The sequence below is a fragment of the Narcine bancroftii genome, unplaced genomic scaffold, assembly GCF_036971445.1.
Source record: "Narcine bancroftii isolate sNarBan1 unplaced genomic scaffold, sNarBan1.hap1 Scaffold_266, whole genome shotgun sequence".
NCBI lineage: Eukaryota > Metazoa > Chordata > Chondrichthyes > Torpediniformes > Narcinidae > Narcine > Narcine bancroftii.
In genome coordinates this window covers 291,856-363,944 of record NW_027212001.1, presented here as the reverse complement: position 1 = coordinate 363,944, position 72,089 = coordinate 291,856, and the positions used below count along the sequence as shown (strand labels likewise).

General features: G+C 42.5%; 1 long non-coding RNA gene across 1 annotated transcript; it reads right to left on the bottom strand.

Moving 5' to 3' along the window:
* Positions 1-27,485: 27,485 nt before the first annotated feature.
* Positions 27,486-56,300, bottom strand: LOC138750787 (uncharacterized). Its single transcript, XR_011349504.1, has 3 exons — positions 55,903-56,300; positions 29,858-29,992; positions 27,486-27,599 (listed from the first exon to the last, which is right to left on the bottom strand). It is a non-coding gene; the product is annotated as an uncharacterized lncRNA (long non-coding RNA).
* Positions 56,301-72,089: the final 15,789 nt, after the last annotated feature.

The window sequence follows — 72,089 nt, the reverse complement described above, 5'->3', positions numbered from 1 at the left end:
ACTACCCAACAAGGTTGAGGCCATTCAGAACTTCCCCAAGCCTACACAGGAAAGGGACGGCAAGGGTTCACTGGCATGGTGAATTTTTAATGCAGATTACTGCCAGGGGAGACTCGTACCATGAAACCTTTATTCTTCCTTATGACCAGTACGAAGAAAACAATTTCATGGAACCAAGAGGCATCTGATGTGATCCAGGAAACAAAAGATGCCCTGGCTAATGCTGCCCTCCTGATACACCCTAAAGCTGATGCCCCCACCGCTCTCTCAGTGGACGCTTCTGACACAGCAGTAGGGGGACACTTGGAACAGTGGGTGAGTGGACACTGGCAACCCCTTGCATTTTTCAGTAGACATTTGCGGATGCCTGAACTGAAATATAATACTTTTGATAGAGAACTCCTGGTATTGTACCTGGCAATCAGACATTTTAGATACTTGAGGGCAGGAAGCTCCAAATTTTACAGACCACAAGCCCCTCACCTTCGCCTTCATTAACATTTCCGACCTGTGGTCAGCCAGGCAACAGAGGCAACAAATATAATTTCATATATTTCAGAATTTTCTACTGACATTCAGCATATTTCAGGAAAATGCAACGTGGTGGCTGATGCCTCATCATATCCCACATTATAGGTGGTACACACCTCAACATTGACTATAAGGCTTTGGCTGAAGAACAAGCAGTGGACAAGGACATCGATGTGTATTACCCTGCAATTACCAGGCTCCAGTTGGAGGATGTACAGCTTGGCCCTGGGGGACGGCGGGGGGGAGGGCAGACCCTCCTGTGCAACACATCTGCGGGTAAGCCTCATCCCATCATTCCCATTACCTGGAGGAGGTACATTTTTGAGGCCATACACAACCTGGCACACCCCACCATCATAACGACCGTCAAAATGGTTGCTTGATTCGTCTGTCATGGCCTCTGCAAAGAGGTCAGCCAGTGGGCCAGTACACGGTGCCAGACCTCAAAAATCCATACCCACACTAAAGCCCCCCCCCAAGTCATTTCAACCACCACGACACTGTTTCAGCCCCACATGGATCTGGTGGGGCCCCTATCAGTTATCCAGAGGTGCACAGACAGGTCGACCAGATGGCCAGAAGCCATCCCTTGTCAGAGACCTCTATGGAAATGTGCACCAGGGCCCTCCTGCACAACTGGGTGGCTAGGTTTGGGGCTTCAGAGCATATAACCTTGGACCGGAGCTCCCAATTTATCTCCGGCCTTTGATCTAATCTCGCTAACACCTTGAGTACTCAGCTCCCACCTGGAGCCAGTGGTTTGGTGGAGCAATTCCATAGACATCTTAAAGCAGCTCTCATGGCCAGACCCAATGGCCTGAACTGGGTGGATGAGCTCCCGTGGGTCCTCCTGGGGATCCGGACTGCTCCTAAAGAGGACCTGGCGATCTCTGCAGTCAAAATGGTGTACGGCGCACCATTCAAGATTCTGAGGGAATTCCTGACCGCCAAAGACACTGGGGACGATTTCCCTGCCGTTGCCTTTGTACCGCCTGAGGGACCATCTGGGCACACTCACCCTGACAAAGCAGCATGGCTCATGGACGACATTCATATCTAAAGAACTTTAGATTTGTAAATATGTATTTGTTGGACGTGGGGATATAGATCCCCTCTACAGAGAACTTACGAAGACCCATACAGAGATATACGACACAATGGGTCAACGTCTTTTGGATATTGGGGGGAGAAACGAGACTTTCACCCTTGACCAGCTCAAGCTGGCATTCCTTTACTCTGACCACCCAATCCATGACCAACCCCCATGCCGAAGGGGCAGGCCTCCCAAGAACAAGGCCTCGCCGAGCACCAATTCTGGAGGGGTGGGGGGGCGGTTGTCATGTAACGGGCCGCTGAATGCAACATGCCTGAAGCAGTGACCCAATACCAGGAGCCTGTGGTCTACACCACCAGCTGAGACAAGCTACGAGCTTCGAAGTCGCCGTTCGACTCACCAACTCACAGCTGCAACGCCCCACTCTGATGGGGTGGTCAGCAGCAGCCAATCGTGTGCAGCTATGGAAACAGCCACACCCAGTAATGAGAATGATTCATTGAATGGCCGGTCCCTGGGTAGCACTAAATAACCAATCCCAGGAAGCGGATCGTAATGCCACCTATTGGATGGGATGATGACATCAGAGATGGGCTTCTGAGCCCTTTATAAGTAGAGCTGCCAGCACAATAAACCAGTGTTGAATTCACTCCCGTAGTGTGTGTCTCTTCTTTGAGTGTAACCTCTCCAGCAGCAGCAGCTGCTGCAAAGCCAACATTTTTGTGATTCATGAACAAGCAATCCCAAGTCCTTCTGCACGTCAGCACGCTGCCATCACTTGCCATTTAAATAATAATCTGATCTTCCATTTTCCTTCCAAAGTGGATAACCTCACAGTTACCAACATTGTACTCCATCTGCCAGACCCTTGGCCACTTAAACTATTTATATCTCTCTAAAGACTCTCTGTGTCCTCTGCACGTTTTGCTTTTCTACTCAATTTAGTGCAATCAGCAAACTTTGATGCCCGACACCCTGTCCCCTATTCCAGATCGTTCATGTTTATGAGTGAATGCAAAGTATTAGGCGAGACAAGAACTGGAGGACATGGTTTGAGAGTCAAAGGATAATGTTTTGAAGGAGACATCATGGGAACTTCTTCGTGTAGAGTGGTGAAAATGTGGGAGTGCAGAGTGGGAGATCAAATTTTACATTTGACACAAATTTGGAGAGGCAAATATATTGGAGAGCTATTTCCCGGGCCCAGGTCAATGAGGCGAGACTGAATACACAGGTTGCACAGACTAAATAATCCGAAGAGACTGGGTCTGTGGTGTTCTGGATCTTGGTGTTTTCAACTTAAAAGGTGAACCAATGTCTGTTGCGCCATCTGCTTAATTGACTGTTCATCATGTATTTCAGATTCCAGTTCATCAGTTTTGTCTGGTTTAGTTTGCCAATAGTAGAGGGAAGATAGCAAGATCGTTACAGCATCAGTACGATCATCCCTCATTTTAACAAGAAACAGAACGTTAAAGAGAGACATTTGTGTCTCTGCCCCTTACACTGAATTGCTTTAGTATTTTGGGGATATAATGCTTTGGACCCTGGTGTCTCGTAAATTTTAAATGTCATCAATAGACCTACCATGATCTCTTTATTGATCTCAAAAGGATATTTTATATTACCACATCATGCTTTCTGTCATGATATTCCAAGTTGTTATCCTTGGAGAATACCAATACAAACCACTCATTCAGTATATTGTTCTCCTTCTTCACCAAGATTTGGCCCCCAGCCAGTCATTACAAGTGGGGAAACACTTCACGTGTGAATGAGTGGTGCTCATCTACTGCATCCGATGGCTGGGTTGTGACCTTCTCTACATCGCAACAATGGGACAAAAATTGGGAGGTCACTTTGGTGAGCACTTCTCTCTGCATCAGTGATAGGGATCTCCCAGTGGCCAACCATTTCAATTCTTCACCCTACTCCCATAATAACGTCTGGCAAATAGCTTCAAGCACTTGTAAACCAGGGCCATCTGTAAATTGGAGCGGCAACATCTAATATTCTCTCTGAGTACTTTCCAGGTAGATGGTATTAATATCAACTTCTCTCGTGTCTGTGAGACCAGTCCCCATTCTACCTGTCTTGCATATTCCTCGATCTGCCTTCCCTCTCTATTCACAGAGCAATCTCCTCTCTCCTGTTTGCTGTCTTATCCACCTATTACCTCTTTCCTGTGGGCCTGGTCGCCTCTGCCTGCTCCCCTAAAGCCCCAGCATTTTATTCAGGCATATGCCTACATTTTCCTCATTTTAATTGTGGGATAAGACTGGAACCTTGGTTATATATCTTTGCATTTTGCTGTATAATGTATGCTTTTTGATCTATGAAGTTTCTGTAGCATTGTGTTTGTCATTTAACCCGATGAAAGAGCATTTCCCGGACTACCATGCATATACATAAGCACAATACACACTGCATGATAACCACACACACACACACACACACACACACACACACACACACACACACACACACACACACACACACACACACACACACACACACACACACACACACACACACACACACACACACACACACACACACTCCCTCTCAAGATACAGACACAAACTCATACACACACACATATTTTCTTTGGCTTGGCTTCGCGGAGGAAGATTTATGGAGGGGGTAAAGAGTCCACGTCAGCTGCAGGCTCGTTTGTGGCTGACAAGTCCGATGCGGGACAGGCAGACACGGTTGCAGCGGTTGCAGGGGAAAATTGGTTGGTTGGGGTTGGGTGTTGGGTTTTTCCTCCTTTGCCTTTTGTCAGTGAGGTGGGCTCTGCAGTCTTCTTCAAAGGAGGTTGCTGCACGCCAAACTGTGAGGCACCAAGATGCACGGTTTGAGGCGTTATCAGCCCACTGTCGGTGGTCAATGTGGCAGGCACCAAGAGATTTCTTTAGGCAGTCCTTGTACCTTTTCTTTGGTGCACCTCTGTCATGGTGGCCAGTGGAGAGCTCGCCATATAACACGATCTTGGGAAGGCGATGGTCCTCCATTCTGGAGACGTGACCCATCCAGCGCAGCTGGATCTTCAGCAGCGTGGACTCGATGCTGTCGACCTCTGCCATCTCGAGTACTTCGACGTTAGGGATGAAAGCGCTCCAATGGATGTTGAGGATGGAGCGGAGACAACGCTGGTGGAAGCGTTCTAGGAGCCGTAGGTGGTGCCGGTAGAGGACCCATGATTCGGAGCCGAACAGGAGTGTGGGTATGACAACGGCTCTGTATACGCTTATCTTTGTGAGGTTTTTCAGTTGGTTGTTTTTCCAGACTCTTTTGTGTAGTCTTCCAAAGGCGCTATTTGCCTTGGCGAGTCTGTTGTCTATCTCATTGTCGATCCTTGCATCTGATGAAATGGTGCAGCCGGGATAGGTAAACTGGTTGACCGTTTTGAGTTTTGTGTGCCCAATGGAGATGTGGGGGGGCTGGTAGTCATGGTGAGGAGCTGGCTGATGGAGGACCTCAGTTTTCTTCAGGCTGACTTCCAGGCCAAACATTTTGGCAGTTTCCGCAAAGCAGGACGTCAAGCGCTGAAGAGCTGGCTCTGAATGGGCAACTAAAGCGGCATCGTCTGCAAAGAGTAGTTCACGGACAAGTTTCTCTTGTGTCTTGGTGTGAGCTTGCAGGCGCCTCAGATTGAAGAGACTGCCATCCGTGCGGTACCGGATGTAAACAGCGTCTTCATTGTTGGGGTCTTTCATGGCTTGGTTCAGCATCATGCTGAAGAAGATTGAAAAGAGGGTTGGTGCGAGAACACAGCCTTGCTTCACGCCATTGTTAATGGAGAAGGGTTCAGAGAGCTCATTGCTGTATCTGACCCGACCTTGTTGGTTTTCGTGCAGTTGGATAATCATGTTGAGGAACTTTGGGGGACACCCGATGCGCTCTAGTATTTGCCAAAGCCCTTTCCTGCTCACGGTGTCGAAGGCTTTGGTGAGGTCAACAAAGGTGATGTAGAGTCCTTTGTTTTGTTCTCTGCACTTTTCTTGGAGCTGTCTGAGGGCAAAGACCATGTCAGTAGTTCCTCTGTTTGCGCGAAAGCCGCACTGTGATTCTGGGAGAATATTCTCGGCGACACTAGGTATTATTCTATTTAGTAGAATCCTAGCGAAGATTTTGCCTGCAATGGAGAGCAACGTGATTCCCCTGTAGTTTGAGCAGTCTGATTTCTCGCCTTTGTTTTTGTACAGGGTGATGATGGTGGCGTCACGAAGACCCTGAGGCAGTTTTCCTTGGTCCCAACAAAGCTTGAAAAACTCATGCAGTTTGGCATGCAGAGTTTTGCCGCCAGCCTTCCAGACCTCTGGGGGGATTCCATCCATACCTGCTGCTTTGCCACTTTTCAGTTGTTCGATTGCCTTATATGTCTCATCCAGGGTGAGAACCTCATCCAGCTCTAGCCTTAGGGGCTGTTGAGGGAGCAGGAGCAGGGCGGAATCTTGGACTGAGCGGTTGGCACTGAAAAGAGATTGGAAGTGTTCTGACCATCGGTTGAGGATGGAGATCTTGTCGCTGAGGAGGACTTTGCCGTCTGAGCTGCGCAGCGGGCTTTGGACTTGGGGTGAGGGGCCGTACACAGCCTTTAGAGCCTCGTAGAAACCCCTGAAGTCGCCAATGTCCGCGCTGAGCTGGGTTCGTTTGGCGAGGCTAGTCCACCACTCATTTTGGATCTCCCGGAGTTTGCGCTGAAGATGGCTGCATGCGCGACGGAAGGCTTGTTTCTTCTCTGGACAGGACGGCTTTGTAAGGTGAGCCTGGTGGGCAGCTCGCTTCTTTGCCAGCAGCTCCTGGATTTCCTGGCTGTTTTCGTCAAACCAGTCCTTGTTTTTCCTGGAGGAGAAGCCCAGTACCTCTTCAGTGGATTGCAGTATGGTAGTCTTCAACTGATCCCAGAGGATTTCAGGGGACGGGTCCGTGAGGCGGGTTGCATCGTCGAGCTTTGCTTTGAGGTTTGCCTGGAAGTTTCCTCTCGCTTCGTCTGACTGCAGGTTTCCAACATTGAACCTCTTTCTGGGGGCTTTATTGTTCCTGGGCTTTGGCTTGAAGTGAAGGTTGAGCTTGCAGCGAACCAGCCGGTGGTCAGTGTGGCATTCCGCGCTAGGCATGACCCTGGTGTGGAGCACATCTCGTTTGTCATTTTCTCGCACCAGGATGTAGTCCAGGAGGTGCCAGTGTTTGGATCGGGGATGCATCCAGGTGGTCTTAAGGCTGTCCCTCTGCTGAAAAAGGGTGTTTGTAATGACAAGCCGCTGTTCTGCGCAGAGCTCCAACAGGAGGCGCCCATTGTCGTTGCACTTGCCGACGCCATGCTTGCCCAGGATTCCTGGCCAGGTTTCTGAGTCTTTGCCGACACGAGCGTTGAAGTCGCCCAGGATGACAACCTTGTCGGCTGTAGGGGTGCGTTGGATGAGGTTGCGCAGGTCGGTGTAGAACTTGTCCTTTTCTGCTGGTTCCGCCTGGAGGGTTGGAGCATAGACACTGATGAGGGTGATGTGACGCTTGTTTTGAAGGGGGAGTCGCATGGACATGATTCGGTCCGAGAGGCCTGTCGGAAGGTTTTCGAATTTGGAGGCAATGAAGCTCTTGACCATGAAGCCTACACCAGATAGGCGTCGTTCATCCGAAGGCTTGCCAGACCAGTAGAGTGTGTAGCCCGCGCCGCGTTCTTGGAGGCTGCCTACATCTGCCAGGCGGACTTCACTGAGAGCGGCTATGTCGATGTCAAGTCTGAGGAGTTCATGTGCAATGAGGGCAGACCGGCGTTCAGGTCGGTGGCTGTCAGCCTTGTCTAGCATGGTTCTGATGTTCCAGCATGCTAGCTTGAGTTTGTGAGCATCTTTTGAGGGGGAGGACGTGGAGGGGGAGGACGTGGAGGGGGAGGACATGGAGGGGGAGGACGTGGACCTGTCCTCGGGCCTGCGCAAAGGAGCTTTTAGGTGGAGTGCAGTGTGCGCAGTACTGGCCCCACCCTTTACACCCATGGTTCGTGTGCCGTGGCCAAGCAAGCTGGGACGTGGCAGCGAGGTCCTTGGGTCGTAGGTTTTATATTGGAGTGGCCTTCTCCTATGCAAGAAACCTGCACACACATATACACACACAGAAATGCACATAAATATTTTGGGATGATTTATTCTGTAACAAGTGTGACGGATTATATTGTGTTTGTATTGTTTATAAATATGTTTTGGGAGATAAATTGAGTAGGTTTTTTTAGTATAGGTCACATACAACACTTTAAAACATCTTATTTAAAATACTGGAGCTCTGCTCATGCTGGACATGTTGGTGCCAGGAGCCTTTGCAAGAGTTTTGGGGAGTGTCCAATTGACTTCACTAATGGATTGTTGTTTAGAAAATGGCAACAGATGAAAGAACTCGTCAGAGCTGCAGACTATCTGGAGTGGAACTTGCTGTTCTCATAGGGTCATGTGGTTTTGCAAGAAGAGAGAGTAAAACAGTCTCTCTGTATCAGAGAGAGAGAGAGAGAATTCAGTTCTGCTGTTTTACAGTCAGCAGCAGCAGCTGGGACTGGAACAGGACAAGTTTGTGGAAAACCCCATTTGGAAGATGGGTTGTGACTACTTAGTTCAGCCTGGTCAAAGCCCTTGTGGTTCATGCAAGAGGAGAGGACTGACTGTCTAATGTTTCACTTGAAATAAGAGAAACAAAAAGGAACGAAACTCTGTGGTGACCTGAAAGAAAGAGGTTGTCACCTGGAGAATCCTAAGGGAGCAAGTTTCTTCAGCAAGACACTGAAGTGTCTGGTTACAAGGAATCAGTTGTGGGTGTCCAGCGAACAACAAAACTCTCTCTGAAAACTGACAAGAACCTTTCTGAGTGGTAACCGTTTATCTTTCAAGCACCAAAGCCTGATGAACTTAATGTAAAATTCTGTGCACAGTATAAGAATTGCCTGCAACCAGTAAACTTGGAGGAATGAGAAATGAGATTGGACTGTGAATCAAATAATTTTTTTAAACTTACACACACATTACATACACGTGAGCTTAGAATTAGAATTAATGATAAGATAATGTTTGATCCTGTTTTCATGTTTAAAGATAATTAAAAGCAACTTTTGTTTAAGTTACCTTGGTGAATATCTATTGCTGCCGGATTTTGGGGGTCCCCTGGGCTTGTAACATAAGATACTGTTCATCAATCCCACAGCTGGCAGAAACAAGCTATTTACCAACTAGGTAGTCTTGGGTTTGCTAGTCCAGGAGCGTGGTTTTGGTGGATCTTAGGAAACGACATTGTGCTCTGGATGGTATGATGCAGCAAGCAGGATATTGTCAATTCTGCTCCTGTACAAAAATGTCAAGATAGATCCCGGTAGCCTTGCCTGAGTCAACCTCCTTCCTGAGTAATGAGGAGGTTTTGTGGGTTTGGGATAACTCCGATATATGCAGGACCTTGTTATCCTCACGACTAAAACATGAATGTGTAATGGAGAATCCTTGACCCTCCTCCTTCTGAAGTTTACAATCACCTCCTGTGTTTTATTTCTCCACATTGAGGCTCAGGGCATCGATCTCTCACCATTTTAAGACCTTTCAAACAAAAGTGCAGTCCCAGCATTATTTCTACTTGGTGTGAATTCAGACGACTGAGGCCAAGTATTTCCAAACGTCAATATATTTGTGGATTATTTGAAAAGTTCAATGCTGTTGCTCTGTGAGTGAAACCAGAGATCTGTGAATGCGCTTCCTTAAAGATTCAGAGATTTATGGACCCGTTTCATTTCAGTGAATGAGAAACAAACGGATTCAGGCCTCGTGTCAGATATTATTTCTCACCCTCTGATATTTCAGGAACCAACCAACTCTGCAAAAAATAATGGCTAGATTTCCCCGTGACTGAAATTGGCGCACACATTTCAGCTCCCCAAATGCAAAATGTGACTAAATTCCAGGATTAAGCACTGTGAGTTTGAAGCCTTTAATGTCTTCTCATGACCAAATGAGGGGAGTTGAAACACTTCACACTCCAGAGCACTGACTAGTCCTCAGGTAGTGGTCGATCATCATGAGAACATCTGCCATGTTTCTGCTATCCCGAATATGGAATTGGGCAATTTATCAGCGTTGCATGAACCAACACCATGCTATCTGTAATCTGATTATTACATTGACTGTTACCATTTTCAAAGGATCATCCTCTTTCACAATGACAGGGCAAAGCAGCACACAATGTTGCTGTCACTACAACACTGGAATTTTAGGGAAAGAAGCCATTCTGTCCACAAAAACTTCCTACTTTCTGGTCTGTCATATTATATATGAATTTATTTTTTCTTTCATCTTTCTCTCTCTCTCTCTCTGTTCAGTTTCCATTAATTTGACAGAGCAAGTGCACCCGAAGGATGGTGCTTAGCCCACTGCTCTACTCGTTATACACCCATGACTGTGTGGCCAGGCACAATTCAAATGCTTTCTACAAGTTTGCTGGTCTCACACACCACAATTGTTGGCAGAGTCACAAATGTCAATGAGGAGGCATACAGGAGGGAGATAGATCAGCTCTTTGAACAGTAGAAGGACAACAACTTTGCACTCAATGTCAGCAAAACCAAGGAGATGATTGTGGACTTAAGGTGGAAGTCAGGGGAACACGACCCAGTCCTCATTGAGGGCTCAGTAATGGAGAAGGTCAAGAACTTCAAATTCCTAGGCGTGGGGAGGTGGGGGGGGGGGGGGGTAGTGCCATGTGATGACATGGGGCTAGACTTAAATTCTCTACTCACTCCAAAAAAGTTTTAAAAAAGAGTAAAGAAGCCTGAACCGACTGCAAGAAAATAGAAGAGGAAGCTATCAGAAGGCCTTCTGAGCAATAAACAATCCCTCATAAGAAAGATAAACTGACTGTTACTTTTAAAGAACTTGAACAAGATAAAGAAGAGAGGCTGACCTTGAAGAAGCATCCTGGAGCTCTCCGGATGGCAAGGTGACAGACCTGGAGTTGGGGAGACCTTGAACATTGCTGTACAATTTCTCACCCGAAAATGGCCGACTGCCACGGGTGAAGAAGTGACACTGTGCATGCACGACTCCTCACACATGCCCAGACACAAAAAAAACATGTAATTTTTTTAAAAAGCTCAAGAAGCCTCCAGCTCCAATGATGAAGAAGAGGAGCAGGAAGAAGAAGAAGAAATGTACGTTGAACACAGAGTTTTGGCCAAACAACTGGAGAGAATAAAGGAGTCTTACATGTCTAAAACTGAAATGAAGAAGTATTTGGATTCATTCCAGCAAACCTTATTACAGTTAACAATGGCAGTTAAAAAATGTAATGAGGGTATAATTGAAAATAATGGTTCTACGAAGAAGGTGGAGAGAATTCTGTTGCAAATGGAACAAAAATTTGAAGTGATGGACACAGAAATTAAAGGCAATGTATTTGAAATTCAACATGTTAAAGAGCAAATGAAGAAGTTTCAAGCTGAGGCCGCTGCAACTAAAGAAGCATTAACTCATAACATTGACAGGTTAGGAATCTTTAGAAGAAATAATATAAAAATTATGGACTTAAAGAAGGTGACGAAGGGGAAGATGTGAAGAGATTTTTACAACGTTGGATTCTGCAAACTTTGGCAGGGTAACTGAATTTCAAGGAGATATTGAGATTGAAAGAGCTCATCGAGCATTTTGACCTAAGCCACAGCCAGATCAGAAGCCACATTTGATTCTGGTCAAGTTGCTTCGTTATGAAGTGAGGGAGAAGATCTTGGAGCTGGCTGTGAATCAAGCAAAGGATTCAATTGCCATTGATTTACAATGATAATAAGATTTTCTTTTACCTTGACATAAGTTTTGGTTTGTTGAAAAAAAGAATTCAATGCTGTTAAAAATGTGCTATGGGAAAATGGTTACACTTTTGATTCGAATACAGTTAATGCTAGATACCAAATGGTTCAGAATAATTTTCTCCATCAATTAAATTATACTCCATATAAATTAAATGGATTTATCCTTAATTATTATAATAAGTGCTTTTGATGAACCAAAGAAATAGGGAGGTTTTTTTTTGCTTTCTGTGTGGTCTTGTGAAAAAGTGGAAAGGTTTTGGAACAAACTGAATGTATTATTAGGGCAAATTATGAAGATAAAGGTACGAAAGGATCCAAGAATATTTTTACTTGGATATACTTATGCAAATGATATAACATTTAAATTGGACAAATACCAAGAAATTTTTTTTCAAGTTTTGCAATAGCAACTGCAAAGAAATGTCTAGCGATATCATGGAAAGATGAGAGAGAAGTTTTATTAAGTAGATGGTATAATGAGATGAGCAATTGTATACCTTTGGAAAAAAATTACTTATAGTTTATGGGATCGAGTTGATTTTTTTAATAGTATTTGGAAATCATATATGAATTTTATGGATAATTTTCCATCCATCTCTTCTATCTTATCCACTCCTCTTAATCAGTATTTTTTAAATTAACAATTAATGACTGTCTCTGCTAATATTATTATATATTAAATGGTAGGTGTTTCTTTCTTTTATTATTTTGAATGGGAGGGGGAATGAGGCGAAAAAATAAAAGTTTTTTTCTATCATTGGTTATGGATATTTTATTTAGGAATATTTCTTGAGAGATAAATTGGGAAAAGTTAGAATAGGTTACACACATTTTAAACAGTTCTTATTTGAAATAGTGGATGATTCACATATAGAGTTACTTCACAAGTGGGTGTTAATTGAACCCCAACCAACCAATTTTCCCTTGCAACCGCTGCAACCGTGCCTGCCTGTCCCGCATCGGACTTGTCAGTCACCAACGAGCCTGCAGTTGACGTGGACATTACCCCTCCATAAATCTTCGACCGCGAAGCCAAGCCAAAGAAGAAAAGATTGTGGAAATAATGAACTATTGTCTTTTAAAGCAAAGGCTCAGACATAGTATCTGCTGATACATTTTTGCAAGGCTTTTGAGAAGAGTGCTCACAAAGAGGTCACTGATGGGTTCTTGTTTACCTAAACACAACAGATGAACCAGAAGGCTGACTTCTATTGTTTGATGGAAAGGAGTCAGAGAGAAAGAGTCAGAGAGAAAGAGAGAGGGAGAGACAGAAAGCTGTAACCAGCAGGGGAAGCTGTGTCAAGCAGAAGCTGTTGGAATTGAAACAGAAGCTCCAGAATGGAGGATGGTTGAAAGTACTGGCTGTCTGGTATTACTCTTGGAATAAGTAAAACAGAAAGGAACTCTGTGATAACCAGAAAGAAAGAGAACTCGGATGGGACAAGTTTCATCAGCAAGACACTGAGGTAACTGAGGGAAGTACCTCAGTTGTGGAAATGCTGGAATAACACATCCCTCTCTACAAAACCTATAAGAACCTTCCTGAGTGGAAACCATTTTCCTTTTGCGCACCTGTCCTGTGTAAACTTGTACCTCTCACTTTGTTCATTTTAGATTGGCCACAGTGTTTGAGCTATTGAAAGAAAATAGACACTCACATCGAGAGCAGTTCAGTTTATACAAATGTTTATTACGAATTTAAAAGCTGATTTCAAACTACAATATGCTAGCCCTTCCCAACTATACTTATCAAAGCCTGGACTGGTCCCAACTGCCAAAGCAAGACGAGACAATGACTACACACTTGTAGTAGGTTGTCAGGGTGCCAGTAGCAGCTTCTCCACCTCCCTCGACCGGGACGTTAGCTGGACTCTAGAAGTTCTTCTTCTCAGCAAGAAGAAGTTCTTCTTCTTGCTGAGAGGTTTCGCCAACTCTCAGAGAGTCTCAAACTTCAGCAGTGGGACCATGGCTTATATTATCCAAAAGTTGTATACTTCATAGCTTAACTCTTTGAACAAATGATTTAATTATCTTCAAGGTCTCCTGACAGTCTGCGACCAACAAAAGAAAATTGCATCCTGGGCCCCATGGTGGAATTTAGGTGTATCTACTAATTCATATCCATCCCTGGGCCTCATAGTGTAAATTAGATTATGTCAGCTGATTCTAAAAAAACAAGCAGGTTCTCAGCCTTGCAGAAGCAAAGGCTGCAAAAGTAAAAAAACACGGTTTAAATCTTCCATTACATTCAACCCCTTGGTCACAGGCTGTCAGACACGAGACTTAACAAGCATAAGAGTACAGAAGGAGCAAAAAAGAGAAACTAAAACTATAATAAGCACAAAAATAAGCAATAATGCGAGCAACCAATGGAGAATAGTGTGGCCCAATCCCCCAAATGTACCAGTTAACCATGAAAAAGGATTCCAATCAAGGCTCAAACTATCCTTGTGGGCCACAATACCCAGACTGAAGCTCACAAACAGATTTTGAAACATGCTGAACAATATCAGATATATTCGTGGATACATCGGGCCGTGTCCCCCACAGGCAACTCCCTCAGAACGTTCTTGGCATTACAAGTCCAATTGCTGGCATCAAAGCAGCTGTTAAGCCAGATCAGCAGGAACGCAAGATGGAGGATCTGGAACAAAGAAGCCTGACATATGTCACTCATGATGCCATAAGCGTTCAGTATTGAAACAAACTAAACCATCCTGTCCTTCAATAGCTACCCACCGAGTGTTACCCTGGGCAGGTGTCACTATTTCCCCTTTTGCAGGAGGGCCACTACTTGGTGGTGGCACCCATACCTTTTGTCCGGCATTCTCTGGCTCGGGAATGCGGGGCAATGACTGTTTTCCCTCTGGAATAGGCTGTAGTTCAGAAGCGAGAAGAAGTTGGTGGAAAGGTGTACCTCCCTTCAAAGGCTGATAATTCAAATTGTCGACTGCCTGCTGCAGCACACGGCATCACCCCTTCAGGGTCTCCAGTGGTGTTAACAAATGAATTTGTTCCTTCAGTAAGCTGTTCATTCGTTCAACTAACCCAGCAGCCTGCGGGTAATAAGGAGTATGGTAAACCCATAAAATACTGTTGTCAGCTGCCCAATCACAGATTGCCTTCCCGAAGAAGTGTGAGCCATTATCAGACTGAATTTCCTCTGGTACATCTTAACGAGAAATTAAATGGTTTAGTCCTTGGATAGTGTTAGCTTGGTCAGCTGTCTTGGTGGGAAAAGCAAAAACCAGGCCTGAAAAGGTGACAACCATTACTAGGACGTAACGTTTACCCATACAGTCTGGCATAGGGCCTATGTAATCAATTTGCCAGATCGCAGCTGAGCGAGCTCCCTGTCTTATTCGGCCATGCGGACTACGTGGAACAGTGCGGGACTTCACAAGCTGGCATGCTGGGCATGTACGCACGGCCATGCGGACATCATCCTGATGGATGGGTAAGGCATGTGTACGGGCCCACATAGCTGATCCCTTCTCCCCCAAATGGCCACTCTGTTCGTGTGCCCATCGAGCCAGGGGGATGGTATCGGTGCGGCTGATAGTGGCAAAGCTGATCTGCTACTGCATTATGTTGTGCCATGGTTCGTAGTCACATTAGTGTGGGCGTCAACATGATATACGGTTATCTCACGATGATGGGAAGCATCCCACAACAACTGCCACAACTGTTTGCCCCATACTGGGTGGTCATGTATCAGCCAGTCGTTCTTTGGCCAATCAGGCATCCATACCATAAGTCCATTAGCCACAGCCCAGGAATCAGTAAACAAGCGAAGAGGGTGATCATGGGGGCTAGTGGTAAAGTGACCGCCTTCAACTCAGCATACTGACTGGAGCTACCATCCCCCTCCTCCAATAAGTGAATTCCTGACCTGGGATGGTAAGCCACCGCCTTCCACTTCTGCTTTCCTTGCACTCACTGGTTGCCACAATCAGTAAACCAGGCATCCTCTTGCTCTGCTGGAGTGAGCGAATCATAAGGTTTACCCCACTGAACTGGTGAAGGGGGAAGGGGAGGGGACAAGGCGGGTTTAACATCCTCATGATGAGATGGAAGATCAGCCACCTGTTCGTGTATGCGGCCCACCCCTTCAGGCCCTCTGGTTGCACGACTCTGAATATACCACTTCTATTTAACAATAGAAGACTGCTGAGCCCGCGAGGCTCTGTTCAATATTGGAAGTGCAGGTCGCAACTGGACATCTACATCACCTGTCATTCTTTCCATTTCCAGCAGGGCCCAGTAACAGGCCAGTAATTGTTGTTCAAAAGCAGAATAACGAGTGGCAGCCTCAGGCATGATTTGTGACCAGAATCCCAATGGGACTCGGTGGCCCTCTTGTTTCTGCCAGAGGCTCCAGGAGGCCACATGATCAGTAACGGAGTCCTGTAGTTCATAGGGGGTATTTGAGATGCGGGGAGAAATGGGCAGGGCCTGAAGAATAGCCTGCTTGGCAGACTGGAATGCCCTTTTCTGATCGTCACCCCATAAAAAGTCTGCTTTCTTTCGGGTAACCTTATATAGAGGACGTAAAAGCAATGCAAAGTGTGAAACATGGCATCGCCAGAATCCCAATAACCCCAGGAAACGCTGGGTCTCTTTTTTGTTAGTAGGAGTGGTCAAGACTGCGATCTTATTGCGAACTTTATCGGGAACCACCTGTTCTCCAGAATGCCACTGAATTCCAAGGAAGATAACTGTTTGGGACGAGCCCTTTACCTTGGCGGGGTTAATGGCCCACCCTCTTTGCATCAGGGTATTTTGGACACTCTCCATACCCTCCTGTACCATCTCTTCCGTGGCCCCTTGGATCATCACATCATCAACATAATGGTGAATTGAGAGGGAAGGCGATACTGGCACCGTCTCCAAATCACGGGCAATTAGGCTGTGGCAAATAATGGGAGAGTGTACATAGCCCTGAGGGAGGTGGGTGAAGGTATACTGGTGTCCCTTCCAGGTAAAGGTGAACTGATCCTGTGAGTGTACAACTATAAGAATACTGAAGAAGGCATTAGCGAGATTAATGACAGCATACCATGTTCCTGAGTTCGCAGTAGCAATGTTTTCAATAAGGGTAACAATGTCTGTAACTGCCGAAGCCAGTGGTGGGGGATGTTTGTTCAAAAAACGATAGTCAACTGTCATTCTCCAGGAGCCATTCGGCTTCTGCACCGGCCAAACAGGGTTATTAAACGGCAACGTTCTGGACCTCACTACCCTTTCTTCTTGCAAAGCATCAATGGTGGCAGTAATCTCTTCCTGCCCCCAAGGGAGGCGATATTGTGGAATGCACACTGGTTTCGGGGGGGTGAGGCACCATCACAGGATCCCACTTAGCCCGACCCACCACTAGTCTTTTAGTAATAGTCCGAATTCCAAATGTAAATCCCCCTTGGCTAGTATTAAGGGCCGTACCGGCCAACATATTAATACCCAGGATATACTCGTCAGTGGCAGCCACCAGGGCATATAACCATATAGGGGAAGGGCCATCACCCACCGTGGCGCGGACTTTTATTTCCTTCGCTAGGGTGATCGCTCCTCCCATCCCCTCTATTCAAAATGTCGGTCCAGTCCAGAGGTCGGGGTTACCAGGAATCACCGAGTGCTCCGCATCGGTGTCGACCAAGGCCAAATATTGGCAGTCATTACCCTCACCCCAATGGATTATTAACGGTATGTAGGGCCGCGTGTCCTCGTGTATCCGCCGTATCTCAATGGAGTGGACATGGGGGCCCTGCCCACACCCTCATGCTTTAGTAGCATTCGGGGGCTTCCAGGCCCACATGCCACTATTATCCATAAGAGGCTTTTTAACCAATTGTTGTATCTCATCACGGGTAACTGGAGCAAGAGAAGCTGACTTGATAGGAGCAGCAGTGGGAGCAGAAGGCACAGCTGGGCCAGGAGGACTCAGCAGCTGGGGATGATGTTCCCCTGCCTTCCTCTTATAAAGGGCATAAAGGACCGCGGTAGGTTTCCCATCAATATCACTTTTAGGTACGCCTAACTTTAACAAGGTCTTGTCGGTCCCTTGTTAGCAGCAGCCCCTCTCTTTTCATCCTGCTTGTCTGATTTAACCTGGGTTGTACGTGAGTGGATTTTACCTCCCAACTCTAATTCTCTAAGCCCAGATAAGGCGTGCACTGCCTCAGACACAGGGTGCCCAATTAGCGGACTAGTTACGGACAGAACCAGTCCCCGTACAATGAGTTGGGTGGAACGAACCAATCGGGTATGCATTCCGGCAGTGAATATCTCTTCATCAGGGCTCCCCCCATGTACCCACAGCCTCAAACGCCCTGCATATAAGGCAGAGGCCAGGGCCTGCTGACAAATTACTGCTATACCCTCCTCTGGGATTCCCCAATTGTTCTGCAAATGTAAATCCCAATCTACTGGTGATGGGTATACATGTAGCAGGGCATCACCTAGAGTAGTAAGTAAGTAATCCACCTCTCTCCCTCTACCCCGCAGCTCAGCAATGACCCGGATATCAGTAGTCAATGTTCCTAATCCCAACAATTCCTCAGGGGTTAAATATACATTACCCCCTCCTTGCTCCCAAACACGCAGGAGCCAGGCCGCCAGAGTTTCTCCTGCCTTTTGCCTAAATCGATCTCCAATGGCAGCGAAGTCACGTATCATTGACTGTTTCCGACCCCTGTTCCCACTTTGACCCACAGGGTCCTTTGCCCAGTGGACGGGATGAGGCCTAGGCCATCTCGTAGAGGGGGTCGGCCATAGAGCATAAGCAGGGGTTCGGGTATTTTCCCCTGGGTCCGCTTGGGAGACCGGGGTATCTATCCTTTCAATCTAGAGAATGGATTACATCATCCACCCTTCCGTCTGTTTGGGAAGTCTGCTGTCTTACGGGGTATGCGTGAACAGCAGGTGTAGAGGGCAGTATGTTAGACACATGCTGAGGAGAATCTGCATTATTACCATGGTCATCATTCCAAATATTCCCGTCCCATTCATCAATTACATCAGGATCGTCGCTATTCCTTATCATGGCACGAATACGATGTACGATGTACTCCATGCCTTTCTTTATCTGCACAGAGCTGCTGCCGGGATTTAATATTACGGCAGATTGTTTGGACATGCTTATCCTCCCATTCTTTGGCTAGACCCTGACTGGTGCGAACAATCTTGCTCATCATGGAAAAGCGTTGTCGCAGGGCTTCTAGTTCCTCCATTAGTTGCTCTCTCTTATGCTGAGATTCTACTTCTTGCTGAACTGGTTCTGCTGAACAGAGTGGCGTAAGGCTGTGGCCAGCAGCCAAAAACCATTTGTTAGCATCCCCTTTTTACCAGGAAATTTACTTTCTCGAAGGAGAGTGGCAACCCGCTCTAACTTCTCATCCCAACTGAGGGGTGGTCCAAACAAGGACAGGGTATTGGCCAACATGCCAAACCCATCGTCTTTGGAAGTCCATCTCGGAATCAAGAACTGCTCAGGGCTCACCTCTTTCTTTTGGCAAAACATCTTGAGACCAACCCTGCTCACAGCGCCAATTGTCCTGGGCAAACTTGGACCTCTCACTTTGTTCGTTTTAGATTGGTCACAGTGTTTAAGCTACCGAAAGAAAATAGACACACACACCGAGAGCAGTTCAGTTTATACAAATGTTTATTACAAATTCAAAATCTGATTTCAAACTACAATACGCTAGCCCTTCCCAATTATACTTATCAATGCCTGGACTGGTCCCTACTGCCGAAGCGATGCAACAACTGCACACGTAGTAGGTTGTCGGGTCGCCAGTAGCAGCTTCTCCACCTCCCTCGACTGGGACATTAACTGGACTCTAGAAGTTCTTCTTCTTGCTGAGAGATTTTGCCACCTCTTGGAGAGTCTCAAACTTCAGCAGTGGGACCATGGCTTATATTACCCAAAAGTTGTTTACTTCATAGCTTAACTCTTTGAACAAATGATTTAATTATCTTCAAGATCTCCTGACAGTCTGCGACCAACAAAAGAAAATTGCATCTCTGGGCCTCATGGTGGAATTTAGATGTGTCTTCTGATTCAACTGCATCCTGGGCCCCGTGGTGGAATTTAGGTATATCTACTAATTCATATGCATCCCTGGCCCCTCAGTGGAATTTAGCTTATGTCTGCTGATTCTAAAAAACAAGCAGGTTCACAGCATTGCAGAAGCAAAGGCTGCAAAACTAAAAAAACACGGTTTAAATCTTCCATTACAGCACCAAATCCTGGTGAAGTTCATAAATGTTAAATTCTGTGCACAGTATAAGAATTGCCTGCAAACAGTGAGCTTGGAAGCTCATTCTTCAAGTGAAATTGGACTGTGAACCAAAGAACTTTTCTAAATTTATCAACATCCATTGCTGCTGTTTTTTCAATTGCCCACGAAAACTCGCATTTCAATCAACCAGACAAGACCTCATAAAATGTTATGAGCCCAGAGGACCCCAAAACCCAGCAGCAATAGATATTCACCATAACAAATGGTTTCTTAAACAAAAGTTGCTTTTAATTATTTTTAAACATGAAACAGAATCAAACTTTAACATCTCTATTATTATTAACTTACTTAACTTATCCCCCTTCTAATTCGGAGCACACATGGATGAGGAAAGTACAAATACAGAGGATTATAGTAAAATATATAGATGAGGGAAAATTTGTTGAGTGAGACTCAAAAGATTTTACAGAGGATAGATCTGGTGAGTTGCAGTTGGAATTGGAGAAATTGAGGGTGCAAGAAGAAAGAGAGGAACATAATTTTGAGTTGTAGAGACAACAATATGAGACCGTCCAAGCTGAAAGGCAAAGAGAAGAGGCTGCCAAGTAAAGAGCAGAGCCTGAAAAACAGATGATATTTCAGGCAGAGGAAGCTGAAAAAGAGGAAATATGAGTTAGAGGTAGCTGAAAGACAAAGAAAATATGACTTGGAAAAGATTGAAAGGGACAGACTGTATCAATTAGAGAAGATGAAAACTGAGAGGGAGGAAAGTAAGAGAGCTGAGGCTGTAACTCCTGGGGAGAGGTTCTTGGTTAGTAGAGGTAAATCTTTTGATGAGCGAGATACAGATACATATTTTCAGCTTATTTAAAAGGTTGCTGAGAGCTCAAGATGACTAAAAGAAAAGTGGCCTCTAATGCTCCAAAGTGTATTGAAGGCCCATTTTTCTGGCCTGGTTTGTGGAAGGATGTTGTAAATTGGTGCAGGACATGTCACTTTTGTAAGGTTGTGGGGAAACCTAAACAGGGTTTTCCATTGGCTCCATTGCAACCTTTTTCTGTTGTTGGGGAACCTTTCATCAAAGAAGAGGTAGAAGGACTGCTTCAAGAAATCTCTTGGAGCCTGCCACATAGACCACCGCCAGTGGGCTGATATAGCCTCAAACTGTGCATCTTGGCGCCTCACAGTTTGGCGGGCAGCAACCTCCTTTGAAGAAGACTGCAGAGCCCACCTCACTGACAAAAAACAAAGGAGGAAAAACCCAACACCCAACCCCAACCAACCAATTTTCCCTTGCAACCGCTGCAACCGTGCCTGCCTGTCCCGCATCGGACTTGTCAGTCACCAACGAGCCTGCAGCAGACGTGGACATACCCCTCCTAAATCTTCATCCGCGAAGCCAAGACAAAGAAGAAATAGGCCCCTTGCAAAAAACTAAGCCTGGAAATCAGTACTTATTAACAATTATGTGTACAGCATTGAGATTTCTAGAGGATATGCCATTAGAGAATATTAAAGCCAAAACAGTGGTAAAGGCCCTGGAAAGATTTTTCAGTTTTTGGATTACCTAAAGGGATCCAGAGGGATCAAGGGGTCTTTCAACAGTTGATTTATGAGTTGGGAATAAAGCAGATCACTTCATCTGTGTATCATCCTGAAACTCAGAGAGCTTAGGAAAGATTTCAATCTACTCTTAAAAATATGAGAGATTTATTGTCTGGAGAATGGAGGAGATTGGGATGAAGGTATTCATTTATTGTTATTTGCAGCAAGGGAGGCTGTGCAGGAGTCATTAGGTTTCAGCCCCTTTGAAATTGTGTTTGGCCATCAAGTTAGAGGCCCTTTGATGTTAATAAAAGAACAGTGGATTAATGAGGATGTGAAGTTGTATTTGCTGGATTATGTTTCTAAATTTAAGGATAGGGTACAAAAAGTGTGGACTTTGGCTCGAGAGAATTTAGAAATGGCTCAAGGTAAAATGAAGCATTTATTTGATAGGAAAGCTCATGAGGAATTTTAAGACAGGAAGTAAAGTTTAGATTTTATTTCCAACACATGACAATGCTTTGAGAGCTAGATTTACTGGACAGTATATCTTTAAATCAAAACTGAATGATGTTAACTATGTTGTTAACACTCCAGATCGAAGGAATAAAACTCAGGTTTGTCACATAAATATCTTGAAACCTTATTATGAGGATAAGGGTAGTGGAGAACAATCTGTATCTGAGGTGTTAATTGCTGAGAGGGTTGAGGAAGTTATGGATCATAAGATTATGGGAACAGAATCTTGTGAGAATATCCTTAAAGAAACCATGGTTCCTGTGCACCTGTCTAACTCAGCATTTTTGGAAAATTTGGAGGAAAAGTTAGGCCATCTTAAGTCACAAGAACAGATGCAGTTGGAAGAATTAATTTTGAAATATACAAATTTGTTCCCTGTTGTGCCGAAAAGGACATCAGTGATTTATCATGAGGCGGACATGGGAGAAGCAAGTTTCATTAAACAACACCCATACAGAATAAACATTCAGAAAAATAAAATCATGGATCAGGAGGTGGAATACATGTTGGGAAATTATATTGATGAGAAAAGGAGGTTTTACCAGAAGCATGTATTCAAACAGTGGAAATTAAGGAGAGCAGATGTACCAAACCTGGTAAGGGTGTCATAGATGTTTTCAAACCTTTTATGCCAGAAGGCTTGGTTTCAGAAAGGAGGGAGAATTGCAGGTTCCTGTTAAAATTCTTAGAAATACTGGGGCTGCTCAGTCACTGTTGTTAGAAAGTGTTTTAACTCTGGATCAAAGGACTGACATGGGAGACAACTTTGATTAAAGGTGTTGGAGGTGAGGTGGAGTCAATATCTCTTCACAATATAGTGATAAATTCAGAGTTAATTAAAGAACCTGTTGTAGAAGGAGTAATTTTAAAATTCCCCATGCAGGATGTCTCATTTACATTAAGGAATGTTTGGCAGAGGATAAAGTTGGGTCAGTTTCAAGATTAAAAAATCGGCCTAGTAAGGATGAAGTTGAAAAGGATTGTGAGATGTATCCTGAATGTGCTGTAACAAGGTCTTTGTCTAAGAAAATGATGAGAGCTGAGGAAGATCCAGTTGATAGAGACTTGCCCAGTGCTTATAAAATAGCTTTGAAAGAGCAGGATAATTGTGAGAGTAAGAATTTCTCTTTGTCAAGAAAAGAGTCAATTCAGCAACAGAAAATAGATACAGATCTTATGGACCGAGGTGAAAAGAAGTTAATGAATAGGCAATTAAAGAAATGACTTGTGCATATTACTTGAAGGGTGAAATGTGAATGAAACCTTGTTTAGAGGAATAAGGTAGTGGAGAGCAATCTTTATCAGTGGTGTTAGTTGTTGGCAGGGTTGAGGAAGTTATGGATCATAAGATCATGGAATCAGAATCTTGTGAGGGTAACCTTAAATAAACCATGGTTCCTGTGCACCTGTCTAACTCAGTAATTTTGGAAAATTTGGAGGAAAGGTTTGGCCATCTTAATTCACAAGAACAGATGCAGATGGAAGAATTAATTTTGAAATATACAAATTTGTTTCCCGATGTACCAAAAAGGACATCAGTGATTTATCATGAGGTAGACGTGGGAGATGCAAGTCCCATTGAACAACACCCATACAGAATAAACATTCAGAAGAGTAAAATCATGGACCAGGAGGTGGAATATATGTTGAGAAATGATATTATTAGACCTTTTAGAGTCTCAGATTAGAGTTCTCCTTATATTTTGGTACTGAAACCAGATGGAACTGTTAGGTTCTGTACAGATTACAGGAAGGTTCATTCAGTAATTAAAACAGATGCTTATCCTATTCTGAGAATAGATTATTGTATTGATAAAATTGGGAGAGCTAAACTTCTTACTAAGTTGGATTTGTTGAAGGGTTACTGGTGTGTGCCTCTAACTGAGAGAGGAAAAATATTTCAGCTTTTCTTACTCCATCTGGTTTATACGAGTATAATGTGTTACCTTTTGGCATGAAAAATGCCCCTGCATCATTTCAAAGGATGATTAATTCAGTTATCCAAGGGTTAACACATACAGATGCTCATATTGATGACTTGGTCACAAAAAGTGACACAGGGGAAGAACATTTAAGGGAATTGGACAAATTGTTTTCAAGATTATCCAAAGCAAACTTAACTGTTAATTTAGCAAAGAGTCAATTTGCAAATGCCACTGTAATAAACTTGGGTTATGTAGTTGGTCATGGCAAAGTTGCACCTATTCAAGCTGAGTGAATGCAATTTCTGAGTTTCCTATTCCCAATGGCAAGAAGGCAGTGAGAAGGTTTTTAGGAATGGCAGGATATTATAGGAAGTTTTGCAGAAATTTTGCAGAGGTTGCTCTTCCTTTAACCAAACTTTTGAAGAAAGGGGAGAAATTTCTATGGACTAAAGTTTGTCAGACAGCATTAGAAAATTTAAAGGAGAGGCTATGCTATTACCCTGTGTTAAAATCTCCTGATTTTTACAGACCATTTTCTGTAGCAGTGGGCGTGAGTGAGGGAGCAGCAGGTGCAGTTTTATTGCAAAAACATAATTAAATTGACCATCCAGTTGCCTACTTTAAAAAAAAAATTAAATATTAATCAAAAGAACTATTCCACTATTGAAAAAGAACTGTTGTCTATTGTACTGTTTTTTCTGTGCCGAATTTTGATGTATATCTCAGTACCTCTCAGGAACCAATTGTTTTTTTAAAACTTTATTGAACAAAATATAAAATACAAATAAAGATTAAAATTTAACAATACATGATTTTCTCCCTATATATCTTCCTTCCCCCTCCCCTTCCCTCCCTCCCAACCCCCCTAATATCTACCCCAATGAAAAAATATTTTAAAAACTGAGCTAAAGTGTATATATATATATATATATATATATATATATAGATATAGATATATCTATAGTTTATTTAATGATGTGGAGAGTGCCAATCTCATCTAAAGAAAAAAGCCATTATATTCCCAAACTCAGACATTTCAAATATGGATTTCACATTTTAATAAAGAAATAATAATTATTACATAAATTATGTGTTCTTTTCCAATGGAATTCAAAATTTCAACTCTGTGTGCCATCTTTGAATGTTCAATTCAGTTTCATTCTTCCACGTAATTACTGTACATTTCCTAGCAACTGGTAAAGCTAAATGAATAAATGCCATTTGAAATTTGTCTAATTTTAAACCTAAAGTCAATGTTGTGGTATATCCCAATAAAAATAATAATGGATAAAGTGCTAATTTAAATTTGAATAAACCAAAAAGATGTCACTTTTTCACAAAGCCAAACTGATTGTAGAAAAGTACCAATCTCTTTTCCACATTGGAAACACACATCTGAAGAACTAAAACCATATCTTTTTAAATTCTCAGGAATTAAATATAGTTGATGTAAAAAAATGATAATCTATATCTCAGATTGATTAATCTAGTCATACTATCTTCACTCTCCCATTATCCTCATTCTCCCATTTATTTTTCATTTTATACAAATCAGGTTTAGTAATCTTCTGTTACACAAATCATACATTTCTGAAATAAAACCTTTTTCAACCCCATCAGTTAATAAAAGATCAAACTTACATTGTTTAGGTTATTTCAACTCATGCCCTAAATTATCTAATAACCAAATATGAACTTGATAATATGCAAACAACATGTTTGACATAATTCCAAACTTTTCCTTTAAACTATTAAATGACAAAAATTATCCCTCTTCATAACATCTCCCACCAATCTGATACCCTTCTGTTCCCATGATCTCAAATAATGATTATTCACTGAAAAAGGAAATAATTTATTATGACATAATGGGGTTTTAACCAAAATTTTACCTTTAGTTCCAATAATTTGGTCCCTACTATATCATATCTCCATCAAATGCTTCAACACAGGTAGATTATAATTTTGTAGAAGACAAGGATTCCATTTATAAACATTTTGTTCTGAAATCTGGGCCAATTCAACCTTAGACCAAATAGGGGATTGATCCATATCAAACATCCTATTAATAAATTTTAACTAGGCTGCCTCATAATGATTCTGAAAATGTGGTAATTGAAGTCCCCCTAAAGCATACTTCCATGTCAACCTTGATAATTTAACTTTCCATAAATATAACTGTATCATTGTGTTTAATTCTTTACAAAATTCCTTTGGAAGCTTATAGATTGAAAAAGATACTGTATATGAGGAAAAATATTCATTTTAATACAATTCACACACCCCAATAAAGTTAATGGTAAATCTTTCTACCTATTTAAATTAAATTAAATTTTATTTAATAAAGGTATATAATTTAGCTTATATAAATGTTGATAATCGAAATCAATAACTATTCCTAAATATTTAATCTTATTTAACCATCAAAATTGTGTCATCTGCTTACAATCTGAATATTCCTCATTTGCTACTGGCAATATTTCACTTTTCTCCAATTAGCTTTATAACCTGAAATGTCCCCATACTGCTCCAATCACTTTTGTAGATAACCCAGAGATTCTTTAGGAAGTGTTAAGTATATTAAAACATCATCCACAAATAAATTAATTTTATATTCATCTAAATCTACTTTAATACATTCAATATTAACATCTTGTCTAATTGCTTGAGCCAATGGTCCTATTACTAATGCAAATAAGGCTGATGGCAAAGGGCATCCTTGTCTAGTCGAACTAGTTAACATGAATGAGGATGATATTTGTCCATTTGTCACCACCCTGGCTGATGAATTCTTATATAAAGCTTTAACCCAACCAATAAAGAGCTTAAATTTCTCTCAAACTTTAAGTAAAAATAACTCCATTCCAATCTATCAAAAGCTTTCTCAGAATCTAAAGCTACTATCATTGGTTGATTGAGTGGCTTTCTACAAGCATTAATCAGAGAAATTAATTTAGCAATATTAACTGCTGAATATTTATTCTTAATAAACCCATCTACATGAACCAACTGTGGCAAAAATTTAGCTAATATATTAAGTAAAACCTTAGCTACTATTTTGTAATCTACATTCAATAAAGAAATTGGTCTGTATGAACCAACTTTTAATGGGTCTCTGTCTTTTTTTTGGAATAACACTAATTAATGCTTTAGAAAAAGATTCCAGAAAAAAAACCCAGTATCAGTCGCTTCTTTCAAAGCATCCATAAATACAGGAAGCAGTAAATCATGAAATTCTTTATAGAATTCTGAAATAAATCCATATTAACCTGATGATTTCCCACTTGGCATAGACTGCAAAGCTTCTTTCATTTCTAAATCAGTAAAAAAAATATCCAACTCTTTCATATTTTTTCTTCCAATGATGGTAAATCCAAATCTGACAAAAATGTCTCAATTCAGGCATTATCCTGCACCACCCCAGAAGTATACAAATCCTCATAAAACAAACTAAATTCTTAATTAATCTCCTGGGGTTTGTAGGTAATAACTGAACCTTTTCTAACTGCATTTATTGTCCTGGAAACTTGTTCTATCTTCAACTGCCATCCTAAAACTTTATGGGCACGTTCCCCTAACTTATAAAAACATTGTTTAGACCTTTGTAATAACTTTTCAAATTTATAAAGTATTATAATGTAACTTTAATTTAGTCAAAAAAGCCTTTTTATCTTCCATCGAATTTTGTGGTAACTCCTTTTCTAAAACATTAATTTTCTTCTCCAAATTTTGACTTTCTACCAAATATTGTTTTTTAATTTTAGTTGAATAACTAATAATCTGAACTCTCAAATATGCTTTTAAAGCATCCCATAAAATAAATTTACTTTGTACTGAATCTTAATGAATTTGTAAAAAAGATTTAAAATGATCTCTAATATATTCAATAAATTCAGGTTTCTTTCACAACATTGTGTTAAATCTCCAACAATATGTAGTTCCTCCATTTTCAGAACCTATATAACAAGATTAATAATAAAAATGATTAGACAAAATTCTACTTTTATATTCAGCATGTGCATTACAACTACCTTGTAATTGTGCTGATACTAAAAATAAATCTATTCTAGAAAAAGGTTTGTGTCTAGCTGAATAAAAAGAAAAATCCCTCACTGTCGGGTGTAATCTCTTCCAAATCTCTTCCAAATTTAAGTCTTTCATAATTATTGACAGTTGCTCAGCCATCTTTGTTCTCTTCAGAGTTTTTGGAGTTTTTTTCCAATGACAGATCCAAACAATTAAAATAACCTTAATGGAATATTTGGGAGATAAACGGATAAAGTTAGAGTAGGTTACATATACATATACATATACACACACTTTAAAGCAGATCTTGTTTGAAGTACTGAAGAATTCATTTTGAGGAACTTTACAGAAACTATGGAGAATGTTGTGCACATTTCACGTCAGTGCTAATTGAAAAGATGTTATTAAAGCAACAAGCAGGAGACACTCTGGCTGTTGAAAGCTCTTTGCAAGGGTTTTGACAGAGTGCATAGAAAGGTCACTCCTGGGTTTTTGTTTACCTAAAGACAACAGCTTAACCAAGAAGACTAACTCCTATTATTTGCTGGAGAAGGTCAGGGGTTTTGCAAGTGAGAAAGTCACATGGGCTTTCTGGCAGTTGGAGAGAGAGAGAGAGAGAGAGAGAGAGAGAGAGAGAGAGAGAGAGAGAGAGGAAGAGAGAGAGAGAGAGAGAGAGAGAGACTGGGCAGACAGCTGAAATAAGCAGGAGAAGCTGGTTGGAAATGAAACAAACTCCAAGTGGTGGATGGCTGGAAGTGCTATCTGTCTGATGTTTCTCTTGGAGTAATAGGAACAGAAAGGAACTCTGTGGTAGCCTGCTGAAAGTTAGTTAGCTTTTACATTCGATTCAGTCTTCGCAACAGAGTAGAGTATTGGTTGTAAATTGAATTTTTTTTTCAGAAGTGTGGACAGCGATGAATGTGGATGATGAAGGGTTTTTAATGGAATTGTTTTTAAATCTGAATGAAGCGAATGAGAATGTTCTGGTGGGTGGTGTGTTATGAGCCCAAAAGACCCCAAAACCCAGCAGCAATAGACATTCACCAAGACCCTGATGGGGCAAGTTTCATCAGCAAGACATTGAGGTGACAAATGGTGGTTCCTCAGTTGTGGAAATCCTGGAATAAGAAATCTCTCTCTGCAAACCTTCCTGAGTGGTAAACATTTACCTTTCGAGCACCAAACCCTGGTGAACTTTATACATGTTGAATTCTGTGCACAGTATAAGAATTGCCTGCAACTAGAAATTTGGAAGAATGAGAAGTGAGATTGAACTCTGAACCAAAGAACTTTTCTTACATTTACATACACATTACATATGCGTGCGCTTAGAATTAGAAGGGGGTTAAGTTAGGTTAGTTAAGCTAATAGAGAAAAGTTAAAGTTTGATTTTGTTTTCATGTTTAAAGATAATTAAAAACAACTTTTGTTTAAGTAACTACTTGTCTTGGTGAATGTCTATTGCTGTTGGGTTTTGGGGTCCTTTGGGCTCGTAACACACCACCCACCAGAACATTCTCATTCGCTTCATTCAGATTTAAAAACCCTTCATCACCCACATTAGGTGCATAAACATTTATCGCTGTCCACACTTCTGAAAAAAATTTAAATTTACAACCAATGCTCTACTCACTGTTGCGAAGACTGAATTGAATGTAAAAGCTAACTAACTTTTTATGTATTAAAATAGCCACACCTTTTGCTTTTGAATTAAAATGAAATGCTATTACGTGCCCTACCCAGTCTCTTTTCAATTTCTGATGTTATTTTTCAGTGAAATGTGTTTCTTGTAAAAAAGCAATATCAATCTTCATCTTCTAATATAAGCTAATTCTCATTTCCTTTTAATTGGATTATTAAGCTCATTAACATTAAAATTTGCAAATATTAAATTAGCCATATCTCTAAATCACCCCAATAATTGCACCTCACACGGCTCTACAATTAAAAAAAAGCTCCTTCAAAAAAATTTTTTAAACCCAAAAAAGAAGAAAAAAACACAAAAGAAACAAAAACAAATACCCCCCTCAAAAAAGAAAAACTACAACAAATAGTGTAGTAACTCCCTCAGTTATATGGGTGTGGCCAATGCCACCACTGGCAGATGACTTCAGAAGTGGCAGAATTGTTCACCTCCCTCCAAATCAAACACTACTGAAAAAAAACATATTTTTCATGTTTGACCCACTTCTTTCAATATACAATCGACTTGATCATCATCGTCGATATCAATCAACTGCAAAGACTCCAACTCTTTCTTTCCATTCTTCACCTCTGAAAGCTTCACAAGTGGCTGATTCATCAAATCCTGATGACCTATTGTCTGGCAAAGAATTAACAAAAGTTAAAGCATCGTAATCATTTTCAAAAAACTGAGCTTGATAATTCCCGTAAAAACCCTTCAATACTGCCGGATACCTTCTTCCATTATACAGCTTTAGCTGAATTAAATTCTTTACGTCATTTGATTATATCATGACTTAAATCAGCATTAAAAAACACCCTATTAACCTTAACCATTAAAGGGCTCAGATTTTTCCAGGCATTTTGCACAGCGAGACACAAAATCATCCCACGGTCCTGATACCTAGGAAAAAATATTTCCTTATCACTCGGTGTACTCTATTTAATTCCAAACCGTCCAGAAATGCCTCAACCCCCAACACCTCAGGAATCCATTTCTGAAAAAACTTTACTGCTTCTGGTAGCCCCACGGTTTTAATATTGTTTATGTCAACTCTGATACTCCAACGAATCTATCTTCTTCAACAACTCCCTCTTTTGAATTTCCCAACCAGTAAAAGAATCCTCAGTGTGATCCATTCTTTCCTTATACTGATCCACCTGATCTTTACAGTCAAAAAAAGCTTCTTCAATCTTCTTAAATTTATCTTGCACATTATCAACAGCCTTCAAACATTTATTAACATCCATTTTTTACTGACAAGACATCTGTTTTTCATGGTTGAAATTTCACCACATATGTCATTAATTTTCCCTTTGATTTCAACAAATTGCTCATTAACGGCAGCAAAATCTTGATTCAATTGCAAAGCCAAATTTTTCAACTGTTTGGCAATGTTCATTAAAACTGGATTTGTTGCTTCAGCTCCAACAGATGCAGATGTTAAAACTTGAGGCCTAACTTCCATTAGTCTAGCTGCCTCCGTAAGTAGTTCTTCTTCCTCTTCACCTGGCTCTGGACCACTTGACTTCAGGTCTGGGACCCCCCCCCATCCCTCGCCGCTGGGCTGACCACATCGGGGCGGCAAAGGCCGTGTCCTGCCACAGCCCAAGCCCAGTCTAATAACATGACTGGCTCATCCGCAGCACACATGTGAGCGTCACCAGACAAGTCGCTGTGCACGGCCAGGTCATTGGCCACATACATGCACCCACTACTGTGCATGTCGCTGCGTGCCTCTGGCCCGCCAACCGTGCATTGGTCTCTGTGCATGCTCAGAAAATAAGACAGGAGCACCAGGAACGTTGGCACCATCTTGGAGATCAGGATGCAAGGTAGGCGCCGGCGTTATGTTTAACCTGCTGGAGGAAGTCCTCTGAGGCTTGGACATCACTTCACTTGACTCCTGAGGCTCCTTTTGGAAGGTAGGGCAAGGTTCTTCTTCACTTTCAGCTCATTTAAATGTCGTTTTCTTCACTAGTTATCTTTTTATTTTCTTCATTGCTGCTATAGTCAATGTTTAATCAACTTCTTAACACTTTTTAAAAATTTTGTCAAACATTTATAAGTCGGGGAGAGGAGTTTTCTAACGTCTTTTTCCTATGCCATCTTGCCACACCCACCTCAGGAACCAATTGTGATATTTACTGACAATCCTCTGGTGTTTTTGAATAAAATGAAGAACAAAAACAGAAGATTGTTAAACTGGAGTTTAATATTACAAGAATACAATTTGCAAATTATTCATATCAGGGGTTCAATTAATGGCAGATTGTTTGACAAGATGTTAAAATTGATTCTGTATTAAAAATACTCTCAACATCATTACTTTAGTTCAGTTATAACTGAATTTTAACTCAAGAGTTAAAATTCCTTTAAAGGGGGAAGGTGCGACAGAATATTTAGGAATATTTTTGAGAGATATATTAGGAAAAGTTAGAGTATGTTACATACACACACTTTAAAACAGATCTTATTTGAAGTACTGGAGAATTTCATATTTACAGAAACTGTGAAGAATGCCTATGGGTGGGTGTTAATTGAACTGCTGTTGTGGAAATAAATGAACTATTGTCTTTAAAAACAAAAGCTCAGACATGCTATCTGCTGAGCATCACTGCCTGGTACCAACTATCAGGACAAGAATTAACCCGAGAGGGTTGTTAACTCGACCTGCGACATCACAGGCACCAGACTTCACTCCATCAAGGACATCTACTGAGTCGATGTCTTAAAAAAGCAGCCTTATCCTTAAAGACTCCCACCCAGGCCATGCCCTCTTCACTCTGATACCATCACGAAAAAGGTACAGGAGCCTATAGTTGAGCACTCAATGGCACAAGGGCAGCTTCTTCCCCGCTGCCATTAGATTCTTGAATGATCAATGAACCACAGACACTGCCTGACTTTCCATGCACTGTTATTTTTATTTTTTATAGTAATGTTGTAAGATGGTTATAATACGAATGCTGCCATAAAACACCAAATTTCATGTTTGTGACAATGAAAAATTGATGTGTGTGAAGGAATATAATTATATAAAAAGAAAGGGGAGGGCAATAGGTCAGAGATTGGTAGATAGATAGATAGATAAATAGAGAGATAGAGAGAGAGAGAATTCACTTAATTAGTGGCAGATAGATAAAGTTCACTTAACTATTGACCTAATGTGAACACTCAACCTCCCCTCACTTGTCAGGAAGGCACAACCATAAAATATTTGCAGGAATGTACCCTTGTCTCAAATTATTGAGATAGGAGAAATTAGATGGGCAGGTTTTTTTTCATGGACTGCAGTGTGACAGTATAGGCGTGAAATTAAGAGGGCACAGCCTTCCTTCCCATGACAGCATTCTGAACCCACAGATTATAATTGAAGGTAAGATAGGGAAAATGTAATGGGGTAAAATGTGAAGCCTGCAGATGCTGGTATTGGAGTAAAAACACTCAGAAATGTTGTAAGAACTCAGCCAGTATCACAGTGTCCAAAGGATACATTGGAGCTGGCTGCTACAAGCTATGGCTCTGTGGAGCCTATAGTGCAGGAGAGGTTCTAACTGTGTGCAGGTCAGTTCAGAAAGAATGACATGAACCCCAGTTGGGTGGAGTTAACACTGAGCTTTATTGGGCTCACAGCCCTGCTTTTATTCTCAAGATGAGGGGCATGGTCAAAACCCTCTCAGCACTGACTAATGTGTTTGTGATCCGCTTTCCCTGATAGCTCTTTTGGTTGTGGCCAATTGGAGGCAGTGCTGTGGGCCTTGTGCAGCCTGCTGGATCGTTGCATTCGTCCTTCATTTTGTGAGGCCCCATAGGGGAGCTGCTAAGGGCTGCCACAATATTACTGACATTTTGAGCCTGAACCCTACTTAAAGGAATAAGCAAAAAACAGGAAGGCATTAGATCAAATACTATCAACTGGCTGGGGAAGGAGTCCAGACCAACAAAAGGTGCCAATTGCAAATGATAAGAGGAGAGGTGAGAATGGACTTTGACACTGTTAAAGGAGACAGAGGGAAAAGGTAAGAGGGAGAGAGAGAGAGAGAGAGAGAGAGAGAGAGAGAGAGAGAGAGAGAGAGAGAAAGGCGATGGAGGAATTTGAGGGGGGGGAACATAAACCAGAAAGGTTGATGTTAATGCCATTTGGTTGGAGGGGGCCCAGACAGAAGATGCAATGTTTTTATAGATGACACTTCTCAGCTCCTAATATTTCGCAATCTCAAAAGATGTCATCTTCCAAGAGAAGTAAAGCCTCGATATTCCAAATTGTATCTTATTCACCCAAATAAATCAAACTTTATAATTGAAGTAATAATAGCTTTAATTTTTCATTGATCAAAGAGAATAAACATTTTCATAGCTTCGCACTTCATAATGAGCATATTGTAAATGTTAATGAGACTCAACTTCAAACAAATATAAACAAACAAATATGATGATAAATGATTAATAATGAATAATAATGATTAATTCAAAGAAAAGTTTCTGGAGTGCTCACATCTCTTCCGTGGTCATTCCAAGAATGAGAACACACTCCTGGTCCACTAGGATATGACTACACTGTTATATTCTTAAAGGGAAAGACATAAAACATCCACAAATCATAAACACAAGGTTTGAACCTCTACAGTTTTTCCTCTTGTCAGACTAGCAGTGCATGGGACCATAGAACTGGTACTTGAGGGCAATAGTATATGGAAGTAGGGTAGGCAAATGTGGACAGCCATGTGGTTTGGAAAGTTTTGTGGGTGTGGGCTAGGTACAGAGACATTGAACAGACAGCGTTGTTGCATGAACGAGTTTGAATGAAGAAACTGTTTCCCTGCTGTATGTCAATTATTCAATGTGAATAAAACTCGGAATGTTTGGGAACATTTAGTTTAAAACTCATGCAAGTTTCAATGTGATTTACGCAGCTTCCCCGCTAATGTAAACAGAAAAGCAGCGCCCTGTTTCAGCTGCTCCCTGAATTTCCGCTGTGTCAGTGTGTAGATGCATGTGTTGGTGCACATACTGAGCATTTGCAAGATATATCCGAACTCCTGCAGTATATACATCGGCGTATTCAAATAGTGGTCCGTGTAACTATAGTTGACCATTTGCCAGTTCGTGGAATATACGACAGAGGGAATCCACAACAATGTGAAATTGGCAGACAGACAGAACAACAAAACCAAGGACCTTCTCCTGTGTTTCATCTCCAGGTCCTCCTGTTTCTCACTGCCTTTCCGAAGTTCTCTGCGAACTTTATTTGCCCTTACGATGTGTCTGATGGTCAATCCATTGAACAAAATAATTAAACCGATCGGTAACAACGGTGTAAAGATGCTGTCAAATATCTCGAATGCTTTCCACGCTGGTGAAGTGAAGTATTCAGCCTTCAACTCGCAATTCCACGGCACGCCGACAATTATGATCTTGGGCTCCATCATAAAATAAAACGGGACGCACCTGGCGCCGCTCACTGCGACCACAGTGACCGTAACAACGGCTGCCGTTCTCTCCCTGCAGTATCGTTCGCGCAGCTTCTGGCAACTGATCGCAATAAAACGATCGAATGTGAAACTCACTGTCAGCCAAACAGAGCAGTCGATGGTTGCAGACCACAGTACACTTGTGACAGCGCAGACCGGGGTCATGTGCAGGAACCTCGCATAGGTATAGAGGTAATTAATCTGCTCCAATACAACAACCACTACAACCACCATCAGATCTGCCGTGGCCATTCCTACCAGGTAGCGGGTGATGCATTTCGAGAGTCCGCACTTTCCGCGGGACACGATCACAATCCCCATGATATTGACTGCGAGGAAGAAAAGAGAGTTAGTTCTGTGAGAGATGAGTACAACTGATATAAAAATATGAAAATGAAGAAACTAAAATTGATACATGGGTAGATGAATAAAGCCAGTATGAACAGGATAAGACATGGATATTAGAATGCAGGAAGCAGAATCAGTCTGAGTAAGATAAGAATCTCCTTAGACAGAATCAGCATGTTCACTGTATGAATGAGATAAGGATAGACAATAGATAATAGAATGTAGGAAGTAGAGTTAGTCTGAATGAGATAAGGGTCTTCTAGCCCCAGATAGAATTAGCAGGTTTGCATATGTAATTAGTAAGCCTTAGACAGTATTAGCCAGTTCTACATATGAAGGGGACACAGCCCTGAGGGTCGGGAAGGTGTAAATTAGAACAAGGACAGGTTTGTGAATAAGGACAATGAAGATAATGACATGATGAGACACCGACAGGATACCCCCTGGTCCTCCAAGAGCACAGAAACAGCACGTAGGCAGGCAGGATTGCCTAATGCCAAACCTCTCCAGGAGGCAGAAGAATGTAAGGGGGAGGGTTTTCCTATACTGAAATGAACTGTATAAAAGTTGGGTGAGCCCCAGTGTATGTGTGTATTCCCAGGGTAAGGGGAAGCACCCAACTTGGCATTGTTGTATAATAAATGTTCTTTGTTCTCAATTTTTGTCTGGAGCAATTTCTGTGAAGGTACTTCTGTTTCTAACAAATGGGGGCTCGTCCGGGATCCCACTCCCTCCACTGACAAAGTGCCCAATGACGGGGGTAGGTGCACCCCAGCTGATTCAGCTGGACTCACGGACGAAGGGTGACAGGTCAGTGGATGAAGCGAGTGATATCCGAGAAGAGGCATTGAGAACAAACAACGAGAGGACGTTAAGGAAGCACGCTAGAACTAGCTACTGGACCTCGGTAAGAGAAATTTTACTTACCTGTTAATATGGGAGGTGTGAATAGTAGGGAAGAGAATCCTGGTGAAGGATGTGAGAATCAGATAACCAAGCAAAGCCCGTTGGGATTAATGTTATCTGATTGGGGCGCGGGGAGAACCCGTGGAAAGGACAAACTGACCATGGTCAGGTATTGTTGTCTGGAATGGGTTAAAAGCCCGATTAAAGGGAGCTCTGTATACTGGCCAAAGCTCGGATCCGAGGATGACTGGATGTGTCAAGCATTGAACATCTGGCTCTATCAAAACCAAAGAGATAATATTGAGAGCAGGGAATATGCAGCCTGCTGGCTCAGGGGATCGTTTGATCAACTGGTTTTGAATGAAAAATAATGCAAGGACAAGAGAGATGAGGAACCTTTTGTCCCTGAACCACAAGGATGGGATGTGTTACATTCCCTTCCTCCACCTTATGTTCCTCCTATGCCGGCTCCTATCTTTCCCCCCCTCCTATGCTCCACCCTTCTGCACCTTCCCCTCCTCCCCCACAGCTAGAGAAAAGAGAAGAAAATAGGAGTGGTATGATGACCCGTTCATGAAGCACTCGATTACTACCTCTATTGACAAGAAAGAGAGGCGACTTTAATTCAGAAGTGTGAGACCCTCCAGGAACAAAGGGCAGAACCCTTTGATTCATTTCCCAGGGAGCAGGAACCTAGACCTAATAAGCCAGAAACTAACTGGATGAGACCTCTGCGGGAAGTTCCCGTGGGAGAGGGTCTCGGTTTCGTAAATGTACCCCTGACCAGTACAGAGGTGCGTAACTTTAAGAAAGATTAGATCAATTTTTGGGACCAAATACATAGACCTGGGATGAGCTAACATCTTTCTTTAAAACACTGTTTACTTTGGATGAGCGTGGAATGATTCGCCAGGCAGGGATTAGAGTCTGGGATAAGGAACACCAAGGGAGACCAGAGGCGATACCCAGAGAAGCTAAATTTCCCCTGGCAAAACCAAATTGGGATAAGAATACTAATGATGGTTGCACATTAATGGAAGAATATAGGGTTAATTTGATAAAAGGAATCAAGGAATCTGTTCCAAAGGGACAGAATTTTAAGAAAGCATTTGAGGTTCCCCAAGGTCCCGAGGAGACCCCCTCTGCATTTCTGAATAGATTGCGTACGGCCATACAGCAATATAGGGGTCTGGGCATAGAATCCCCAGCAGGTGAACAACTAGTATTAACAGGTTTCATTACAAACTCATCCCCAGACATCAGAAGGAAATTACAGAAAACTGAGAATTGGCATGAGCAAGGAATAACCCAGCTTCTACAGATCGCACAAAAAGCATTTGTCCAGAGGTCTGAGGATAAGCAGAAAGGAAAGGCTAAGATTTTGATGCAGGCAGTCAAGGGAGTAGTGGAGGAACAACAAGGAAAGGGTAGGGACTGTGTGCCAGCTTCTGGACATTGGGAGAAGCGCCGGGAGTGGGAGAGTAAAGAACAGAGATAATTTCAAATCACAACTTCTCACTTCAGTCACTGACCAATAGTAATTAAAATTCATGCTGAAATGTAAATGTCATAAATGATCATTTATCAATACTGTAGAATGAGCGAATTTAACTACCAGTTAATTTCATTTTATGAAATAAATTGTATTCAAACATGATTTTGCACAGGGAGTATGTGAGAGTTGAACGATGTTATAACATTTGCAGGGAGAAATGTTCGTGCTAATAGGGTGAGTTCTATACGTCTTATTTTTAAGTGTATGTAAGATAAAGAAAGGATCTGATGTGTAAAGTTGCTGGATCAGCCAGTTGAAGGGGGAGTGTGCATGTCCCTTTAAGCGCATTGTGGCACTTGAAACTGACGCTTCAGGCTCCTGTCTTGCAGTTAGCAGTATGGAGCCCTATCAATAGATTTAGTAAATTTCTTCTACACATTCAGCAGTCAAGGTCCGTGAGTTTACAGATCGCCCACCTCTGGAGAATAAAGAAACCTCTGGGGATTCCAATAAGTTAATGATTGATTTCTCTGGTGCATTTTCCTCCGGAGAGAAATTAATGCCTCAGCACAATTTCTCTGTATTGCCGCTGTAATTTAGTTCATGATAACTTCCCCCATTCATCAGGTTTATATTTAAATCCGGTCGTGCAGAAGTTACATTGTAAATAATCACGGAGGTAAACCCTGCGCGACTGGATTTAGCTTAAGGCAGAAATAAACCTGCGAACTGGTCTATGGTGGTGTGTGAGTACTGCAATAGGTGGAATATGATTTAAATTGGTGGCATAGTTCAGAACAATTGGGTGCATAGGAATAACAATATCATTAATAGCTCACAGATCTTGTACCAGATGCTATTCAGTACGTCTCGGCTTAACGACTGCAAAATTGGCATGTTACAGAGTGATTGGCATGGCACCAATATTTCTTGATTCAATAATGACTCCACAAACTCCAGGATTCATGCAGCAGAACTTTAAGTGGAATATAATAGAAACTAGCCTGTACTTAAATGCTTCATAAGATCATCTTTTAAATGTTTTTTTGGTGCTGGTTTTACAGACTGTTTTAAATAAGGCCAGCTCCTGTGAGCTGTGGCGCAAGGCATTTAATGTTTACAATTACAATAGCGATGCTAAATAATCGTCAAATTCGTTGCCGTCGGCAGTGACAAAGATATGTCTTATTCCCACTCGGCTATTTTAAAGAAAAATTCATTTAGAATAGAGTAAATTTCACTTGCCGAATCATTATGGCTAATTGTGTACTTAAGGCAGAACTAAAGGTTGAATATGTTTCAAGTTCTCTCGCAGGGGCTCTTGTGCTGCAATGTCTGTTATGTACTCACTCTAACAAATTGCAGGTTGGTTGCCCCATACAGACAAGCAGCTTCAACTGTGTTTTAATAAGGTCTAATATATTCAAAACCCATGGAAATATGGTTTGTGTTTCTTTTTACAATAATTCTAAATATAACATTTACACTAACACAAAGAAAAGTCAGATTGTTATGGTAAATGGTATCTTGCCCCAGAACGATTTTGGAAACTATTGTTAAAAAAAAACAGATAAGGCATTAAATTGCAGCTATTCACTTTTAATTAGCATTTCACCAAGTAAACAGGATCGTGAACTAATAAATCCTGGGAATACATTGGCAGTTAATTAAGACAGAAGGGTTTATTAGTTCCAAACCCACCCCTGGAGTATCCTATTCATTCTATTAAACCGGGTGATTGGGTTTATGTCAAAGCATGGCAAGATAACCAACTAAAACCTGTCTGGGATGGCCGCTATTGTGTACTTTTGATTACAGACACTGCCGTGCGAATGAAAGAAGAAGGCTGGAGCCACATCCAACAAATTAAACCAGCTACCTAATAAGCCAGAAATAACAACATTGATAATCTACCCTCCACCTGGCGTGCAGTCCTTCATCCTTCTGATCTCAAAGTTACACTATGCCAGGATAAAGTGCCGTAATGTTGTTTTTACCATTTACTGTATTGTTTACTTGTTGCTTCCCAATTTCTGGGACATCACTTAATTACTCACAATGTATTAAGTCCTCCCGGAATAGGGGCAGCAGAGGTGACATTTTTTTTTTCCTTTAGAATGTAGACAAGGCATAGATATAATGTATAGTCATAATGAGATATGGGTTAACAAGGGATTCCAACACGGACCAGGGGAATTCAACAGCTTTAATGGAGTAGATTTAATTTGTATTTTAGCCTACACAGGTATTAAAGACAGGAGTTTTAAAGGGACAGCACAAAGGAGATGGTGGGATAAAGACAGACAGAATAGTAGTCAGGATGGTACATGTGGCAGAGATAGAGTTAATACATATGCTAATGTACACAGACAGGCTTGGACTCACAAGTTCAATGATACTTATGCTAATGTTAGCAGACAAGCTGCAACACACAGGTTAAACGATAAGAAACAACCCTCCCCAGCTTGGTCTCTTCTCAAACATCCTTTGGGTCCCTCAGGCATTCAGAATGACAAGCACCATCTCGTTAAGGGGAGTTCCAGTTGTAAATGACACGAGCTGCTACAGAACACCGCAGCTGCTTGGCATTTAAATCATTTCTTTTCTTTTTTCTTTGGCTTGGCTTCGCGGACGAAGATTTATGGAGGGGGTAAAAAGTCCACGTCAGCTGCAGGCTCGTTTGTGGCTGACCAGTCCGATGCGGGACAGGCAGACACGATTGCAGCGGTTGCAAGGGAAAATTGGTTGGTTGGGGTTGGGTGTTGGGTTTTTCCTCCTTTGCCTTTTGTCAGTGAGGTGGGCTCTGCGGTCTTCTTCAAAGGAGGCTGCTGCCCGCCAAACTGTGAGGCGCCAAGATGCACGGTTTGAGGCGTTATCAGCCCACTGGCGGTGGTCAATGTGGCAGGCACCAAGAGATTTCTTTAGGCAGTCCTTGTACCTTTTCTTTGGTGCACCTCTGTCACGGTGGCCAGTGGAGAGCTCGCCATATAATACGATCTTGGGAAGGCGATGGTCCTCCATTCTGGAGACGTGACCCATCCAGCGCAGCTGGATCTTCAGCAGCGTGGACTCGATGCTGTCGACCTCTGCCATCTCGAGTACCTCGACGTTAAGGGTGTGAGCGCTCCAATGGATGTTGAGGATGGAGCGGAGACAACGCTGGTGGAAGCGTTCTAGGAGCCGTAGGTGGTGCCGGTAGAGGACCCATGATTCGGAGCCGAACAGGAGTGTGGGTATGACAACGGCTCTGTATACGCTTATCTTTGTGAGGTTTTTCAGTTGGTTGTTTTTCCAGACTCTTTTGTGTAGTCTTCCAAAGGCGCTATTTGCCTTGGCGAGTCTGTTGTCTATCTCATTGTCGATCCTTGCATCTGATGAAATGGTGCAGCCGAGATAGGTAAACTGGTTGACCGTTTTGAGTTTTGTGTGCCCGATGGAGATGTGGGGGGGCTGGTAGTCATGGTGGGGAGCTGGCTGATGGAGGACCTCAGTTTTCTTCAGGCTGACTTCCAGGCCAAACATTTTGGCAGTTTCCGCAAAGCAGGACGTCAAGCGCTGAAGAGCTGGCTCTGAATGGGCAACTAAAGCGGCATCATCTGCAAAGAGTAGTTCACGGACAAGTTTCTCTTGTGTCTTGGTGTGAGCTTGCAGGCGCCTCAGATTGAAGAGACTGCCATCCGTGCGGTACCGGATGTAAACAGCGTCTTCATTGTTGGGGTCTTTCATGGCTTGGTTCAGCATCATGCTGAAGAAGATTGAAAAGAGGGTTGGTGCGAGAACACAGCCTTGCTTCACGCCATTGTTAATGGAGAAGGGTTCAGAGAGCTCATTGCTGTATCTGACCCGACCTTGTTGGTTTTCGTGCAGTTGGATAATCATGTTGAGGAACTTTGGGGGACATCCGATGCGCTCTAGTATTTGCCAAAGCCCTTTCCTGCTCACGGTGTCGAAGGCTTTGGTGAGGTCAACAAAGGTGATGTAGAGTCCTTTGTTTTGTTCTCTGCACTTTTCTTGGAGCTGTCTGAGGGCAAAGACCATGTCAGTGGTTCCTCTGTTTGCGCGAAAGCCGCACTGTGATTCTGGGAGAATATTCTAAGCGACACTAGGTATTATTCTATTTAGTAGAATCCTAGCGAAGATTTTGCCTGCAATTTAATCAGACTCCAGACAGCCTTGGACATCATCAAATGGAGAGCAATGGCCCTGAATTTAGGGACTGAAGAAAAACGACAGATACGAGCCACACTTCAACAAAACTGCCTGGCTCTCGATTACTCGTTGGCTGCTGAAGGCAGCGTTTGTGAAAGACTGATTAAGGACAATGCTCACAACGGTCAGGCGGATAAAGACACTTCTTCAGGAGTTTGAAAATCTTCCCATGATCAGGTACAGACTTGGCAACCTTGGTCCGGTGGGGGATGGACTAGACTTTTATTGGTAACTGGAGTCTGATACCCACAAGCTGGACTCGCTATTCTGACCATTATGGTGCTCCCCTGCCTAAAGACTTGTGTTCACTTTTTAATCCATCGACCCCCTCGTCAGAACACTATCACCCAAAGAATGTATGTTTCCCAACTTCTATCTGATGACACTGAGACTGCAGTTCGTTTACTGACCAGCTGGGAAAAAGACCAAGATACAAATAATACATTTTCAGTTAAGAGATCAGTAATACTGATCTAAAAGAAAAGTGAGGATTGTGACAGATGAGTACAACTGATATAAAAATATGAAAATGAAGAAACTAAAATTGATACATGGGTAGATGAATAAAGCCAGTATGAACAGGATAAGAATGCAGGAAGCAGAATCAGTCTGAGTAAGATAAGAATCTCCTAGCCTTTCGACAGAATCAGCAAGTTCACTGTATGAATGAGATAAGGATAGACAATAGATAATAGAATGTAGGAAGTAGAATTAGTCTGAATAAGATAAGGGTCTTCTAGCCCCAGATAGAATTAGCAGGTTTGCCTATGTAATTAGTAAGCCTTAGACAGTATTAGCCAGTTCTACATATGAAGGGGACACAGCCCTGAGGGTCGGGAAGGTGTAAATTAGAACAAGGACAGGTTTGTGAATAAGGACAATGAGGATAATGACATGATGAGACACCGACAGGATACCCCCTGGTCCTCCGAGTGCACAGAGACAGCACGTAGGCAGGCAGGATTGCCTAATGCCAAACCTCTCCAGGAGGCAGATGAATGTAAGGGGGAGGGTTTTCCTATACTGAAATGAACTGTATAAAAGTTGGGTGAGCCCCAGTATGTGTGTGTATTCCCAGGGTAAGGGGAAGCACCCAACTTTGCATTGTTGTATAATAAATGTTCTTCATTCTCAATTTTTGTCTCGAGCAATTTCTGAGAAGGTACTTCTGTTTCTAACAGTTCCAACTGCGCCAAACTTCATCTGCATTTCCTAATTGACATCCGGTGAGATCATTGAATGTTCCACTGCCATCAGACGACATGGTTCTTGCCCCAGCGATCGGCGGCCAGGTTCGAATCCTCAGGGTTGTTACTTCTCCCCGTGACTGCGGGTTTCCCCGGGGGTGCCAGATTCTTCCCACCGTTCACAACCTACTGGGGTTTGGAGGTCAATTGGGCGGCGCGGGCTGTTGTCTCCATTTAAAAATATAATAATAAATAAAAACAAATGGCCACCCAGCGCCTTTATCCCAGGGCAAACACCAGGGACACCCGTGCAAAATGACGGGAGGGGAATTTAGGGGTAGTTTTAAAAAAACCACGGTGAGTTGAGGGTGCCTGGAATGCCTTACCAGGGATGGTGGTGGTGGCTGGAACATTAGGGCATTTATCGCAGATAGGTCCGTGGATTAAAGTAGAGATTTACGGGGTAGGGAGGCTTCAGAACTTATCATGGAAGTTATTAAGTTATAAATCGACACAACATCGATTGCCAAAGGGCCTTTACTGTGCTGTGGTGTTCTATGTTCTATGGTGTATGTCAGAGTTTTTTTTCTTTAGGCAGACAACATGGTAACAGGCCCTCTCAGCAAACAAGCCCAATTATACCCAATTGACCTCCCCCCCCTCCCCCCCCCCCCGGTTTTAGAGGGTTGGAGGAAACCTGAACCCCATGTAGACACGGAGAATGTATAAACTCCTGACAGCCCAGAGATTGAGCTGCTTGCGCAGTAACGGCACTGGGCCAGTCACCCTGCCAACCGTGCTCAATGGTCCGGGTACACAGACGTGGCGTTGCAGAATGGAAATTCCTACTGTGAGAAACAGAAGTACCTTCACAGAATTTGCTCGAGACAAAAATTGAGAACAAAGAACATTTATTATACAACAATACAAAGTTGGGTGCTTCCCCTTACCCTGGGAATACACACACATACTGGGGCTCACCCAACTTTTATACAGTTCATTTCAGTGTAGAGGTACCCTCCCCACCCCCCAACATTCTTCTGCCTCCTGGATAAGTTTGGCATTAGGCAATCCTGTCTGCCCACGTGCTGTTTCTGTGAAACTTGGAGGACCAGGGGGTATCCTGTCGATGTACCATCATGTCATTGTCCTTATTCACCTGCCTTTGTCCTTATTCACACCTTCCCAACCCTCAGGGCTTACTAACTCTTATATGCAGAACTTGCTAATTCTGTCAAAGGCTTACTAATTACATATGTGGAACTTGCTGACTCTCTCTAAGGCTACCCTTTTCTTATTCAGACTAACTTTACTTCCTACATTCTATTATCTACCCTTATCCTATTCATACTACTGGCTTTATTCATTACACATATTTTCATATTAGTTTTACTCATCTCTCACACTACCATCCTAACTCCATGACTGCGCTCCAGCTGTGAGGCTGGGGAACACCTGCAGCCGACCTTCGAGCACTTTACAGAGTCCAGGGCAGACAGTTACGGAGTCCGGAGGACCCCAAAAACCAGCAGCAATAGATATGCACCACAACACAGCACATCAAAAGTAGTTTTTAATTATATTTGAACAGGAAAACAGAATTGAACTTTAACTTATTACATAACCTACCTAACTACTTAATAGTTAGCCCTCTTAACCCTCTAATACGAAATGCAGGTGTGTGTGATGTATATTTAAGATTAGAAAAGTTATTTGGATCACATTCCATTTTCACTGGTTGCAGGCCATTCTTGTACTGTGCACAAAAGTTAGCATTAACAACGTTTACCAGTCTTTGGTGCTTAACAGGCAAATGGTTACCACTCAGGTGGGTTCTTGCTGGTTTTCAGAGAGAGATTCCTTTTCCAGGGCATCCGCAACTGATTCCTTCTCAATCAGTCTTGCTGACGAAACTCGCCCCCTTCAGGGTTCTCCAGATGATTCTCTTTCTTTCAGGTCACCGTTCAGACCGCTAATCTCCTTCTTTGACCAAGCAGCCTTCCAGACAGCTTGTCCTTCTGGAACTGATTTTTGTGTCTCCTCTCTCTGTTTCACCCCCTCCCTCTCTGAGAGCAAAACTCTTCTCCTCTGCCTGCAAATAGCACATGTTCTCCCAGGCAAGCTGCTGTCATATATGTGGCCTCCTGCAAAAAGCATTTTGCAAAAGTCCTGCAAATATTCTGTGTTTTAAAATGTGTGTGTGCAAGCTGTACTAACAATTCCTCCCAAACCACCTCCAAATACTCTGTCACAAGAGCTGAAATATTCCTTCTTCTCTCAGTTAAAGGCACACACCAGTAACCCTTCAACAAATCCAACTTAGTAAAAAATTTAGCTCTCCCAATTTTATCAATACAGTCATCTATTCTCAGAATAGGATAAGCATCTGCTTTAGTTGCGTAATTTGTCAAAATAATTATTTATAGTTTTTGAGGTGCACCAACAGTCAAAACATAGATTTCTTCAGAGCAAAATCCATATAAAATTGATTCTATGTTCTCATCAAACTCCTACATTTTTGTCTATATACTTCTGGAACCAACTCATAAGCTTTCAATACTGCTTGTTTAACAGTATCATAATTTGTCACTTGCTCTGTAGTCAAACTACGGTATGCAATTTGTGCTTTTCCCTTCAATACACTTTGAAGCATTAGAGGCCATTTTTCTTTTGGCCATCTTGAGCTCTCAGCAACCTTTTCAAAAAGCTGAAAATAAGTATCTTATTCTCTCTCATCAAAAGGAAGAACTAGATTTACCTCTCTGCTAGCCAAAAACCTCTTCCCGGGAACTACAGCCTCAGTTCTCTTACCTCCCTCCATCTCAATTTTTATCCTCTCTAATTGATAGTCTTTCCCTTTCAATCTTTTTCAAATCATATTTTCTTTGTCTTTCAGCTACCTCTAACTCATATCTCCTCTGTTTTTCAGCCTCTTCTCTTTTCTTTCCAGCCTATTTTCTTTGCATTTCAGCTTGGTCTGCCTCATACTGTCTCTGTTTCTCAGCCTCCAACAGCTCGTTTTTTCTCTTTCTTCTTCCATCCTCAATTTCTCCATTTCCAATTGCAATTCCAATTCCAATCTATCCTCTGGAAACTCTTCTAAGTCTTTCTCGACAAATTTACCATCACCTATATAATATCTCACTATTATACTCCGTATTTGTACTTTCCTCATCCAATGCTTTGCTTCAGTCAGTTTTAATTCGTTAGAAATAACCATCAATTCCCCTTTTCTCTTGGTCTGCAGCTCTGCAGGTGATGGTTGTGACAAAAATTTACCAACATCCATTGCTGCTGTTTTTCCACACACAAGCTTTCAATTAGTTTCGAAAAAAACCAATTGACTAATAACCCACAAAAAACGTGTTAAAATCTGAAAAAGACGAGCCCCATAAAATGTTACAAGTCCAAAGAACCCCAAAACCCAGCAGCAATAGATATTCACCACGACAAATGGTTACTTAAACAAAAGTTGTTTTTAATTATCTTTAAACATAAAAACAGAATCAAACTTTAACTTATCTCTATTTTTGATTTACTTAACAAGCCATCTTAACCCCCTTCTAATTCTGAGGACACGTGTATGTAATGTGTGTGTAAATTTAAGAAAGCTCTTTGGTTCACAGTTCAATCTCACTTCTCAATCTTCCAAGTTCTCTGGTTGCAGGTAATTCTTACACTGGGCACAGAATTTAACATATATAAAGTTCACCAGGCTTTGGTGCTTGAAAGATAAATGGTTACTGCTCAGGAAGGTTCTTGTAGGTTTTGTAGAGAGATATTTGTGGTTCCAGGATTTCCACAATTGCTGATGAAGCTTGCCCCATCAAGGTTCTCCAGATGATTACCTCTATCTTTCAGGCTATCCTTTCTGTTCCTCTTATTCCAAGAGAAACACTAGACAGCTCATTTTCTCCTTTTGCATGAACCAGAAGTGTAGGCCATCCTCCACTGAAGCTTCTGTTTCAATTCCAACAGCTTCTGCTTCAGTTTCAACAAGCTTCTCTGCTTGTTACAGTTTTCAGTGACCCATACACTGACTGAGACCACTTGCTTTACCCTTCTCTCTCTCTCTCTCTTTCTCTCTCTGACAAAAAACTCCTCCTTTTCCATCAAACAATAGAAGTCAGTCTTCTGGTTCATCGGCTGTTTTTAGGTAAACAAGAACCCATTAGTGACCTTTCTGTGATCACTCCAAAACTCTGCAAAGAGCTATCAATAGACATCATGTCTTCTGCTTGATGCTTTAAAGACAATAGTCCATTTATTTCCACAGCTTCTGTAAAATCACTGAATATGAATTCTGCAGTATTTTCAAATAAGATCTGTTTTAAAGAGTGTTTATGTAATCAAATCTATCATTTCCAATTTCTCTCCCAAAAAATATTCCTAAATATTCTGTCACAGGCTAGCACCTAACCTTCCAGCAGAGCATCAGGTACCGCAGCCTCAAGGAACAAATATACTCGAGCAAGGAGCTACGGGTGTCGCAGCTCATGCTCAAATGACAATGACCAATCCTATGGAAAGGGCTGACGACATTCAAGCTCGCCAGAACACACAATATAAGGATCTTCCCAAAAGGAGAGTATTTCAAAAAAGTTCAACCCTGTGAGTCGATCCTTGAGATATCAACCATTGAGGTCCTTTCATGGTGATGGAGAACAAGCAACAAGTCAAGGATCTCCACAAATGCCATCACTTACTACCCAAGGATTCTCACCAAGACCATCACTTACAACTCAAGGTCCTTCACCTATGGCACCAGTTCAAGGTCCATTTTCTCCATTCACCCTAAGGCAACCAGTTGCAAGCCATGGTGGAGAAGACAATATAATATGTATAGAAAAACAAAATAAAATCTCTGCTCTGTTAGCACAACAACAAGATTTATATATTTACCCAAGAGGGAAATTACAGTTTTTATTGGAGATCCATTACAATATTTGACATTCATGAAATCTTTTGAACATCACATTGAAAGTAATACTAGAAATACCAAAGATCGTCTCTATTATCTGAAACAGTAAACTGGAGGACAGGTGGAGGAGTTAGTCAAATGTTGACAATATATGAATTCATAGCAAGATTTTAAAATGGCAAAATCATTATGGCGATGAACATTAAATGGCAAGGGCCCACATAAAATCAGAGGATGCAAAGGCTTGACAAGCATATTCACTCTTTCTGAGAGGATGTTGAAACACAATGTTTACATTTGCAAGAGCTGAATTTGCTTATTTGTCGATTATTATAAACAAATTGTCTTATAAGCTGAAGGATTTATGGAAAACCAAAGTTGCAGAACTTAAGATGCTTCCTGGAAGGGACGCCACTTTTGAGGATGTTGTACAATTTTGGAATGACGTGCATGTTAACACTATACCAATATTTGGAAATATTAAGAATATTTCAGTAGTTCATAAAGATGTAAAGAAGTCTAAGTTATTGTCTCAACAGAAACCAAAGGGAAGTACCTTTGTTACTGCTGTGTCAGATCCAAGCACAGGGAAGAACAAGGAAACAAAGGAGAAGGAAGATCAGACGGTAGAGGAAACCTGTTTTTATTGAAAAGATGAGCATGTTTTATAAAGATGTTCACGATTGGAGAGAAAGTTGCATGACAAGAAATTAACCGTTTTAAAGAAAAATGGAAATTGTTTTGGCTACTTGTGTAAAGGGCACATCAACAAAACTTGTAGCAAGCGATTCATTTGTGATATACACAGTTTAAAACATCCCAAGTTACTGTAGACTCAATGAAGTAAACTTGAGAAGGAAGTCAAACAATCTGAATCCAAGACTAACCAGACAGTCAGAGAGGATGCTTCAGCTTTGGTTGAGACAAACAGTCTTACTGGGGCCGGTGACAAAGCCATCTCAATAGTTCCTGTGCAGGTTAAAGCCAAAAAAGGGAGCTTCATACTGAAGACTTGTGCATTTCTTGATCCAGGAAGTACTGCATTATTTTGTACTGTTGAATTAATGAATGAACTTAACATTCATGGAAAAAATATCACAGATCTTATGAAGACATTGAATGAAGAAAAGAACATTGAAACTAATATCGTTTCAGGTTTAGAGATTGCTGGATTGAATAGCAATGAATTTTGCGATCTTCCAAGTGTATATACTCAGAAGACTATGCCTTTGAATAAGGATAATATTTCATATCAGGATGATATCAAACAGTGGCCTCATATAAAAGATGTTTGCTTACTTAAGATTTATGTCAAGATTGAGATGTTAATTGGATTAGATGTACCAAAAGCTCTCAAATCTTTTGAAGGAATAAGGAGTCAAAATGATGGACAAAATGTTGTGAGAATGTTGTTTGGATGGATGATTAATGGACCATTAGGAGGAAAAATGAATAATGATCAGGAGTCATCGAATGTTAATGTCAACAGAATTTCAGTTTTGAAACTTATGATCTGTGGGAACAACCATTTAAAATCAAATTTCCTGAATGTCTCACAGATATTCAAGAACCTTCAAAGAAGGACAAGCAGTTTCTGGATTTAGTTTCAAATTCTGTGAAACATGTTGATGGTCATTACTGTTTAGCATTACCTTGGAAGAAAAGAGAAATTAGTATTCCAGATAATAAAAGAATTGCAGAACAGCATATGCTGAATTTGAAGAGAAAATTCAAGAGAAATCCTTCCTTTCATTTGGAATATACGAATGTCATGTTGGGCCTGATAGCCAAGTTATGTAGAAAAGGTATAGGAAGATGTCTTGGAACATAAATATGGTAGAAAATGGTATTTACATCAGCATGAAGTTAAACATCTACAGAAGGAGAAACTATGCATTGTATTTGATGGTGCAGCATCATTTCAAGGAGTTTCATTGAATTCTCAACTTCTACAAGGTCCAGACCTAACCGGAACTTTAATAGGTGTTCTGATAAGATTTTGTAATGAGCCTGTTGTAATTGCTACAGATTTGAAATGATCATTCATCAATGTTTTGGATTGTTATTGTGGTCTTATGGGGATGACAGTAAAGGCATGATTGAATACAGAATGACAGGTCATTTATTTGGAGCAACTTAATGCCAGAAGAAGTGAAACATCCAATTATATTAGGAATTTCATATTTATGATTTAATTGTTTGATATGTACATGAGGAAACAGGTCATGGTGATTGTAATCATGTATTAACAGAATTACATCAGAAATACTGGATTTTTGGTGCTTCAGCGTTGATCAAAACATTTATATCAAAATGTGTAACTTGTCTATGTGCAAATGCTAAACCTGTACAACAACAAATGGCAGATTTGCCACAGGACAGTGTTTCACCTAATGAACCCCCTTTTGCAGATTTATTTTGGAAAAGATGGACTAAAGAATATCTTTCATTATTATAAGAATGAAAAAAATGGTCTTGAACTAAGCACAATTTTGTGTGCAGAGACATTGTAATTATCATGGACAATTCTTCACCAAGAAATGCTTGGTTGGTGGGGAAAATCATGGATACAGTTCCAGACAAGAAATGTTACATTCAGCAAATGTGGAATAAAACCAAGACGGGTTACTTAAATCAACCTATTACAAAATCTGTCTTTTACAGGAACCTGAAAGTTTTGTTTTCTAATCTTATACTAACTATATTTATTTGTGTATCTGTACAGTAATTATTATATATGAGCCATTAATGTCCATTTTAATAATTAGGGGCCAAAATGTAAAGTGGAAAACCTTGTGTTTTTAACTCTTGGTTAAATTTGTGCCTATCCCTTTAAAATACTATTGTTTGCAGTGTTTCCATAGTGACTAGGTGCTGACTAATGGCTGCTCATTATTCTAGAGGATGCATGAAAGATTTTTCTTTGAATTGTGTTTCTCTTTAAATTTTTTTATCTATATTGTTATGAATCTCTTTAAAGTTTGAGCTTCTTTATATGCATTTTATATCTCTAACATTAGAAATGCTTTGTTATTCATTGTTAAGAAAGTGTTAATGTGAAGTTATGCAAAATGTTTGGCTGTTTTATCAACTACTTAAAGCAGCAGTCACAGAGTTGGATTTATTAACGAGATCGATATTTGAAATATCATAGCTCATGCTTTTGAAAGTTGATATTTTTAAAATAGGATACATTAAAATAAGGAAAGTCTTGTCCACATCTGGCTTCCCTGCGTGGCCTGCTATTAGTGATAGATCCAGCGCTTTTTCTCCCCATCGTCTTCCGTGACATGTTTTCTTCAATATTTTTGAGCGTGGCTCGAGGTTCCAGCGGATTTCATCTTTACCATATGAAAATCCTGAGATCGCAGGACTGGGCCCATGACAGCGGCACCTATGTATGGTAACGCCTTGAGGGTTTCCAGACTCCAGGGAATCAGAAGACTGACACAGCAGACCAGAAACAGGAAAGACACACCCAGTTTGAGAAGGAGAGGCAAAGGAAATGACTCACGGGACAGTGCACACAGCACTGGCACAGGGAGGAGCTCTGCGGCTGAAGAACACACAGGCGGCAGGCTGTTGGCGACTCATGGAGAGCAATCCACATTGCTACTGGCAACTGCAGTCGAGAGATTCACATGGGCTCCGGACTGCTGAAGAATGGTTATGGGAACCAGATACGAGAGGGTGCGAGGGCACTAAGGACTTCCTGATGGTGCAGGGGGTTTGGATCTGCAGCTCAGGTTCCCAATGATTTGGACTGGATTCGATGTGGCTGCAGAGGTTATGGGATCACTGGAGGTCAATCAACGACACTGAGTGATTTGGGGAGGGGGGATTTGCTTCCTCTGACAGTAACGGTTGTCGGGATATTTGTGCCTACACCTAGACTGAAGGAAGTTTTGTGTAATATCACATGTTTTGTTTTATAGCCTGACAATAAAAGCAGCTTTAATCTTTAGCAATGACGTATTTGAGAAGTGGAATCATAATTCACAATTGGACCCGACAGAAGCCCAAGGAAGGACAAACGAGGAGACCCCCCACTTTATGGTGAGAATCAAAGAGAACTTTGATTCCTACCTGATAGTTCTTGTGATGTTGGAACCAAAGGGTTAAGTAATCATGGAAAATATGCCTACGTACTATTCATTATGTATTCATTAATCCATTACTATGTAACAATTTACTATTTACTTCAATTATTAGGTGTTAGGGAAATATTAATGCAATTAAGTAACAGCCACAGTATGTAGAAAAGTTGGCTGATTATAGTATGTGTAGAATTTGCTGCCTCCAAATACAAAGAGAGAGAATACTTTCTTCCCCAAGGTTACACTAAAACAACAGAATGTTCTGGCCTTGGGGATTAAGATAGGAGTGCAACACCATAGATAATTGCAGAGCAGAAAATTGCTTGAGAAAAATTTTATGCAAGGAGCCTATCAAAGAAAGCCAACTTTTGTTCAGTGTAACAATGTTGATCTATATAAACAGAAGAGACTGGACAGTAAGAGTCAGTCTTGGGGAATAGCTCACTGAGCAGGTGACCTATGAACTAACGACTGGACCAGAGTTCTGTTAAGCTTTATTCTTGTGCTATGAAATAAACTTATTGTGAAACCGAATACCTTCTCTTATCACTTCATTCAACGAGCACGCTGGACTCAGTTGACACATAGACCAAATTGAGGGGAGGGTAAAGCCAGAGTCCGACAGTGACCTGCATGTTGCGCATAAACTAAAAATGATTTCGAAGCTGCCACAGTTGTTGCTGTAAAGTTTTAACTCTCTTTATCGCCAAGAATATGTACGAATAGTGAAGGGGAAGTGAGAGCAGGTAAAAATGACAGAACAACATCAGTATCAGCAAGGATTTCACTCCAACCTTCGGATTGGCACCGTTAGTGTAGTGGTCAGAGCAGCACCAGTGGCCCTGATCGAATCCGGTGCTCTCTGTGGGGACTTTGTCTGTTCTCCCCATTTCTGTGTGGGTTTCATCTGGGTGCCCCAGTTTCCTCGCACCCTTAAAAATGCACCAGGGGATGTGGGTCATTTGGGGTATTTGGGCAGCATGTGCTCGTGGCCCGGAAAAGCCTGTTACCTGTATGTCGAATTTTACAATTATATGCAGAACGCAACATTTAAACTATTGCAACACATGAAAGTGTCAAACAAAATATCAATGGCATGAAGCTTCAATATTCTGGAAACTGTATTCAAAGAAATTGCATATTTCTCTTTCATTCTTTGAAACGATATAAAATACCCAGCCTCAGAACAATTTTCTACCAATCTAATTCCTTTCTGTTCCCACAATTACAAAAACTGATTAAAGGGAAAAAGCTTATTTTGAAATAAAGACGATTTAGTCAAGATTTTACTTTCCGTACCTATAATTTCATTTTTCTTAGTCCACAATTCCATTAAGTGTTTCAACACTTGTAAATTATAACTGTGTAACAGTTGAGAATTCCATTTATAAATAAAGTGATCCATTCTCTTCTCATTAATCTGAGACAATTCAATCTTGGCCCAAACCAAATATTTATGCACTTCAAACATCCTATTAACAAATTTCGACTGCGCTGATTCATAATAATTCTGAAAAGGAGGAAGTTGCAATTCTCCTAAAGCACATTTCTAGGTCAATTTCTGCAACGACACCCTCACCATTTAACCTTTCCATAGGAATGTCCTCACCACAACATTGAAATATTTAAAGAATTTTTGAGGAACCCTTCAAAGAATAGATTGGAAAAGATATTGAATATGGGGAATTCAATATACATTTTCACATGATTAACACGTCCTGTCAACGTTATTGGTAAATCTTTCCACCGATTTAAATCATATTTAATTTTAGACAACAAAGTTAAGTAATTCAATTCATATAAATGATTATAATTATCATCTCTTATAATACCAAAATATTTAATCTGATCAGACCACTTAAATTTCGCAATATGCCTACAAAATGCATAAAGTGCATCCGTCATTTATAATGTGATCCACATCCGCCAAAGGCATAATTTCACTCTTATCCTAATTAACCTGATATCCCAATATTTCATTGTACTTGCAAACTCCCTAAAAATTTCAAGGGTTGTGTTAAATATATCAAAACACCATCTGCTAATAAATTTATTTTACACTCATCTGGTTTCACCTTAATACCTTTAATATTACCATTTTGTCTAATTAACTGAGCCAAAGGTTCAATGACCAATGCAAATCGAGCTGGTGACAAAGGACAGCCCTGACTAGTCGACCTAATTAATACAAACAAAGTAGATACCTGTCCATTTGTCACAACTCTAGTGAAGGATTTTTATAGAAAGCCTTAATCCACCCAATAAAAAGAGGCCCAAATGTAAACGTTTCCAAAAATTTAAACAAAAAACCCCATTCCACTCTATGAAAGGCCTTCTCTGCATCAAGAGCAATTACCATATGAAATTTCTTCAAACACTTTGTTTTCTTATCATCTGGATAGAGCTTTATTGTTGGATAACTTTGGCCATACGTTATGGTTGCCTTGATGGTCTAGATTTGAAAGTTTACTTACTGAAGGTGGTAAGAGAGGATTTATATCTGAGATGTATGCCTTATTACAGCATAAAATGCTTAAGATGGATATCTATAAATCTAAGTTAAAATGGGAAAAAAGATTTATCTTCATCTATTTCTCAGGATGACTGGATGTGAGGATAGTATGACTAAATTAGTAAATGTAAGATATAGATTGGTCCATTATAATTTTATACATCAGTTATATTTAACTCCTAAGAAGTTAAGGAAATAGAAGTTTGTTTCTTCTGATTTATGTTTTAGGTGCCATAAGCAAGTTGGCTCTTTTTTGCATTCAACTTGGTTGTGAAAAAGAGTGAAACGTTTTTGGAATAGAATTAAGGAACTTTTAGAAACTTTATTAAATTTAAAATTTCACTTGATCCTATGGTATTTTTATCAGGTTATATTAAGAAATTGAGTTTGGAATTAAAATTAGATAAATCACAAATTGTTTTCTTGAGTTTGGCTTTAGCAGTGGCTTGAAAATGTTTGGCAATTGGAAAATGAGGCTGGTTTGAGTATTCAACGGTGGCATTCGCAAATGAGGTCTTGCATACCGTTGGAAAAGATCGTGTATAATATACATAATAATAATTATTTTTTGTTAAAGTTTGGAGGCCGTATATGAGATATAATTTGTAATAGTTTCTTTTTCCCACAATTGATGGGGTTGCACTAAACGATAGCGATAATAGAAGGTTGTTATGTAAATTGGCCAATGGCCACCGTGACAGAGGTGCACCAAAGAAGAGGTACAAGGACTGCCTAAGGTAATCTCTTGGTGCCTGCCCCATTGACCACCGCCAGTGGGCTGATATCGCCTCAAACCGTGCATCTTGGCGCCTCACAGTTTGGCGGGCAGCAACCTCCTTTGAAGAAGACCGCAGAGCCCACCTCACTGACAAAAGACAAAGGAGGAAAAACCCAACACCCAATCCCAACCCACCAATTTTCCCCTGCAACCGCTTCAACCATGTCTGCCTGTCCCGCATCGGACTTGTCAGCCACAAACGAGCCTGCAGCTGACGTGGACATTTACCCCTCCATAAATCTTCGTCTGCGAAGCCAAGCCAAAGAAAATGTAAATTGATCTCCACTTTTACTTTCTTTTCTTTGGGGTAGTTTAGCGGAAGGCTGGGAGGGGGACTATATTATGTATTTATATATAATTTGATTGTATTCAGATTTATAAATAAAATTTCCCCCCCCCCACCAAAAAAAAACCCCCATTCTGAAAACGGTGCTCAAGGTGCTGGGTGTGAAGACATTGCAGCAGATAGAGGGAGATGGGTCAGCGCGGCGGCAGGTGAGGCTGTTGCAGCCACCGTGGTTTGGATGGTTTGTCTGCGTGGGTTTCCTCCGGATGGTCCGCCCAAACGTAGATTCATTCCACCGTGCTGCAAAAAGACATTGTCACCAGATTAGAATCTTACCGGGGATGCCGAGCGCTGCCAGAACCGGATAGTAAATGCGAACGATGTAGAAAATCGCTGGATACCCCATCTCCCGTGCGCACAACCTTCCAGCTGCTCACACGCCTCCCTTTAAGGAGTGAGACGAATTCCCCTGAGACAACCACTGAACAAAGAGTTCCACGGGGGATCCTTCTCTTCCCGTCCGATGAACTGTGATCGTCAAGGGGTATTAGCTTCAACCTTTCCTATGGAGAATGTTGGGAAGTGTGTGGAGCTGCTTAATTCCTATTGGACTTGCTATGACTAATTTTTAATTGCCAGTCCTCCAATTAGGTCACATTAAGCACACACTTGAGTTTCGTGGCTGAATGAATGTTCACGTCTTTCTGGAAGGGAGAATGTCACGCCGACTTTGCAAAAATCACAGGCGATAGGAATGAGCAGAAGACACTTTTACTCTATTGACAAATGTTTAATGACGCCAACACTTGCCTACAAGGACAGATCGCTCCAGCAGGGGACCAGGCTCTCCCGACCATCTACTCCACGACGAAAAATTCTCCCGCCTCGTCCCATCTACCTGTACCCGGACTGTCGCACTCGAATCCCCGCCTCTCTGTGTGTCTCTCTCTAAAATTCTCTTCAGTGTTCAAATGGAACTAGCATTTATTTCTTCCGCTACAAGCTCATTTCGGACTCTCACGACCCTCTGAGATGAAGATCCCGCCCGTCACGAAGTTTCGCTTAAAACTTTCGCCGTTAGGTTGTCCATTTTTTCCTGTCTCTCACGGACGGGCTCGGAGAAAAAGCCCGCCTGCTTTAACTCATCGAGGTTTTATCAAATTTCCCCCGATTCTCCGACGCTCCGGGGCAAATGATCTCATCTATTGAACCTTCACCGAATCTCACCTGCTCAATTCTCGGCCACATGGTTGTCAATATTCTCCGCACAAATGACTCCAGGGTTCTCGGGGCTTGGATTTAGGAAGACGAATGTGCCAAAAGTTCTTGTTACGGCCCAGCCTACGTACAACACCACTTTCAATAAAGTATATATTTGTTATTTCAGATTCCTCACCATTTACCTTTACGTTCTACCCTGGATTTTTAATTTTTTTACAGATGGTCCACAGCACATGCATCTCTCTCCTTCCTTACTGTCCACTGCACCCCAACCAACCGTAGTGTTATCTGCACGTTTGCTGATTCATTTTACCACATTATTGTGAGAGATAAGTAAAACTGATATAAAAATATGAAGATGAGGAAACTAGTATAGATATATGTGTAATGAATAAAGCCAGTATGAATAGGATAAGAATAGATATTAGAATGTAGGAAGTAAAGTTAGTCTGAATAAGATAAGGGTCTTTAGCCTTTTAGACAGAATTAGCAAGTTCTGCATATAAGTTAGTAAGCTCTGAGGGTCAGTAAGGTGTCAATAAGGACAATGACATGATGGGACACCGACAGGATACCCGCTGGTCCTCCAAGTTTTACAGAAACCGCACGTAGGCAGACAGGATTGCCTAATGCCAAACTCATCCAGGAGGCAGAAGAATGTAAGGGGGAGGGTACTTCTATACTGAAATAAACTGTATAAAAGTTGGGTGAGCCCCAGTATGTGTGTGTATTCCCAGGATAAGGGGAAGCACCCAACTTTGCATTGTTGTATAATAAATGTTCTATGTTCTCAATTTTTGTCTCGAGCAAATTCTGTGAAGGTACTTCTGTTTCTCACAAATGGGGACTCGTCCGGGATCCCACTTCCTCCACTGACAGAGTGCCCGACGACGGGGTTAGGTGCACCCTGGCTAATTCAGCTGGACTCACGGACGGCGGGTGACTGGTCAGTGGATGAAGCGAGTGATATCCGAGAAGAGGCATTGAGAACAAATAATGGGAGGACGTTAAGGAAGCGCGCTAGGAATAGCTACTGGATCCCGGTAAGAGGAATTTTACTTACCTGTTAGTATGGGAGGTGTGAGTAGCATGGAAGATAGTCCTAGGGAAGGATGGGATGATCAGATAACTAAGCAAAGTCCGTTAGGATTAATGCTATCTGATTGGGTTGCGGGGAGAACCCGTGGGAAAGACAAACTGACCATGGTCAGGTATTGCTGTCTGGAATGGGTTAAAAGTCCGATAAAAGGGAGTTCGGTATATTGGCCAAAGTTCGGATCCGAGGATGACTGGATGTGTCAGGCATTGAACATCTGGCTCTATCAAAACCAAAGAGATAATATTGAGAGCAGGGAATATGCAGCCTGCTGGCTCAGTGGATCGGTTGATCAACTGATTTTGAATGAAAAGGAATGTAAGGACAAGAAGGATGAGGAACCTTTTGTCCCTGAAACACAAGGATGGGATGTGTTACATTCCCTTCCTCCACCTTATGCTCCTCCTATGCCGGCTCCTATCTTTCCCCTCTCTCCTATGCTCTACCCTTCTGCACCCTCCCCCACAGCTAAAGAAAGAAGAAGAAAGTAGGGGTGGTATGATGACCCATTCACAAAGTATTAGATTACCACCTCTATTGACAAGAGAGGGAGGAGACTTTGATTCAGAACAGTGTGAGACCCTCCGGGAAGAAAGAGCAGAACCCTTTGATTCATTTCCCGGAGAGCAGGAACCTAGACATAATAAGCCAGAAATTAACTGGATGGGACCTCTGCGGGAAGTTCTCATGGGAGGGGGTCTCAGTTTTGTAAATGTGCCCCTGACATTACGGAGGTGCGTAACTTTAAGAGAGAAATGACCTCCCTGATAGAGGATCCTCAGGGATGTGCCGAACAATTAGATCAATTTTTGGGACCAAATATATATACATGGGATGAATTAACATCGATCTTTAGGGCTCTGTTCACTTTGGATGAACGTGGGATGATTCGCCAAGCAGGGATTAGAGTCTGGGATAGGGACCACCAAGGGGGACCAGAGGCGGTACTGGGGAACTTAAATTCCCCCTGGCAAAACCAAATTGGGATAAGAATACTGATGATGGTCGCACATTAATGGAAGAATATAGGGTTAATCTGATAAAAGGAATCAAGGAATCTGTTCCAAAGGGACAGAATTTTAAGAAAGCATTTGATGTTCCCCAAAGTCCCAAGGAGACCCCCTCTGCATTTCTGAATAGATTGAGCATGGCCATACAGCAATATGGGGGTCTGGATGTAGAATACCCAGCGGGTGAACAATTGGTATTAACGGGCTTCGTTCCGAACTCAGCCCCAGACATTAGAAGGAAATTGCAGAAGACTGAGAATTGGCATGAGCAGGGAATAACACAGCTTCTACAGATCGCACAAAGAGCATACGTCCAGAGGCCTGAGGATAAACAGAAAGGAAAGGCTAAGATTTTGATGCAGGCAGTCAAGGAAGTCATGGAGGAACAGCAAGGAAAGGGTAGAAACTGTGTGCCAGCTCCTGGACGTTGGGAGGAGCGCCAGGGGTGGGGAAGTAGAGACCAGAGCAGAGGGAGTGGTAGAGGAGAATTACGGGGACGACGACCATTCCCGGGACCCCGTGGAGACCCAGGTAGAAATTGGGAAACAGGAACAGTAGTTTGCTACCATTGTAAAAAGGAAGGACACTTTAAGAGAGAATGCCCAATGCGAGCCAGGGAGATGCGATCTTACGCCCTGATGGAAGCAGATTATGAATAGGGTGGTCACGGTTCTCAGTCAATACACACCGTAGGGCTGCACGGAGAACCATTGGTAAATTTAAGCATAGGACCCCACAGTGACAAGATGGCATTTTTAGTAGATTCTGGGGCAGCCCGGTCTAGTATTTTACAACCGCCCAAGGGTATTAAGATAGAGGGGACCGTGATGATTTTGGGAGTAGGAGGAAGAGATTTTATGGTCCCTGTATTAAGAGATGTAAGAATACAAATGGGAGAAAGGATAATAACAGAGGATATTTTACTAGTTCCCCAAGCTGGAGTTTGTTTGTTAGGACGAGATTTACAGGACCAATTGGCTATCGGCACCAGACCACAGGAATCGGGTATCGGGGTTCAATTGTATGTATTAAGCGAGGAAGATCGAGAACTAATAAATCCTGGTGTATGGGCAGAAAAAGGCAATAGAGGTGTGTTAAATATTCCTCCCCTGCAAGATCCTGAGCAAGTAATTAGACGAAAGCAGTATCCAATTCCGATGGCTGGCCGAAAGGTGCTGCAGCCAGTAATTGACCAGTTGGTGAAAGATGGTATACTCGAACCTTGTATGTCACCTTTTAATACCCCAATTTTACCTGTCCAAAAACCAGACGGTACCTATCGATTAGTGCAGGACTTAAGGGAGATGAACAAAATTATTCTCACCCATCACCTGGTTGTACCTAATTCCTATACAATAATGGGTAAAATCGATCCCCATAGTAAATGGTTTAGTGTGATTGACCTCAAAGATGCTTTCTGGACCTGTCCGTTAGCAACAGAGAGCAGAGACATGTTTGCCTTTGAATGGAAAAATCCTTTTACTGGACGCAAGAATCAATACTGGTGGGCGGTCCTTCCCCAGGGCTTTACAGAATCACCAAATTTATTCAGCCAGGTCTTAGAACAAATATTAGATGAGGCTCCTCGGAGAGAGAATTGTCAGTTGATACAATATGTTGATGATTTGTTAATTATGGGAAAAACGTATGAATTAGTTAAACAGTATACTGTTGAACTTTTGAATTTTCTGGAGAATAAGGGTCTCAGGGTGAACGAATCCAAATTACAATTTGTTCAATTAGAAGTTAAATACTTAGGTCATCTGGTAAGTCAGGGAACTAGGAAAATAAGTCCAGAGAGGATACGTGGTATTCTACAGATCCCACTTCCCAAGAATGCCCAAGAACTTAGGAAATTCCTTGGTTTAATGGGATACTGTAGAATCTGGATTGAAAATTATTCTAGCCTGGTCAGATTGCTCTATGACAAACTCACAATTCTAGGGGGCAAAGCTGTTGTCTGGACAGAGGAAGAGATGAAAGATTTTAACTTGGTGAAACAGCGCCTTATCAATGCCCCAGTGTTGGCTTTACCCGACCTAAATAATCCATTTGACCTATATACCAATGTGAAAGGAGGTGTAGCCACCGGAGTACCAACACAAGAGAGAGCAGGCTGTAGACAGCCAGTTGCTTTTCTGTCAAAAGTTTTAGACCCTGTTTGTCGTGGTTGGCCAGAGTGTGTGCAAGCCATCGCAGCCACTGCTATTTTAGTTGAGGAAGGACGAAAGATTACGTTTGGTGCCCCGAATTCTCCAAATTCTGGCAATACCATAAATGAGTTAGAGCATGTATGTTTAGAGGTAATAGATTTACAGATCAAAATTAGAGAGGATTTAAGCAATGAGCCTTTACAGGAGGGTGAAAGGTGGTTTATTGATGGATCTTCCCATTGCATTGATGGCACTCGCTATAGCGGGTATAGTGTAGTGGATGGGAAAGAAGGAGTGGTGATTGAAGCCGGTCACCTTCCCGGTCATTGCTCAGCACAATCTTGTGAATTGTATGCCCTGCGTAGAGCTCTCCAGGGTCTAGAGAACAAGATGGGCACGATCTACACAGACTCAAAATACGCTTTTGATGTCGTGCACACCTTTGGGAAGATCTGGAAAGAGCGTGGAATGATAACTGGAAAAGGACAAAAGTTGATCCATGAAAACTTAATTGTCCAATCTCTAGATGCTCTTACATTACCTGAGGAAATAGCTGTAGTTCATGTACGAAGCCATCAAAGTGGTGACAGTCCTGAAGCACAGGGGAACAGACAGGCAGATGCAACTGCCAAACAGGCTGTGCTCATGGAGAAAATAGACATGCAGCTGTTACTGCCCACCCCACTTGAGGTTAAAAAGACTCCGATCTTTTCATGGGAAGAGGAGGTTTACATGAAAGACCAGGGAATTCGTCAAACCATTGATGGGTTGTGGTGGACGGCAGAAGGACATCAAGTACTGGACAAACCCTTGGCTCGGCAAATTATTGATCAGCTACACCAGCAGACACACTGGGGAACACAGGCACTTGTGGATACTTTTGTACGGTCTTTTCATTGCTCAGGCATATATACTATAGCCAAACAAAGTACTCGGGGTTGTCCATTCTGTCAGAGAGTAAATAAGAAAGTTATGCGCCAGGTAATGCCTGGCGGTCGCGATATAGCTGTACGCCTGTTTCAACGGATACAAATTGACTTTACAGAATTACCTAAGATAGGGGTTTACAAATACTTCCTGGTGATGGTAGATCATTTCACACGATGGGTTGAAGCTGTCCCGACCCCTAATGATCGTGCCAGCACCGTTATCAGGATACTACTGGAGTCTGTGATTCCACGATATGGTATGATTCAAACCATTGACTCAGATCGAGGTACACATTTTACCTCTCAGGTACTCCAGGGTGTGTGCAAAATACTGGGAATAGATTGGCAGCTACATACCCCATGGCACTCCCAGAGCTCAGACCGTGTTGAACGAATGAATCAGACCTTGAAAAATCAGCTCACTCGACTTCATGAGGAAACTGGCCTCTCCTGGATTAAATGTTTACCCTTAGCTTTAATTAGGACTCGCACAGCTCCTCGTAAGGACCTTGCTGTCTCACCATATGAAATGATGTTTGGTCTTCCTTACATGGGATTCCACACTGATACCCCTATCCCTGAGGCTAATGACCAGTACATATCTAAATATTTACAGGGACTTTCTACTTCTCTCCATGACTTACGACAGAAGGGTTTATTAGCTCAAACTCCACCCCTGGAGTATCCTATTCATTCTACTAAACCTGGTGATTGGGTATATGTAACAGCATGGCATGATCACCAACTAAAACCTGTCTGGGATGGCCCCTATTGTGTACTTTTGATTACAGACACTGCCGTGCGAATGAAAGAAAAGGGATGGAGCCACATCCAACGAATTAAACGAGCTGCTGAACCACAGACTAACGACATTGATAATCTACCCTCCACCTGGCATGCAGTCCTACGCCGAGAAAAAGTGCTGTAATGATGTTTTTACCATTTGCTGTTTTATTTACTTGTTGGTTCCCAATTTTTGGGAAATCACCAAATTGCTCACAATGCATTAAGTCCTCCTGGAACAAGGGCAGCAGAGGTGACAATTATTTACCTTTAGAATGTAGACAGGGCGCAGGTATAGAGTATAATCATACCAGGGGAACAGAACGGCTCTAGAGGAGTAGATTTGATTTGTATTTTGGCCTCTACATGTATTAAAAAGAGGAGTTTTAAAGGGATAGCACAAAGAAGATGGTGGGACAATGACAGACAGAATGTTAGTCAGGATTGTACATGTAGCAGAGATAGAGTGAATACATATGCTAATGTTCACAGACAGGCTGCAACTCACAGGTTCAGTGATACTTATGCTAATGTTCGCAGACAAGCTGCAACTCATGGTTAAGTGATAAGAAACACCCCTCCCCAACTTGGTCTCCTGTAAAGCATCCTTTGGGTCACACAGACTTTCGGAATGTTAAGCACCACCTCGGTAAGGGGAGTCCCAGCTGTAAACGACATAAGCTGCTCCAGAACACCACAGCTGCTTGGCATTTCAATCGTTTAATCAGACTCCAGACAGCCTTGGACATGATCACCGAACAGACAGCAATGGCCCTGAATTTATGGGCTGAAGAAAGACGACAGATATGAGCCACAGTTCAACAAAACCGCCTGGCTCTCGATTATTCATTGGCTGCTGAAGGCAGCGTTTGTGAAAGACTGGTTAATGACAATGCTCACAACGGTCAGGCAGTTAAAGACACTTCTTCAGGAGTTCGAAAAACTTCCCATGCTCAGGTTCAGACTTGGCAACCTCGATCCAGTGTGGGATGGACTAGACTTTTTATTGGTAGCTGGAGTCTGATATCCACAACCCTTATAGCAGCTGGACTCGCTATTCTGGCCATTATGGTGCTCCCCTGCCTAAAGACTTGTGTGCAGTATTTAATTCAACGGACCCCTCATCAGAACACTATAACCCATGTGTCCCTAATTCTGCCTGATGATGCTGAGACTTGTTGGAATCTAGGGGTTAAAACATTATGAAAGAAATGATTAATTAATAAGTTTATATGTACTGCATGAGTCAGGGAAAAAGAGGAATGTGATGAAGTGGCAATCACAGCATGGAGCAAAGTTGGCTGAGCAAAATTGTCTGCTCCCAAATACAGGGAGAGGAAATGCAGAAAACGATTTAGGAGGAATGCTCAAACTGAAGGAGGTGGTGAGTAGCACAGGAGACACAGGCCAGACCAGAACAAAGAATGGCCTGCAAGAAACAAAGGGAATGGAAAACCAGTCTAGGAGGAAGATTAAGGCAGGAGGAGGTGTTAAAGAGAACAGCAGAAATTGGCCAGACAGGAACAGAATGGTGATTAGAAATATCTGGGGATGAATTAATTTCTGATCCAATCAACAGGATAGTCTGGCTTGGAGGATTAAGATGGGAGTGCTACAACCCAGATATCTGCAAAACAGGAGATGACTTGTGATAACCCTTATGCAAAAAGATCTAGCAAAGGAAGACAACTTTTGTTCTGTACGATAATGTTGATCTATATAAACTAAGCCAACTGGACAATACGGGTCAGTCTTGGGGAGTAGCTCACTGTGCAGGTGACCTATGAACTAACGATTGACCCAGAGCTCTGTTAAGTTTTATTCTTGTGCTGTGTAATAAATTGACTGTTGAACCGAATACCTTCTCCTATCACTTCATTCAAAGAACACGCTGGACTCGGACCACACATAAACTAAATTAAGAGTAAGGTAAAGCCAGAGTCCGACAATTTGGTGACCCCGACGTGATGAAGATGGAGAAGTGACGGAAGAAAAAGATACGAAACACCGGTCGATTGTGGTGTGGTGATTACAACAAGTGACCATTCTACAAAGGGAGGTAAGCAGACGCCTGTTTAAATGAAGTTCTGCTATTGGCAACGATAAAATTGTGTGTTGTCACTACTCTGCAAAAGCCCTAGTTAAAGCCAAAGAATAAAACAAAAGGGGGTTGGAGTCCCCCTAGTAGAACGGGGTTGGAGTCCCCTGTAGAAAAAAGGGGGTTGGAGTCCCCCTAGTAGAACGGGGTTGGAGTCCCCTGTAGAAAAAAGGGGGTTGGAGTCCCCTGAGTAGAACGGGGTTGGAGTCCCCTGTAGAAAAAAGGGGGTTAGAGTCCCCCTAGTAGAACGGGGTTGGAGTCCCCTCGTAGCGATCTCGAGAGATAAGTTTAGACACTTGGCCAATTAGAATAAGGTGTATTGTGATAGTTATTTGTTTCTATAGTGTGTAATAAGTATTTGATTAAGGATCGTGTACCATAGTAGTGTATAATAAGTATCTGTATAAGGTGTATTGTGTTATAGTTATTTGTTTCTATAGTGTATAAGTATCTGTTTAAGAATCGTGTAGTGTATCATAATAGTTTATAATAAGTATTTGTTTAAGGATTGTGTACAGTGTGCCGCTGGTGTTTATAATAACGTGGGAAGGGTCGAAGTAGATTGCAGGGTGGCAAAATCCTACCAGGGGAGAGACCCAGTGAAGTACGAAGGCTAAAGGGTTAAAAATCGGAACAGAGATGGAAGGAGTAAATAGGGATGTAGGGCAAGAGTTCGGGGAAGTCAGAGGAGATCCCCCATCTGTAAACCGACAGTGGGAAAAAACAAGGAATCAATTACTGGGAGGATTACCGAAGGGAGAGGAGGTACATGCTATGGCACGGTATGAACAGATATGGAAAGAGCTGCAGAGTCAGGGGAAGGTACCGCAAGGGTTTGAAAAAATCCGGCTGGTACTGTACTTAGGAGAAGCAGAGAGGGAAGCAGCCAAGGAGGTACAGGAACATGAGGCAAAGTGACAAGGATCTATATGGAATAGAAGAAGGCTTAAACAACAAGGAACAGAGAAGGGCAGATTTACACAATATGACATTGGCTTGCATGGCTGTGGAAGCGAACCTTCAACATGATATTAAAAAGGGATCCCATATCACTAAGAAGAATACAGGGGAGGTTAAGCCATCAGCCCCGTTATATCCAAAGTTACTGGAGACATTGCCACCACCTTATCCTATTCCCCAAATGCCAGAGATGCAGATAAGTGAGGGAATAGTGAATGTCACTGAGTTAACAGGTCCAGAACTACATGAGGCGAAGGAGAGTCTTAAGAGAGTTGCGCAGGAGAGAGTGGAGGAAACAAAAGAGTGGGTGCACGAAGTACAGAACGATATATGTGCAGTAAGGGAAAATAGTAGGGGCTTGGGAAATACAGATGAGAGAGAGCTGGGACAAGAAGAGGAGAATAGGAAGGGAAATGACCCAGCGAGTGTCAGATGGGAGCGGGAGAGAGAGCAGAACGAGGAAACTGATATAGCTAGTGTGAGTGTTGAGAGTGAAGAGGAGAAACAGCCAGTCACGATCAGGGGAAGCATGATCACACACAGAAGACAGGGTCAGGATAACCCTCGCTCCCCTTTGGGATATGCGTTGCTGGACAGGGAGGAAGTACGGCTTCCAGAAAGGTTTAGACAGATGCCGCTAATTTATGAGGGTCCGCAAATTTGGGAAAGGTATCAACCCTTCTCATTCACCGACATGAATTGTATTTTGGACAAAATGCCACCTCCGACTGAGGGAGGTGGAGCGTGGATGGGAAAGTTCTGCCAATATACGATGGGACATAAGATAGCCATAGGGGATTGGAGAGAATTATTGGGTAAACAGCTTGGGCTGTGGGAGATACAGCAGGTAGAAATGATCGCAGGAATCACTAGGTGCCTCGATGCCGAGCCATTTGCCAACCATGCCTCGGCAGTAGGAGGGGCAATGCGGGATAAGTTTCCCGTTCCCCCCGGTGTCATGCAGTCCCTGACCTTTTCCATAGAGGAGGATGAGGAGATCTCGACTTTTTTGAGTCAGTGTAAGGAGAGTTGGATGGATAAAGCAGGAGTACACCCAGCCACAGATCCCTTGCAGACTACACTCTTTATGGCTGCAGTAACGAGCGGACTGCCAGCTATAGTTTGGGAGGCATTAGAGAATAACCCTGATATTCCTGGCTGCTCGAGTGAGCAATGGGAAAAACATTTGACCCATCACATGAAACGTTACAGGGCTAAGCAAAAGGAGGACAAACAAACTACGGAGACGGCACAAGTGCAACTCCTTAAGCTTCAATTGGAAGAGGCTAGGAAAAAGGCAAACGAGGCAAAAAAGATTTCCTCAAAGGGTGCGAACCAGATGATTCAGCAGCCACCACAGCCACCACAAGGGAATAATATGAGTTGGCACCCGGCCCCATATTGGGCACCGGGTCCCACCTACGTGGGCAGTACGGGAGGTCCAATGGGGGGATTCCGAGTAAGAGGGAGAGGTCGGGGTGCTCCACGAATGCAACCAGCCGTATGTTTTGTATGCAGTCAGCCAGGACACTGGAAGAGAGACTGCCCCCTAGCTTGGGATCCTCGGGACACTGGGGGAAAGGGGATATGGACCACCACAAAATGAGCATAGGGTCCAGCCCCAGAGATCGTACATCAGGCACCCTATGCGGCTGTAGCTCCGAAGAGACAATTCCTTTTGCTGACAGAGGAGGAGCAATATTGCCCACAGTGATGGAGCCCGAGCACCCACGAGCAGGCTAGGTTGGCAGACCCTTTCCTGCAGATTAAAGTAATGGACATGGAAGTATCCTTTTTAGTGGATACGGGAGCCAGATTTTCAACACTCACTGGCGCTGAGTTTCAAGATAAAACATCATCCTCTAGCGTCCAGCTGATAGGGTTCTCGGGTACACCAGAAAATCTGCCGTTTTCTACACCACTAGTCACTTCTGTGGCGGGACAGACTTTTACACATCAATACATTTTGTCAGCCAGGTGCCCTACCAATCTTTTGGGCAGAGACCTGTTGGTCAGGTGCGGAGCATCGATCCTTTGTGGACCCAGCGGAATAGAGGTCACCTTTCCAAATGGATATTCTATGAACTGTTCAGTAACTACACTTCATTCCGGTTCTAAGATGTTGTTGGCGGCAGCTGGAGGATCCGCGTCTGAGGGACAATGGGCTGACATTTACTGGGGGCTGTTGGAACCAGAGGACCCAGAGAAGGGAGGGCTGCTAAAGCTTTATAATCAATGGAAGCCGTGGATCCAGACGTTACACCCGTATACCCCTCCCTCGGACCCCCCCCCCATATGACCCTCTTTTACGATAGGGATAGGGTTGAAATGTATCAGCATGCCTTTTATGAAGAGGTAGAGGGCATGCTATGGGAAATTAATTCGGACTACATAGTGGTAGGAAAGGAGGGAGTGGCCGCTACAGTGGCACTGACATCTGAACAGCTGGAATGGTATGAGATGGCAGGTGAGGCCATTCCTCATGTCACCCTTGCAATTGGCACTACTCACCAGGCAAAAGATTTTGGACTGATGTGTCGGAACTTGATGTCCCTAAGTGACTGGTCCGATACCCAAATACCGACAGTGCAGTTCTCCTCATCTGGTCAGGCATACAGGATTTGGTCCCCGACATATGATCGAGTCCTCCTTGAGCATAGACAGATTGAACGCTTTCATGGTAGAGAGAAGATGGATCTCCCCGACTCGGCCCCTATGCTAGATTCTCTCCCTGAGAACCTGTGGTCAGTGGGATCAGCAGATGTGGGTTTTTGTCAGCAGGTTGATCCCATAACCTTCGAACTGTCAGATTACACCCCTATTTGGCAGATGCAGTATCCCCACAAACCTGAAGCTGAGGAAGGTTTGGCAGATACCATTGATGGCCTTATGTATTCAGGGGTGTTGGAACATTCGTGTTCTAGTTGGAATACACCCATCTTACCTGTTCCTAAACAAGACACGGGCAAATATCGGATGGCCCATGACTTAAGGCTCATCAATGGTATTGTGCGAACACCCACAGTTTCAGTACCAAACCCATATACTGCCAAGACTACTTTAACCCCTAACCACAAGTGGTTCTCTTGCATAGATTTAGCGAATGCTTTCTTTTGCTTGCCGCTAGCAGAACCATTAAGAGATGTGTTTTCGTTCACGTATAGAGGTAGAAAGTTGCGGTATACTAGGCTTCCACAGGGCTTTACCTTATCTCCAGGGATTTTCAATCAGGTGTTGAAAGAACAGCTGGGGGGGCTAGGACTGCCAGGTGGGGTAGTTCTGATCCAGTATGTAGATGACATCCTATTAGCAGCACCTGATCATACTTCCTGTTTGGAGGCCACCTGTCTCCTGCTAGTGCAGCTGTTCAAGGCAGGCTTTAAAGTCTCTCGCTCAAAGCTGCAATGCTGCAGACAGGTGGTCACCTTTTTAGGTAGAATGGTCTCAGCGAAAGGCACAGGGATTTCCCCTGCACATCGAACATCATCCAAAACCAAAGACAGTAAAGGAGATGCTTTCTTTTTTGGGTTTGTCAGGTTACAGTAGGCAGTTTATCCCATCATATGGTGAGTTGACACATCCACTGTGAACTTTGGTGAATGAGCAGGGATTGAGGAATCTGGGAGCTACACTTGATTGGACTGCACAGGCTGAGATGAGTTTTATTCTATTGAAGCAAGCTCTTACAACAGCTATAGATTTGGCAATTCCAAATTATAAACTACCTTTCTTTTTGGATGTTTCTGGAAAAGCACACACAATTGATGGTGTTCTTTTCAGAAAAAAGGGGGTGGAAGATGTGTGCTCATGTATGTGAGTATCACACTAGACCCGACGGAAGACAGACACCCACCATGTACGAGACATGCAGCGGGAGTAGCAAAGATTCTACAAAAGGTGGCACACATAGTAATGGGACATGGCCTGACGGTATTAACAACACATAGTATTGTAGCATTTGTGAGCTTGACAGCATTTACAATAACTTCGCTAAGGCAGACGAGACTAGAAAAGATCCTAAATGCTCCAAATGTTACGTTTACCCATGAAGGCATTAACATGGCAGACAATATGGGAGAGGGAGAACCACACTGTTGTGAGAAGAGGGTAGTAAAGGATATTAAAATAAGACCTGACTTACAGGCTACACCCTTAAGAGAACCAGATGAAACCTTGTTTACAGATGGGTGTTGTTACAGACACCCCACAGATGGATTGAAAGCTGCCTATGCGGTGGTACGAAAAACTACAGGAGGATTTGAAGAAATCATTACAGGGACAGTGAGAGGAAAGGAGTCAGCACAACTCACAGAACTACAGGGAATGATAGCAGCATTAGAATGGGCAGAAGGGAAGGAGGTCAATATATATACAGACTCGGCATCTGTGGTAGGGACAATACAGGTTGAGCTTAGACAATGGATTAGAAGTGGGTTTTTAACAGCAGCAATGACCCCAATTAAACACGAGAAGGACGTTAGGAAACTGGCTGAGGCCCTCCTGAAACCAAGGGGATTAGCAGTTCTTAAATGTAAAGGACATGATAGAACAGATACGATGGTGGCTCGGGGAAATCAGGAAGCGGACATGGCCGCTAAAAGGGCAGCAGGATACGGCCCTCAGTTTATTATGATACAGGCAGACAGAACAGCACATTACTTATTACCACCGTGTAGGGTAGAAGTAATAATACAGGAACAAGCAAAGGCATCACCTCAGGAAAGGATGGTATGGGAGGAAAGGGGGGCAACCGAGGATCAAGGACTATGGAGACCGATAGACGGGAGGCCAGTTTTACCATCTGGACTCATGAAACCCCTCCTCGAGGAGGTGCATGGGCTAACACACTGTGGAAAGAAGCAGATGATAAGGTACTTGATACATTGGTGGCACCCCTTCCTGCCGGCGATGGTGGAGAACCATATTAGAGAGTGTGAGGTATGTAGAACTTTCAATGTCAAGGCGACTGTAAAGCCACATGAAGGACAGTTCCCGTTACCTAAGTTACCAGGGCAGGAAATCGTACTTGATTATACGGACATGATTGAGAGGGTAAGTGGCTATCGATACCTCTTAGTAGCAGTAGATGTGTTCACAGGGTGGCCGGAGGCAATCCCTGCCAAAAGAGAAGATGCAAGGACGGTATGTAAATTCCTGATCAACCAGTATATTCCGAGACACGGATTTCCTAGAAAAATTAGGTCCGATAATGGAAGTCATTTTAAGAATAAAGATCTACAGGAGGTAGAAGCGATGTTGGGGTTGAAACATGCCTTTGGAACGGTGTACCATCCACAATCCCAAGGGAAAGTGGAGAGGATGAACCAAACAATAAAAGGTAAGATCGGGAAAGTACAGGCACGGACCAAACTAAATTGGGTGGATGCGTTGCCCCTGGCGTTAATGTCAATAAGGAGTTCGGTAAGTTCTGTGACAGGATTTACTCCATATGAACTACAAACGGGGCACCAGTTTCCGGGACCGGGAGCCGGAATTCAGACTACGAAGAATGAGGTAAGTTCAATGGGATGCAAGCTTTATTATGATAAACTAACGGCTCTGGTGTCAGATTTTTCACAACAGGTCACAAGTCCCAACAGAGAAGGGGAAACACCGATCCCTTCAGTCGCGGAGTGAGTTCTGCTAAAGGTCATCAAAAGAAAGTGGTCGGAGCCCAGGTGGACAGGACCCTACAGAGTGGTGGAGAGGACGTCCCACGCGGTTCGACTACAGGGAAAAGGCAAGACATGGTATCTTTGGAGTCAGTGTGCAGCAACGGACCCACCTACACGGACACTGGAACAGATTCGAACGGAGATGACTGGGACTCTGTGAAGAAACCACGGACTAAGAACACTTAAGACGTCCCTTTTTAAAGAGACTATTGGTCTACGGTGACTGTATATCAGTGGTTGACGGTATAATCGATTTATTGGCATCAAAACAATGAAGGGAGCTGGGATGAATACTATGTGGGGACTATGGGTGATGTTGTTCCTAGCCCTTGAAGCATCTGGAGAAGGAAGGAAACAACTGTACAAAGTGTTTGTGGTCAGCCTGGGAGGCCCATAATGAACCGAAACAGTACTTTGCAGATTGGACTGACGTTCCTGAACACAGTGTTGGGGCCCCCACTGGACTGAAGTGTGTTCATAATGGCCAAGTTTGTGAGGTTAAGTTTAACAAGGGGTCAGAGATGCCGGTCCTTGTAATAGCTCCTGAGGTCTTGGTCCCATAAGTCCCATAAGTCCCATAAGGTGGTTGGTCTAATTT